Source organism: Chrysemys picta, chromosome 24, assembly GCF_011386835.1.
Source record: "Chrysemys picta bellii isolate R12L10 chromosome 24, ASM1138683v2, whole genome shotgun sequence".
NCBI classification, from domain to species: Eukaryota; Metazoa; Chordata; order Testudines; family Emydidae; genus Chrysemys; species Chrysemys picta.
The window spans coordinates 6,359,472-6,420,419 of record NC_088814.1 but is presented as its reverse complement, the minus strand read 5'-3'; the positions used below and the strand labels follow the sequence as shown (position 1 = coordinate 6,420,419).

The 60,948-nt window shown below is 45.9% G+C and overlaps 1 protein-coding gene across 1 annotated transcript; it reads right to left on the bottom strand.

The window, feature by feature from the left end:
- Positions 1 to 527: 527 nt before the first annotated feature.
- IGF2BP1 (insulin like growth factor 2 mRNA binding protein 1) lies at positions 528 to 56,670 on the bottom strand. The gene is made up of 15 exons (XM_005301909.4): positions 56,104 to 56,670; positions 54,744 to 54,804; positions 16,266 to 16,314; positions 15,034 to 15,085; positions 13,591 to 13,654; positions 11,380 to 11,661; positions 10,300 to 10,434; positions 9,558 to 9,680; positions 8,069 to 8,204; positions 7,527 to 7,649; positions 6,594 to 6,710; positions 5,645 to 5,719; positions 3,996 to 4,127; positions 3,222 to 3,335; positions 528 to 1,814 (listed from the first exon to the last, which is right to left on the bottom strand). Exons 1-15 carry the CDS (start codon positions 56,276 to 56,278, stop codon positions 1,722 to 1,724), a joined length of 1,731 nt encoding a protein of 576 aa, XP_005301966.1. The 5' UTR covers positions 56,279 to 56,670; the 3' UTR covers positions 528 to 1,721.
- Between the last annotated feature and the right edge of the window lie 4,278 nt (positions 56,671 to 60,948).

The following is a 60,948-nucleotide window of genomic DNA, read 5'->3' as shown; positions in this document are numbered from 1 at the left end:
ATGAAATCCAGGGCCGGTGTTAGGGGGTAGCAAGCCGGGCAGTTGCCCGGGGCCCCACGCAGCTAAGTTGCTCAGGCTTCGGCTTCAGCCCCACGTGGTGGGACTTCGGCTTTCTGCCCTCGGCCCCAGCAAGTCTAACGCTGGCCCTGCTGGGTAGACACCCTGAAACCTGCTCGCTGCCCCCCAGAGGGCCCCAGATCCCTGGTTGAGAACTGCTGGAATAGAATACAAGTGTCCTGTCTTAGTGCAGTGCTCTATCCACTAGACAGCACTGCCTCCCAGGCATGAGCCTGTCAATTCATTTCTATAGGAGCTTGCAGTTTTTGGCCTACTCTTGAGGTGTGAAGCCCTGCCTTCACAGAATCACAGGTTGGAAGGGACCTCAGGAGGTCATCTAGTCCAACCCACTGCTCAAAGCAGGACCAATCCCCAGACAGATTTTTGCCCCAGATCCCTAAATGGCCCCTTCAAGGATTGAACTCACAACCCTGAGTTTAGCAGGCCAATGCTCAAACCACTGAGCTATCTTCAGTTGGACACCCGACGCTCTCAGGGTTGATTAAAAATCCTGGCCTTAGTTTTTTTTTTAAATAAGATGATTATTAAATAGAGGAAGATTTAATCATGTTTCCTACAAAGCAATTTTTTTGGGTGGGGGGTGTCATTGTTTAAAAGAGGGAGGGACCAAAACTTTTTTCCTCGGGTGATTTCATTCTTGTGAATAGCGTCACTTGGTAGGATGGGGCATCGTGCCTGGTTCTTTCCAGTGCTGATCACCCAGAAGGGTTACTGTTTAGGTTTGCCTGTGCTAGGGTTAGCCTTGGCATTTCTCCCCAATTCTGCAATCATTTCATAGGCTTAGTTTAAAAAAAAAAAAAAGTCATCCTGGAAAATATAGTTGCTCTCCTGTCTTATAAGGCTTTGCAAAGTCATTGCACTGAGTTTGGTACACAATGGAAGAGAGGTCTCTCTCCTCCATCACGTTCTCGGATGTTCTAAGACTGATCAGTGCAGGGTTCCGGTGTTATCCGAGTCCATTTTGTTCTAAAACCTTCACCCACGCTAGATTTTACTGCGAATGGGAGTAGGAACCATCCTATCTGTTGGAATTTCTAAAATCAGCACTAAGAAAAGTTACTTTGCTCTAAGAATTTTTTTCTGTTTGTTTTTAATCAGTCTCATATCTATGTGTAACATGGTGGCCAGAAAGCAGCACCCTGGAACTCTTCTACGAAGGGTATGATGGCACCACAAGTTTGGGGTGGACTGGCCCACAAAAGTCAACTTAAATGAGCATCTATGTTGCATCTGCTGCAGTGCAGGGGGTAGGAGGGGACGGACTGTTTCCAATGTTAATTGCTACGCACTAGATTCACTGCAGCGCTGCGGCAAGGGATGGTGGAACCTCCATTGCTAGGCGCTGGCCAATCACAGCAGCAAGAGGGTGTTGGGGGTGACACACACCGCAGCACATGTTGCTTCATTTAAGCAGCCTTTGCAACATATAGATTGTTTATCTAATTGATCCGGGGGTTTTTTTGTTTTGTTTTTTTTTAAATGTAGGCATCTACCTTGGAAGCCAATCAAACTGCCTTTTAATCTCAATCTGGTCATGAAAAGTTATCATCTGTCTACGGTAACTGATTCCCAGCCACTCTTAAGCCCGGCATCGACTCATTCATTTTCCAATTTTTGTCACAGTCGTTGCGTGCTAGCTGCTCTTATTTCCTCCGCGCTTGCGTCTGGCCGCTCTGTCCCTTCTGATGTTGCTGTTTCACCTGGGCCAGGATATCGCGTATCTTGCGCTGCGCCATCTGGGGGGAAGAGGAGCCGCGGCGGAGTTAGCAATAGGCAGTGCGGTCTCGTGCTCAGAGGGCGGGACTGGGCGTTAGAAGATCTTGCCTCGGTGCACGTCATCGCTCTCCACCCCACCTTTTGTCTCTTTAGACTAGTGGTTCTCAGACGGTGAGTCGGGACCCCAAAGTGGGCGGCGACCCTGTTTTAATGGGGTCACCAGGGCTGACGTTGCTGGGGTCCAGGGCTGAAGCCTGAGCCCAAGACTCACCACCCGTGACCAAAGCCCGAGGGCTTCAGCCCTGGGTCTCAGGGCTCAGGTTACAGGCCCCCCGCCTGGGACGAAACTCTTGGGCTTTGCCCTCCCCTCGTCCAGGGCAGCGGGGCTCAGGCTTCAGTCCCCCCGCCTGGGGTCATGTTGTAATTTTGTTGTCAGAAGGGGGTCCTGGTACAATGAAGTCTGAGAACCCCTGATTTGCACTGTAAGCTCTGGGGCAGAGCAGGGACTGTCTCTCACTCTACGTCTGTACAGCCCCTAGCACAATGGGGCGCTGATCCTGGCTGCTACAGCTGTACGGCAGGAGAGAGAGAGCGAATGGTGGTTGCATTTTGGAACATCATATACTTTAGTCCAGTGGTCTCCAACCTTTTTACGCCCATGATCACTTTTTGAATTTAAGGGTAACCCAGGATCTACCCCACCCCTTCCCTGAGGCCCCGCCCCTTTCCCAAAGTCCCGCCCCACTCACTCCATTCCCCCTCCCCCATCGCTCGCTCTCCCCCACCCTCGCTCACTTTCACTGGGTTGGGGCAGGGGTTCAGGAGGGGGTGCGGGCTCTGGGCTAGGTCTTTAGGGCTGAGACCATGTCCAGCCCGTTGGTTGCACAGTGCCCGACACAAGGGGGCCTCTCCTATTACAATATTAAATAAACAAGACTAGTAAAAATTCTCACCCTTTCATTGGCGCCTTCCATCGGAGGATCTCCAAAACACTTTACAACCTTTACTGAGCTAAGCCTCAAAAAACTCCGCAGCTAGGTTCCATTATCTCTGTTTTACACATGGGGAACCTGAGGCAAAGGGGGGGGGGAAATGACCTGCCCATGGTCACACAAGGAGTTAGTGGCAGAGAAAGAACGAGAACTCGGGGGTCCTGCGAAGGTGATAACTGATGTCAATTCATTTCTTTAGGAACTTGTCTCTTGAGGCTCAGGGGTTCCCTCTGCTGGTGGTAGGTTACTTCAATTGTAGGACCACAGACTACCCTGTCCTCTCCCCTCAGTGATGGGGCATGCACAGATACAAACACACAACTGCAGGCAGCTAGCAGGACTTTACAAGTTCCCATCTGCCTTCTGTGTTCTCTCCTCTTCCCCTTCTCCCTCCCAGCACAAGCCCTGCTCAGGGCGAGATTCCGTTCTCCATACCTGGCTGGCATAGAAGTGTCCAATGATTTTTACAATGACTTGCTCGTTCTCATCAGGCGTCTGGTCCCGCGGCACCACCACCTCTGCTGCCGTCAGGTTCTGCAGTTCATTGACCTACAGGAAAGCGTCAGAGCCCACTCGGTTACTGCACCATTTCAGGAAGAAGAATTAAAAAAAAAAAGAAAAGAAAACAAACCTGCCCCCCAGATTTTGCATTTCTCCATTTGGCAAAATAATAATAATAATAATAATTAATAAAAATCACTCCCACCCACCACCTGGAGCCGCCCTCCTCACAGCGGGACGGTAACTAGGACTAGCTTGTGAAAGCAAGGATGCTCACAGACCAGCTCCACCCACGGCCTCCTCTCTGCCTTGATACTTGTCCAGGAGAGCAGCAATAGCCCCGCCTCCTCTATGGCCCCGCCCTTGCTCCACCCTCTCCTGTGGGTTACCAGCTGTTTCTTCCTTGCTCCTAACCTGTCTCTCCTGCCTTCCACACTAGTATGTGGGCCAAGGGAGGAGCTGGCAGTGGGAGAACAATCCCCTGCCAGATCAGCAGAGGAGCTGGGAAACAGAAGCACCAGCAAAAAACCCCTCCAAGCAATAGTCTTGTCCCAGGTCTGCCTCACAGCATCCCCTCCTCTCCTCCCTCAGTGACGGCTTCCTAGCCATGACAGCCAATCCTCAAAAGCTTCCACGCCTGGGGATGAACCAGTCTCCTAACCCTGTCTCCCTGCAGTCCTGATTCCCTTTCTCCTTGCTTTCACTTACAGTTTTGCCTCCTTTGCCGATAACTCTCCCTGCGGCTGAGGCAGGGACCCTAATGTGCGTCTCCAGCTTCACTTCTTCTTTAGGCCCAAAAAAGTTTTCCTCCTTGAGTTTGCCATAAATTCGTCCTTGTGCCTGTGGGAGGGGGTGGGGAAAGTGGTTAAACTCCGCCTGTGATCTCTGGATCCGAGTTAGTACTTCTCCTGGGGCTTTTTCTCCCTCTGGCCTCAGGGCACAAAGTTATTGATGGGGCCAGACCAACCTGGGCTCCGGTCTCCTTGCACTATTGCTAGAACAGCAACTGGGAGATAAACCGTGTTGATACAGTCACGCAGCTCTCTAAGGCTGGGGGTTCTCAACTGGGTGGGCAAATAGGTGTCAGGGGTCTTGAATGGGAGGGGGATCCCACTAAATAAAATGGGATCCCAGTAAGGAAATGGCTGAGAACCACTGCTTTAAGGGACATGAAACAAAAAAACAATTAAAGGAAACAAAATACTAAGCTGTAAGAGAGGGAGCAACGCTACACTCAGGAATGCCAGTCCCAGGATGCATGCCCACCCAGATTTCCTACCCGTTTCTACATAGAGTCATAGAAGTGTAGGGCTGGAAGGGACCTTGAGCGGTCATGTAGTCCAGCCCGCTGAGCTGAGGCAGGACTAAGTGAACCTAAACCATCCCTGACTGGTGTCTGTCCAACCTATTCTTAGAACCCTCTGGTGATGGGAGTTCCACAGCCGCCCTAGGTTACCTCTTCCAGTGCTTAATCACCCTTATCATTAGAAAGTTCTTCTTAATATCTAACCGAAATCTCCCTGGCTTCAGATTAAGCCCATTACTTCTTGTCTTACCTTCAGTGGACACGGAGAACAAATGATCACAGTCATTTGTAACCTATTTGAAGACTATCATCAGTCCCCCCACCCCTTCTTTTCTCAAGACTAAACATGCCCCATTGTGTTAACCTTTCCTCATAGGTCAGGTTTGTTAAAGCTTTTATCATTTTGGTTGCTGTCTTCTGGATCTCCTTTGTAAGAAAGAGACCCCAGTGAAGAAACATCTGCTCACAGTGGCTTTGTTCAGTATGGACCGAAGCAAACTAAGAAACCAGGGGCTAGCTCTCCCCGTTCTACCTTTGAAAAATCAACCCCCAATGCTGATTAATCCTTAATTAACCATCAGAATGGGAGCCTATTGATTTCATCCTTATTCAGATCGATAGAACTTTTTCCAGAAGGGGGAAGGGCCCTGGGAGGCGAAGTGACTTGCCCAAGGTCATTCAGCAAGTTAGCGGCGGGGCCGGGAATCGAACCCAGGTCCGCTAACTACCATGCCTGTGCTCTGGCCACTGGCTCATGCTGCCTCAGAGAAAAGACACTTTATACAGTATGCTCAAAAAATAATTATATCGAGCGCTGGGTGGATCCATCGCATCTCTATCACTGGGCTTCGGCCTTGTCTGCGCTGGGATTTTAGGCTCTAGTCTAGGTAATCCGTATTATGGGCCACCCCTAGCGTGCGGTTTGCACAGGTGTTTCAAGATGGGGAGAGCTGCACTGGTGAATATCACATGGGCACTAGGCAGCTACCCCCTGGGCTAAAATTCTCATGCAGACAAGGCCGGTGGGGATCGTAGTAATGGAGGAAGGAACCTTGAACTGAGCTTCTGGCGGTCCAGTGATTATAACCATGCGCACTTTGGAATCCGGTGTCTCGGGTGGCGCGATCTGAAAGGGAGAAGGGAGACCATTTTAACACAGGAGAGGGAAGCAACAGGGGGCAGGTGGTTTCCTCCCCGCCCCATGCCCGGCTTGCTGTTGTTATTCTATCCTTTCCACTGCGTTAAACAAACTGGAACGGGGGGAGATCCCAACCTTGAGAGCACCAAGCACGCTGGGCGAGCCATGCTAGCGAATTCCCGCCTGGTTATAAAATCACGGTAAGATTGGGGAGGGAAGGGTGGGGTTCTAAACTGAATCGCCTCCTGAGTTATCCAGCTCCAGGGGCATAAGGGAGACAGGCAGAGAGCTGTCGTTGAAAGTCTAATTGGGAAAAAAAATCGCTGGGAATTATACTTAAGCCAGGCAGGACTGGGTCACTAATTGGCTACTAAGCCTTTGTTCCCCTTCTATAGGCTGCCACACAATAGAGACTGCAACCCATTGTCATCTGGTGGCTCTCCAGAGACCTAAGTGCAATGAGTTTGCCAGATCTCAGCCCAGCTCCTAGCCGACAAAGTGTCCACATCACAGAAATCACCACCATTGTTGACATGAATCGGCTCCATTCATGTCGGCGGGACTCAGCCGAGGCCAAGGACCGGATGGGTGGTGGGGACTGAAAACGAAGGCACCGTGTGCACTGGGGGAAGCATGTAGTGGCGCTGCATCTGTTCTGGGGAGAAACCTTCAGAGCTGCCGGCCCAGCTCTTTTCCCCGCCAGCACTAAAAGTACGGCCAGTTGTTTGCTCAGAGCTAACCCGTCGGAAGGGCTAATCGGGATCACCCGACCACTGGCCACCTGCCTTGCAGCCGGTTGCGTTTTACTCACTAAAGGGAAATACCGTATGTGACTGCAGCAAAGCCGCCTTGGGAGGGCTACCTTGATGGAGGCGCTCGCAAATCTGGAGAGCTGTTTAATGTGCTGTCCTTTCTTGCCGATGATCGCGCCGACTGCCTGCGCGGGGATGAAGACGTGCACCGTCTCTTGCTCTGGGGGCTGCCAGCACAAGGCTCCGTATTACCGTTAAGGGTCAAATTAAATCGGACGGATCCAAACAAAGCAAACTCCTAACGTAGCGGGCACAAAGCCGGTGGGGCTGCTAGATGGGCAGTGTGTCCCCTGGGGGACAGCAGGGATCAAGCCCGGGACCTTCAACAGCGAGGGTCTACTCCTGCAAGGTGCAGGGCTGACAGCGTACAGCACCTTCCGGGAGGAGAACGAACCACGAATTGGTAGCGGGCTCGTGTCTGTGCCGGTCGCCACTAGAGGGAGACACAATCACAGCCCGTAATTTGCACTTCGGAAGAGCTGGATCCATACGGTCATTTCCCTGATGGCAGGGAGACCAGGGCACCAGGGGCTGCTGGTCCTTCATGTTCTCTTCTTGGGGGGGGGGGGGGGGTCTGCATTTCATCACACGTCCCAGCTGTGCCGCAGCCAACTCGAGCTGTGTTACAAGGAAAGCCCAGAGGCCAAACACACCTGTTTCGTCCCTTTTCGAAGGAGATCTCCAGACCGGGCACCTGAGCTACAAGGGAGTCTATCTGGAGTTCAACCCACGTCTCAGATAGGAGCCCTCCAAATTCTGGGCCTGTAAAACCAGGCAACCCAAGCCCGTCTCTGTGTACAATAAAACCAGGCCAGGATCACAGACACAGGGCTTGGGGAATTATCATCTGAGCAGCTAGCCAGAGCACGTCCAGTCCCGTTCCCCCCCCTCCCCAGCCCCCAGGACTGCCACGTTCCTAGGTGCCTAGGAGACACTCTCCCTAAACAAGCGGGATTGAGTCAAGAACCATGGCATCTGCCTACCATGAAGGAGTTATATGGCGCTGCCCCGGAGATGCTGCTTGGAGGCGGCGGCACCGCGTTAGAAGACGCCGGGAAGAGTCCGACAGCAGCCAGGTTAAGGCCGGGGATCAGATGAGACTGTAGCTGAGAGAATGAGAGACAGGGATAAGACGGGGAGGGAAACAGAGGCACGTTGTTATTGGGATCACAGCAGCAACTACGGTGGCCCCCAACTGAGATCAGAGCCCCATCGGGCTAGACGCCATCCATGTTACTCTGTGCCCTGTGGGGGGGGGGAGGGGAGGAGGGCGGGCGTGGGCATCAGGGACTGAACCCGGGAGTGGAACAAGCTGCCAGGGGCGGCTGGGAGACGGTTTGCTGTCCGCTGGAAGAGAGGGTGGTGACACGCCAGGCTCACCCATGCTGCCGATGCAAGCACTGCTCGGTGCACACACCCGGTTTTCTCCCCGGTGGCAGGCGGCTCCTCGGCTAGGGGAGAGAGGCACCGAGCCTTGGTGTCCCAAGTGGGGGGGAAGGGGGAAATGACCCTCTTTGATACTCACGCTCATGGCAGCCACGTCATTTTCGTACGCTTCCCTCACTTTCTTCATGATCTCCTGTTCGGCTTTGCAGCAGTTCTCGATGGAGCCCTTCACCGTGATCGTCCTTTCAGGGTTGTAGAGAGTCAGATCCTGCAAACTGGAAGTGGGGGAGCCATCAGAGAGAGAGAGAGAAAGTGTGCCGCCGGCAGCCCCGCACCCTGATTCATTGTCGCCACGGCACAGCAACACCCGCACGGATCTGATGCACCATCCAGGGCTTTGTGACTCTCCTTATGCATTGACCCAGGGCCTCCAAAGCTAAGAGCGGGAGCTGCTACTGCTTGCGCTTAAAAGCCACAGGTCCCTAGGTGGGGCTGCAACAGACTCACATCCTCTGTGAATGGGTACCGCTGCGTGACACACACACACACACACACACGCGCGCGCGCCAGTGGGCTACAGTTGCGTGCGCAGAGAAATGAACCCTTTGGGACTCAGATCTTCAAGAGAAGTTAAGGGAGCCTGAATCAAACAGGTGTCCCACTCGACGTGTGCTCCCCCACTCCTGTTCTCCCCCGCCCCCAAATTCTGCTGCTTCCGCCCATGTGTAGGTATCAGGAGCGCCGCCAGCTTTTCTGCTGCCCTAGGCGGCGGAAGGTCCCGGCCCGAAATGTCACCCCACACAGAGGCGGCAGGACTTTCCGCCGCCTAGGGCCGCGGTCGCCGCCCCCCAAATTGTAGTGTCCTAGGCGACCGCTTAGGTCGCCTAATGGGTTGCGCCGGCCCTGGTAGGTATTGCCACACGGTTTGTTTATAGCGCTCCCATGTGAATGCAGCAACTCTACTTACGGGGTCAGTCAGCTTCACAACCCCCTTCTCCCACAGGAGGGGAAGGATCTCTCCCCCCGGACATGGCCCTTACTCTGGTACTGCTAGCCCCCACTTCCCATTCCCCCCCCCCCCCCCCCCAGTTCCTTCCTGGTTTCCTCTTCTACCCCACCAGGCCAGGTCTACACTTAAAAGTTAGGTTGACCCAGCTACATCCTCAGGGGTGTGAAAAAGCCACCTCCTGAGCAACACAGTTAAGCCAACCTAATCCCCGGCATAGGCAGCACTAGGTGGCCGGAAGAATTCATCCATTGACATAGCCACCGCCTCCCGGGGACGCGGATTCACTACAGCGACGGGACGGGTTCTCCCATCGCTGCAGAAAGGGTCTACAGCGCAGCACTGCCACTGTAGTAGTGTAAGTGTAGACACAGCCCCAGTGAATCGGGTAATTAGCTCTCCTCAGCCCAGGCGGATCTGGTAATTAGCCCCTCCTTTCCTCACTCAGGCCGTCTCCGAGGGAAACTAACTGGAGTTCCAGGGACCAGAGCGCTGGGTCACCTGCTGGTTCTTAGCCGTCTGTCACAGTTGGGTGACAAATTCTCTTCGGCTCCTTTAAACCTCCCCCCCAGCCTAAAAGCTCTGCTCGGGCACGTTTCAGGGGGGAGAGAGAGAGACTTACGACGAGATGGTGATTTTCGTCTCCGTGTCCTGTTCCACCTTCTTCAGGTTCCGCCCCTCCTTGCCGATCAGCCGCCCCACAAAGTTATTATGGGCCAGGATCTTCAAGGGAACCTCGTCAGCTCTTGAGAAAGAGGAAAGGGAATGAAAACCCCCAATGGCCGAGTGGGGACTTGCTAGGCCCATGGGGTAAGATCCTTTGGGGACCAGCTGAGTAAATTCGAGCAGCCCATTGGCTGCATCGCCAGCACAGAATCAGGGAGTCACAATCAGGCCCCTGATGGCCCCCATGCTTCCAAGGTGCCAAACGGACCTCACATGGGGGAGAGTCAAGACCTCCCATTCGGTTTCCTGTCGGGGCTAGTTTTCTAACGTAATGAAACTGACATCTAAAGTGTGGGGGGTATCAGGCTGGGAACTGCCTTTCCCCCAGCATCCCGTTGCCTGAAGGGGCGGACCTGGGTAGTTTTGCAGGATCTCGGGTGGGTGGCCAAAAAGCACGGGGGCCGCAGTGCCTGTGGACAAGTCCAGCCCTCAGCTGTTACCCTCTTTCCTGGACAGGGCCTCTTCAGAAGTGTTTCAAGCCCCATGAGCTAAATCCATTGGCCCCTGCAACATCCTCTAGGGAAACCCCCCCCACTTCCAAAGGTGCTACTAAGACATCACAGTGCAGTGAGTCCACAAAGGGAGAGCAGAGGGGGGATGAGACCTCCTGTGTACAGCCGGGAAGCTGAAAGCCTTACGTCTTGGTGTCTTTTGCCTCCTTCTGCATAATCTCCAAGATCATCTTGCAGGCCGCGGAGCAGCCCTCGGGGGTGGAATGGATGCTGATGGCTTTCTCCGCTGCTCCCGCGTTCTCCTTCCTGTGCACGTCGATTCTGCGTGGGCACAAAACACACCATAGTGAAACACACGCACATGGGGCATTCTGCTCCGTGACCTTCGAATGGCTTGAAGGCTGATCTTGCTCCAAATCTGAACCCTCTCTTGAGGGCAGCCCAGAAGTGGGTCAAGAACAGCAAAGTGCAGGGTTCGCTCAATAACACGCTGGCCTGGAACGTGTGCTTGGAGCAGTACGGATCAGATGCTAGACTCTGAAGTCTTAGACTCCACGGCTGTCTTGGAGAAAGGGGTAATGGGAACCAACAGCTGGAAGTTAAAGCCAGGCAAATTCAACTTAGATATAAGGCACCGATTTTTAACCAGCGAGGGTGGACCAAACCACCAAGGGAAGAGGTTGCTTCTTCATCCCTGGATGTCTTCAGATCAAGCCCGGAGGTCTTTACGGACGACGTGCTTTAGTCAAACCCGCTCAATGCAGGAGTAACTTGGTGAAATTCTCTAGCCCGGGCTAGACAGGAGATCTGACTAGACGATCTAACGATCCCTTCTGGCTTTAAAAATCTATGGTTCTGAATGGGAGACCCAGTCTGTTTCAGAACACTGCAGGGAGCAGGGTGGGACCCCAGTTACAACCAGATGGCCTAGGAGAGGGGAAAGAAATGGGACGGTTCAGCCAGCACAGCCCACATCTGTAGGTGGGTGGCAGTGGGGAAGAGCTGTTCGGTCTCTGTCTCCATTTGCTAAGGGATGGAGGAGACAGATGCAGCCTGGGTGGGGATAACAGAGGACTGGAGGCTCTGGGGTAATTCTTACAACTTAATAATACCAGTCCTTCTCCCCCAGTGAAAAATCCAGCCCCTTACACCCACACGGCCAATGCTCTGAACTCCTCCCCACGACAGCGTGCAAGCAGCCCTTTCAGACTAGGGGCAGGGGACGGATGGACAGGGAGGCAGGCGGGAGGAGAAGGCGGGACTCACTTGGACTGCGTCTGCTTGGTGATGTTGCGGATGGTGGCCCCCTCCTTGCCGATGATGGCCCCCACGTACTGCGTGGGCACCAGGAGTCGGAGTGGGATGTCCACCGGCTGCTGCTTTACGGGCGCTCCTGCAGCAACGGGCGAGCCCTGCCTGGGGGCCCCCCGTGTGCCGAAGCCGCCCCGCCGCCCATTCTCAGGCCCCTGCATGGACTGTTCGTCGGGGATGTAGGAGACTTTCAGTGCATGGTTTTCCAGCTGGTGCCCATTCAGTTTCATGATCGCCCTGGTGTAGAGAGAGAGGAAGAACATCCCAGGTTATGTCCCTTCTCGCCATTCATTCCCTGCTGCATCAGGTATGACGTTCAGAGATCACCCAGTGCAAAAGATGTTTGCAAAAACGTTGCTTTATTCCAGTGTCCGGTTCCAACTGGCTGGGCATAACAATATGACCTTCATAGCCCCCTGCCCAGACTCTCTGTCTGGGAAGTTCAGCCCTTAAAGTCACAGACCCCAACACCACAGAAGGCACCAGAACTCACGGAAGTCAGGCCATCGCTTGGCTTTGTAAGTGGATGAGGGGGGTCTTTAAGTTGATCATTCTGGCTTGAGGACTATATCAATCCAAGTTATTGAATGAGAACACAAAATGGCCAGATTCATTCCTGGTATAACCCCCCCCATCCCCCACACACCGAAGCTGCCCCACGGATGAATTCTGGCCAATTTTTTAATTGATTTCTCTCTTGTGTGAAAAAGCTGGCTGTAGTTTCACAAAGCTACCAATAGATGGCACTACCCGCATAAGCAAGAACCATCCATGCTACAACCCCATCTAGCCAACTCTCATTCAGTGTCCCACTTTACCCAGTTAACCTGACCCCCAGTTTATCCAAAAAGTCTTTGATACTCCAACCCCCGTGAAACGTAGGATGACCAGACTTCCAGATATTATCAGGACTGTCCTGACATTAGGGGTTTGTCTTATATAGGCAACTATACCCCCGAAAAAAGTGTCCCAATTTTTCGCACTTGCTATCTGCTCACCCTAGTGAAACGTCCCCTAGAAATGGCGCCGTACCAGATGCTATGGTTCCTTATACATGTTAAATGCCGTACAGTGGGAGATTTGCTGAGCTCAGACTGTTTGGATTATCAGAAAGAAGATAAGGAAGTGACCCGATTACAGGCTATAAGGACCTTTGTGGGGAGAAGATATCAGGTACTAAAGGGTGGAGAACGGCATAACAAGAACTAGCAATCTCGAAGTTAAAGCCAGGCAAATTCAACTTAGAAATAATGCACAGAATTTTTAACAGGGAGGGTGATTAAGCAATGGAACAAACTATCCAGGGAAGAGGTCGATTCTCCATCTTTTGAGGTCTTCGGATCACGACTGGATGCATTTATGGAAGATGAGCTTTAGCCAGACACAAGTTAGTAGGCTTTACCATAGGGGTAACCAGATGACATTCTATGCCCTGTGTTATATAGGAGGTCTGACGAGTTGATCTAAAGATCCCTTCTGGGCTTTACATCTATGAAATCCTCCTGTTTCAACTTAAATTTAAAATGGTCTGAATCAATCGCTCTCTTTTAGGGCTTCTGACAGAACCGATCTTTGGGGTACCGTCACAAAAGGGAAATTTAATCTGTGCAGCAGCAAGATCCCAATTCACGTCACATCAACAAGCCATTCAGAATCGGAATCATCCTTGTGCAAAATGATCAAGTTGCGTTTGGCTGTCGTTTCGTCAGGGACCAAGGTGTACGATTTAAAACTCATTCACACCATAGATTTTTTCCCTCACTCTCGCAATCTTTGGCATATTTGTAAAGCCCCAGCTCCTGGAGTCCTGTGATTAGATAAGGAATCTCAGCTTTCTTTCAAATAAATACGTTTCGAGCCCTTGTGATTGCACAGAAAAGCTTGAATACCTGACCTGAGTGCCCCTAAAGATTCAGAAACCAGGAGGCAAAGAATAAGAACCTCAAATGTTTTAAAGAGGCTCATGATATTTAATCCAAACTCATAATTTTGGATGGGGGGAGGGGCTGCCACTTGATTTTTGAATGCTTGGGGTTGGCCAAGCCATTTTCTACAAAATCCTGGAGGGGCCGGGATGGGGAAGGCTTTCTGTTTGGACAAAAGCAACTCCCTCCTTCGTCACCCTTAAAAGAGCACGGGGCATAGGGGCAGATTAATTTCACTTACTGTCTGGTCTGCTCCCGGTTTGAATAGGTGACGTTGACGACGGCCGTCTCGCTGTCTGTGTTCACTTCGAGCAAAACACACATGAATTAGTGGGAATGGTGCAGAAGGGCAATCGGTTTGAGGGCTGCTTTTTAAATAAAATGTCTTACATTTAAAAACTAAGAACCCCCCCCAGATCCTTTTTCCAGTTAGCCCCAGATCGTCTCCTAAGTCCCATTGACGTCAATGTGGGAGGATCTGGGCCATACTGCCAACCAGTTACGGCATTTGACTGCTCAGTTCAAGCATAGTGGCCCACGATTTTAGTTCTAGCGATCTTGGGTTGAATCCCCGAACCTACCATAGAGGGCTTATCATACAAACTCCTTAATAGGGATTTGAACCCCCAGGGACGGCTGACGCTTGGGACAAGCTGGCCCAGGTGGGGGAGGGTGGGAAAGAGGGGAATGATATTTAACATGTATCCAGCCAATATACCAAGGTATAAAGCTAGAGGAGAGATTGGCATCTGTGGCCCATTCAATCCTTGACACCCCTGCTGGTTCTTGTTCTTTGATCATGCATCCTACACCCCGGGGACCTGGCCACTGGGAAGAGAGATGCCCAACCCGACTCTACAAAGGACATCGAAGAGCCGTCATTACTCCAAGGAGTTTTAGTCACTCACAGATTTGAGCCAGAAGGGAAAGGGTTAGGGTTAGGGTTAGGGTTTCAAGCCCGGAGGTCTTTATGGAAGACGTGCATCAGTCAAACCCGCTCAATGCAGGAGTAACCTGGGTGAGTTACTCCCTACCCATTCCTCCTTTCCTCCCCACATGTCCTGTTACAGGTTGAGGATTTGCCAGGAACATGACAAGATTCCGAAAGCGACTGGGCGTGTATATGGGTAACAAGAATATCCACACTTATAACGAACATCTGGGAGGGAATATTAAACTTCCTGCTTTAGGGCTGTAGCCCTAAAGCTCTATTAGAGACCAGGCAGAGACCGAATATAGGGGGCAGATTATCCCACTTCTGCCTACAGCGGGGATCTTACCTCTTCCTCTGAAGCATCTGGCACTGGCCACGTTCAGACAAGAAACTAGACTAGATGGACCTTGGTTCTGATCCAGTCTGGCAAGTCCAGACTTTGGAGCCCCAAAAATCTTTCCTAGCGCGCCATCATAGGGAAAGTGAATGGGAGTTACACAGGAGTACAGAGGAGACAATGACAACCCATTGGTCAGACGCACGGAGTTAAATTTGCCCCCGGTCAGAGGACCAACCCAAGGCCTATGAACATGTGACCTTCTGCACAGGATTAAATTTCACCCTCTATGAAATGATTGAGCAAAGAAGCCTTTACTTCCCAACAGCTTTTAAACTGAATTCTACTGACTCCGGAAAAAGTTAGTGTCTAATAATCTAACCGAACACACACACACTAACACACTTTCTTACCTTGTTCACAATTTTCTACAGTACCATACTGAGCTAGCAAACCATCCAACACCTATAAAAGGAAGGGGAAACTACATTACATGGGTGCATATGACCAGACCTGGAAGATAAAACAAATCTTCAATCAAACCCAGTTTCTCGTGATCGGACAGCCTAGCTTTGGCAGTTCTAGAACATGTGTGGAGAAGGCATTGGACGGGGAGTCAGAAGACTTGGATTCTAGTCCTGGCTCAACCCCTGGCTTGCTGCATGACCCTGGGCAAGTCATTTCCCCTCTCTGTATGTAAGTTTCCCCTCTCACCCTGTGTCTATCTAGATGGCAAGCAGGGACTGTTTGTACAGCCCCTAGCACAATGGTTGCCCAACTCAGTTAGGGCTTCTTGGTGCTAGGTAAGACAAAAAAGGGGTGGGTGGGTGTCCGTTCGTTCATCCAGCTTGTAGTATGAAAGCCACCATTTCCAAACATGGCCAATGATTTTGGGCACCTCCAGTTCTTGCTGCCCAATTTGAGACACTTTAAAGAGGCCAGATTTTCAGAGGGCGCTTTTCAGCACTTTCTGACAACCAGGCCCCTTTAAGGCATCTCAAGCTGGGCACCAATAATCACTTGTGGCTCGCGAAGCCCCATGGCTCAGGTCTAGAAGGGATGAGTCCACCACAGGTTTTAAAGACCAGAGAAGTCTATTTGGAACTGCACCCTGACACCAACCGGGAGACAGTGAGAGTGTTGGCAGAGGTTGAAGCTTCTCATATGCATCAAAAGCAGCCAACACTTTGATTAGGAGAAACAGAACTCGGGGAGGTCACGGAGATGGAAGATGCAGCAGTCAAGGTGATCCAAGCACAATTTGGGTTCGTCTTCCGGAGATTTTTGTACCTTGAGTTAATTCATTACCAACTGGAGGAGCTTAATACATTTAAAAAGGTTCGTGTGGCTACTCCCATTTGTCTCAGGGTACAAATGTTTGTTCATCACCCTAGAGATCAATGAACGAGGGGTACAAAAGGCTAGTCAAGACAAGATCAAATAGAACCCTGCGCGGATACAAAATTTGTATCCGCATCGGATCCACAAACACATTCATCCACAGATTTGGATCTGCATCCATCCACAATCCACAGATATAAAGTGGATATCCGCAAATCTGCAGGGCTCTAAAGATCAAGCGTCGGTATTTAAATGGTTTGTACGTCATAAGCCAGGTCTGCAGTTGCTCAGGTGTTTCACTTACCTCCCATCGTAGCTGGGGTGGGATATTTCTTATCTGAATTTTGCGGCTCCTGAAATGAAAAGAAAATCAATTTCAAGCCCAGGTTGTTGTCTGAAATGAGGCCCTTTGCATTTCAAAGTATTTCCCTTCCGTACACTGAGTAATGCTAACACTTATATTTGCCCCAAAGCACTTTATGAGCATCAGTTAATCAAGCCCCACATTATCTTTGGCAAGGTAGACAAATATCATTTAGTGCCATTTTGCAGACAGAGAACCTGAGGGGCAGAGAGGTGAAAGTCACTCATGAAGAGCAGGTCTACACTGGAAACTTTTGCAGGAAAAGCTGTGTTGGTGAGGGGTAGGATTTCTTTATGACATTTCTGTACCAGAAAAAGCTCCAGGGTAGACTCAGTTATACTGACAAAGGGTACGTCTACACTTACTGGAGGGTCCGGCGGCAGGCAATCGATGTTCTGGGATCGATTTATCACGTCTGGTTTAGACGCGATAAATCGATCCCGGATCAATCCCGGAAGTGCTCGCCGTTGACGCCGGTACTCCTGCTCGGCGAGAGGAGTATGCGGCATCGACGGGGGAGCCTGCCTGCCGCGTCTGGACCCGCGGTAAGTTCAGACTAAGGTACTTCGAATTCAGCTACGTTATTAACGTAGCTGAATTTGCGTACCTTAGTCCGAAGTGGGGGGTTAGTGGGGACCAGGCTAAAGAAGTGCTTTTGCCATTATAGATTCATAGATTCTAAGGCCAGAAGGGACCACTTGATTAACTGTTCCAATGGTTAATTACCCTCACTGCTAGAAACTTCTGCCTTATTCTTTGTCTAAATTTGTCTAGTCTCAATTTCCAGCCACTGGATCTTGCTAGACCTTTGTCTGCTAGATTGAAGAGCCCTCTATTATCAAATTTCTGTTCCCCAGAGAGGTACTTACAGACTGTGATCAAGTCACCACTTAATCTTTTCTTTGATAAGACAAACAGATTGAGCTCCTTTAGTCTCTCAAAATAAGGCATGTTTTCCAGTCCTTTGATCATTCTCATGGCTCTTCTCTGAACCCTCTCCAATTTACCAATACTCTTCTTGAACTGTGAAGACCAGAACTGAAAACACCAGAACTTCATGCCAGTGCCAAATACAGAGGTCATATAACCTCATTACTCCTGCTTGATATTCCTGTTTATACATCCAAAGATTGCATTCCCCTATTCAGCCACTCTGTTGCACTGGGCTCATGTTCAATGGATTGTCCACCAGGACCCCCATGTCTTTTGCAGAGTCACTGCTTCCAGGATAGCATCTCCCCGCTCCTGTAAGCATGGCCTGGATTCTTTGTTCCCAGATACGTGACTTTTCATTTGACCTTTTTGAAATGCATATTTTTTGCTTGCACCCAGTTTACCAAGCAATCCAGATTCCTATTTCAGTGACCTGTCTCTTCTTATTTACCACTCCTCCAATCTGTGTGTCATCTGCAAACTTCATTGCTAATGATTTTCTGTTTTCTTCCAGGTCATTAAAAATATTAAATAGCGTAGGGCCAAGAACTGATCCGTGCAGGACCCCACTAGAAACACAACCACTTGATGCCGATTCCCCATTTACAATTACATTTTGAGTTTTTAATCCATTTAATGTGCACCATGTTCATTTTGTACCATTCTGGTTTTTTAATCAAAATGTCATGGAGTACCAAGTGAAATGCCTTACTGAAGTTTCTTACATTAACACTATTACTTTATCGACCAAACTTGTAATCTTATCAAAAAGATATTATGTGGGTTTGACAAGATCTATTTTCCCTAAACCCATGTGGATTGGCATTAATTTATATTCCTCTTCTTTAATTCTTTATTAATTAAGTCCGACATCAGCTACTCCATTATTTTGAATCACTGTCAGGTTGAGAGGTCTGAAATTACCCAGGTCATCCCTTTACCGTTTTTAACTAGTGGCACAACATTAGCTTTCTCCCAGTCCTCTAGAACTTCCCCGGGGTTCCAAGACTTATTGAAAACCAACTAACAGTCCAGAAAGCTCGTCAGCCAGCTCTTTTAAAACACTTTCAATCAAGTGATCCGAACCGGCTGATTTTAAAACGTCTAACTTTCGCAATTGCTGTTTATCAACTTCCGGAGCTATTGTTGGAAAGTATTTCATCATTGTTTAATATGAATACATCATCTGACTTTTTCCACAAAGACAGAACAGAAATATTTATTGGACACTTCTGCCTTTTCTGACGGTTCACACTGAAATATTGGATTTCTGTTAAACACTTTGTTTTTTTTTAAAATGATCCAAGGTACAATTAGCAGAAAAATGATCCATCAATATATAGTTTATAGAAAATCCTGAAGGAAATGAAGGACAGGCCCAAAACTAAACCTACGTCTTCAAATACCTCAAAGCTTGTGTTATTTGGAATCTAGACCTAGGTTCCCAATACTCTGGCTGGAGTCCAGCTCTACAGAAAACTACAATTTCATCCATCTAAGGCTGATCCCAAAAGTACTGTAAGTAAGTGAGGTGGAATCTCTGGAGGTCAGACAAGACTGAGGGGAATCTCTACACAAGGGTTGGAGGAAGGGACTATAAACATGCTCTAATTTTAATGCTTTAGAAGAGAAAATATATATATTTTTAATTTAAATCACACGTTCAAGTTGAGAACAGGCCACTTCTCTGGTCACATCTTGGCTCTTTCTAACCTCGAGTTCCCAAAATAGAAAAGAATCTTTTTTCTTTCAAAGCCAAATTTACCTCACTGACTCCCACTCCGACGCCGGCCCCTTCGCCACAGCTGTTACAAACAGCTGAGATGAGCGCAGCACGGAGGGGCTCGCTGGGCTTCCTGACGTTTGTTTCAGAAGGGAGCGGAGGGCTGGGGCCACTGGTACTGCAGTGAAATGCGTAGACGCACAGCTCTTCCGAAAGCTACTGATGCGTAGATTGTTACCTAATGTCAAACTCTCAGGAACGGGGTTTCCCCCCCCGTGGTTAGATTTAATCCCTTTAAATCACCTCCTAGCATCGTAAGGTGGCTCACAATGGACCAAATCCTGAGTGATGCTGAACACCCTATACCCAGGCTAAGGGGAGGTGAACTACAGCACACAGGTCCAAATTGGGAATCCATCCCCATTCAGCAAAGCCCTTAACGCTCATGCTAAAATTCAGGCTTCAATGGGATTTAAGCGCATGCTTTAAGGGGCTGATCCAGCAAGAGGAAGGATGGTTCATTGGTTATGGCGCTAGCTGGTGACTTGGTTCAAGCCCCTGCTCTGCCACAGATTTCCTTTATGACCTTGGGCAAGTCACTTGTCTAGATGGACAGTTAATGCTGGGGTATTAATCTATGCCAAGCAATGTGCCGCGCACTCTGTGTGGGACACTGCTGCCACGCTCTAAAAGCTCCCTACTGTGCTTTGATCTACTGCCATTTGAAAGGGACATAGGTCAAAGCATGCAAGGGAACCGCTAGTAAGTAGCGGCAGGGTCTACACGGGCAGCTAGCGAGCACCAGGCTAATGCACTGTCGATTTTCAACCCCAGCCTTACTATTCTCTGTGCCTCTATTCCCCAGCTGTGAAATGGGGGTAATAGCACTTGAGAATAAAAGCTTGTGAGGTGCTCTGTCACTACACAATGGGGGCCATATCAGTCCGTCACAGCCGTAAGCGGCCACGTTTCCACTGATGTCGGTGGACTTTTGATCAGGTCCCAGGTGCTTTGCTGAACAGCATGTAGCTAAATGCGGTGCTGAATGCTTTAGGCAGGATGCACACCAGGAGTAGTTAAGGATGCATTTAGCTTTTTGATTTTATTTTTTTTCGATGTAGAACAATAAAAAGCTGCCATGTGTACCGGCCCTCGGGGCCTGGCCATTGATTTGAAATTACCCAACCAAATACTAGTCAAAATGCTCCCAGAGAGCAAATATTAGGTTTGCACACGCAAATGTGCTGAAAGCACGATATAGGTTATGTTCAGATATCCAGGGAATAGAAACTCTACTGTGTGACTTGTGACCGTAACTGTATCTATCGACGGGTTCACCATGGTGTTTGAGAGCTCTTCAACCAACAGAGCTCAGCGACCAAGAGAAAGTAAAGGGAATTGGTTAAATCTGGTTGGCTCATTCTGAATTATTAATAAATTCCAAAAAAAGTGCTGAAGAGTTTTGCAGACAACCCCCAAATCAGGATAAATAAAAACCTCTTGGGCTTAATTTTTTAATCTGAATTTTTCATTAAATTAGGTTTATTTTTTAAAAGGAAAAATATATTTATTTAAAATCCAATGTGAAATTATGCCAACCGATATTAAAGTCTAAATTTACTATAATTTATTAAAATAATTTAAATTACATAAAAATAATATTCAAGTAGTGCATGTTTACTGCTGATGTTTTAAAGAAAGCCAAACCCACTGAATTGGTAGAAGTCATTTGTTAAGCACCTGGAACCAGAGGGTTTGTTGAAGTGCTAAACCAGCTTTTGACAGCAGTAGCTTCTTCTGCAGGTGCAGAGAGAATATTTTCTTCATTTTGGTTTATTCAACTTCTCCAGCTCAATGGCTAGTTCATTCAAAGTTGAGAAATCGATTGGAAGTTGAAAAAGCAGGAAAACTTGCTTTTCTTTTCCAATCTATGAATAAAAATGAGGTGCGAGAGGATGAGATCTACTAGTTCTAAAATCTTGAAGGACAGGATGACCAGAACAATCCGTTCAATTCACTAAATACAGATCCTCTTTGTTTCATATAGCAATTAGTTTTAAATACAAATCATGTTTTGACAAACATACTCTGATGTATCCAGCACATTAAAGGTAGATTATTTAACCAACAAAAACAATTTTAAAATGCTGTTATATATTTTTAATTCAATTCCAATTTCCATCCAAATACAGCTTGACACAATTCATGAAGAAAAAAATGAATCATCTAGTAAAGAAATGTAATATTCACCCTTTTTCTAACATAAAATGTAAAAATTAAGAATAAACGTATGTGAAGCTATATAATTGCTTAAATAAATGTGTATATATTTCGTGCCTCCTCCTAGCTAGCAAAAAGAAGTACGATATTTAGTGCAAAGGCAATGTTTAGTTGCAAATCAACATGTTTTTAATATCAGAGGGGTAGCCGTGTTAGTCTGGATCTGTAAAAAGCAACAAAAAGTCCTGTGGCACCTTATAGACTAACAGATGAGACTAATGGATACAAATGAGAATCAGCCTTTCTTTAGGAAAATAACTAAAAGTACAAATGCCAAACAAGATTAAAATTCGATATTTAAATCAAGGTTTCCTGCTTGCCAATTTAATCACTTTTGATTTCAATCAATCCACTCTGCCCCAAAAGGAAGGGAAAATGGAGAGCCATCAAATTATTTCATTACGAGTTGTTTGTTCTGCTCATATAGTAACATGCAGCACCACCACTCCAATAAGCTCTATGCTTGGGTGAGTTTTATACCATGCCCAAAAGGTCAAAAACTCAGACCCAAGCCGGAACAACTTTCAAAGCTCAGAATTCCCCAAGGCTAAGAACCCCCTAACTCTTAGCATCCAAACATCCAGATCTAGGAAACGGTTAGCTTGCACATCACTGCGAATCAACTGTCTTGGCGGTATAAGGAGAAAGGATTGATTTCCCAGGTAGCTGATCCCCTACATGACTCAAGCGCTCACAAGCAATCAGTCCACTTACTGAATTGCATCCAGAAATGCCCTGGAAAGTTGTGCCATCCTGGGAACATTTTACACCATTGTGTCAGCCAGCCAGCAAGTCGGCCAGCGTCTTCTAAGACACCGGCAGCTTCCAAGCGGTCTTCAAGCGTAAGCTTTACTGAACCTCCCTTGATGCTGGCCTACATTCCACACCGCTAGAAAAATATCCATTGCCCACACTGGCACAGAACTCCTCGGGGTGGCATTTGTACAAATCTATCTTATCATAGCCAATGGCGTGTTCTGCGTTAAGGAAACCTGCAGCAGTGTAACAAAAGACCTACTTTATGAACATGGGGGGGCCCCTGTACCGGGGCGGTCACCTGCTCCTGCCCTGAAGGGCTTAAAACAGCCCTGGCAGAGGGATGTGGCAGGGGATAGGCTAGGCTGATTGGGGAAGGCAGCCACAGCTGGGGCCACACCCCAATCAGGCCGCAGCTGGCTCTATAAAAGCCAGGGAAGCCAGGAGCAGACTGGGAAGCTCAGGGTGCCTAGAGTGAGGCAGGGCTGGGGAAAGGCCAGAGGGGCTGGGGAGCGCCAGGCTGGCAACTCCCCAGGCTGCAGGGCCTTGTCCAAGGCCCCATAGAGGCACTGGGTTGCAGAGAGAGGCAGCAGGTAGGGTTACCATACGTCTGGTTTTTCCCGGACATGTCCGGCTTTTCGGCAATCAAACCCCCGTCCGGGGGGAATTGCCAAAAAGCCGAACATGTCCGGGAAAAATACCGGCCGGGCACTTCCTCTCCCGCGGCTGCTCTGCTCCTCCCCGGACTCACTCTTCGGCTCTGTTTAAGAGCCAAGCTGCCCGAGCCAGCGCTACCGGCTTCGGGCAGCCCCCGTGCCTCTGGACCCTGCGCCGCCGGAGCAGAGCAGCTGGAGCCGGGGAGGAGAAGTGCCCAGCCAGCGACTGGGGTCCGGAGTCAAGGGGTCTGCCCGAAGCCCGAGTGCTACCGGCTTCATGGTTTGCTGGGCAGCCTCCAGACCCTGCGCCCCCGGCTGGGCGCTTCCCCTCCTGGGCTCCAGCTGCGCTGGGGAAGCGCCGGCCGGGGGTGCAGGGTCTGGAGGCTGCCCGGCAAACCGTAAAGCCGGTAGCGCTCGGACAGCCCTTTTCGCGTGGCTGGGAGGGAGGAGGGGGAGTTAGGGCGGGGACTTTGGGGAAGGGGCGGGGAAAGGGCGGAGTTGGGGTGGGGCCAGGGGTGGGAAAGGGGCGGGGCTGTGAAAGGGGCGGGGCTAGGGCCCGTGGAGTGTCCTCTTTTTTTATTTTTTAAATATGGTAACCCTAGCAGCAGGTCCAGACCCAACCTTGCCTATGAGGAGTGGCTGACACTGCAATCTGCCCCAGGGGCAAGTTGGTGACTGGCAGTAGCCTACAACTGAGGCGAGGCGGGGGGATTCCCCGGAGAGTGTAGACCCTGAGATTGAGGGGTGTATAACCAGGGGGCAGCACCCTAGATAACAGGGCACCGGGTCTGATACGGGAGCCAAGCGGCAGCGGGACACCAGCCTGCAGAGGGCGCTCCAGAGGCTGGAAATGCTAATTCCCAGAGACAACCAGCAGGAGGCGCCACAGGGGTGAGTCCGCATTGCTACAGGGCCTTACCCTGCTTTCGTGCAGCACCATTCACCAGGGCACAGCAGCTGCATTAGCTAGCTAAGGCGCTTCTATGGCTGCAGCATCGGAGCACCTCACAATCTTTAATGCAGTTAGCCTCACAACACACTCCTGTGAGGCAAGGCAGTGCTATTATTCTATTTATGAGGGGACATTAAGGCAGAGAATGATTAAGCCATTTGCCCAAGGTAGATAACCAAGGAGGGAATTGAACCTAGGTTTCCCCAATCACAAGCTAGCAGCCTAACCACTGGACCACCCATCTTCTATTTAGGAAGCTGTTATTGTACACAGGGCCTACAGAAAGACTAAGGGTTTGAGTCACCCTGCTGTAAGTGACTACACAAAGTGCCTGGCGATGGAGAATCCAGACCCTAAACAACTATATAACAATGGGTAACCCCACTAAAGCCAAACCCGGCAGGACTGAGAAACAATTGCTAGGGCAGTTCTGCCTCCAAATTCCCTTGCTTTTGCATCTCAGATGTCTTACTTTGCTAGCAAAGAGTTGGCATATAAATTAAACTTATTTTAAGGCATTCCTGTATCCGCCCATAGCTGAAGGTCATGAGCAGGGATAGTCTTAAACTATCAGCTCAGACAAATGGGCCTCTACCACATGATTCCACATGTGTTAATTTACTTAAGCTAGTAGCAGTAGTAGGCTATTATCCTCTATTGACACAATACACTTAGCTGGCATATTACATAGATAAATATCTACTTCCTTTACTAAACATAGAACTAAGTTAAATTGTGCAAAAAATGTCCACTAAAATTATTTCAAAATTTTAACTGCATTTGCTTCAACAATGTTCCTCTCCTTTTTGCCTTTGCTTTTCATGATCATTCAGAATTTTCAGACCTATGATTCATGAGAACCAATTTGCAATAGCAGTGCTTGTGTGCTCATCCAATCAGGGAGCAGAACCAATGACACATGACTCCTCTAACCCACTGCAGCCAATCAAGATAGCTCAGATCTGTTCACAATTGCCCTAGAATTAAAGAGAAAGTCACAAAATTGTCAAAGAAGAAGAATCAAGAACATGAGATTACACAACCAGAAAGAGGGGATGTTTACTATTAGTCATTATTGATTGTTTGCTCTAATTACATGATAAACCAGTAAATTAATAAACATTCAGAACGTGGTTTAGTTAATTTCTAAGTGAGAAGAAGAAATGTTCCCAAATAAAGAGGACAAATCAATTTCCAATATTTTTCCCCTGCAAGGCTACCACCATGTTCTGCTACAACAGTTTGTATTGATGACGGGGGATTTGATTTAAATCATAATTTAAATCACTAGTCAGGAAGACTCGATTTAATCACTGTTTTCTACATAAAAGTGCATTCTTGTTGGTTGTTAGCTTAATACATATTCATCACAACTCAGAGATAGATGTAGGTTTCATTTTTAGAAGGTACACACTATCCATTTTTAAACAGTGATTTATTTTGAAAACTTTTCAGATTAGTTTTACAGCTATATCAGAAAATGAACGATTGTTTGGTTATTTCATTTACCAAAGGTAATTGAAGCAGGTATTTATGAAGTCATTGGGAGCTGAACTATCTCCAATTCAACAGGTTAATCATTAATATTTGGAGGATTTTTTTGCCATGCTGTATTAGGAGAAAATCAGCAGACAGAAATTTAATTTGTTTTATTTAACTAAAACAACAACATTAAATATTCTGGATTTTTTTCTTCAACAGCAAACATATAATATTTTAACAAAACAAGCATATGTCCCCGCTTCTCACATTTATCTCCAGACTTCTTCTCCTTGTCCAGATCTATTCCGCCCCCAACAATCTTCTATTCATTGAACTTTTTGAAACTTTGCACTTTTGGAGAGAGGTAAGGGATTGACTCTGTGTACACAAATTTGCAGAGGGACAATAGAGTTGAGGTCTGTTATTTCTCACCTCTATATATTATTTATTTATTTAAAAAACATTTTTGCTGTTAACAAGCATGTTACCTCTGGAGACACACATCCACAGTTTGAGAACTGCAAAACTAAGCATCTCTGATGGTATCTTCTAGACTGAGCATTGAGTCCCATTGGGTAGATAGAAAGATTAACCTAAATAATCTATACAGAAGCCCCTGGACCCCCATAAAATTGGATCCTTAATCCATGAACTATTGGAACTCATCTACAAAACTTTTCTTAAACATTACACAAATATATTATCTCATACTTTAAAATTAGAATTTATAATCCCTATTCCATGATGAGATATCTTTGAGCTATAATGCATCTTAATTAAAACTTAGATTGTTTTTTCCTCAAAAAGCATTTTATCAAAAAAATAATTGATTTTTATCCACCCTGATTGATGTCACACAGCAAGCCTTTGAATGCGACCCCCCCTTATTAATAAAAAACACTTTTTTTATATGGAATGCTGGAGGTGAAGCAGGGTTTGGGGGTGGAGGCTGACAGCTCGCGACCCCCCATGTAAGCACCTCATGACCTCCTGAGGGGTTGCAATCCTAGGGTGACCAGATGTCCCGATTTTATACGGACAGTCCTGATATTTGGGGCTTTGTCTTATATAGGCGCCTATTACTCCCCACCCCCTGTCCCGATTTTTCACACTTGCTGTCTGGTCACCCTACGCGATCCCCAATTTGAGAACCCCGGTGCTGCAACATCACAAATCTTTTGTAGGTTTCACCGTGAACAAAGAGTGAAATCCTCGCTCCATCAAAGTCAATGGAAAAGCTGCCACTGACTTCATGGGGCGAGGATTTCACCCCCGATATGAAATCTGACATGGAGCCGTGTGGGTACAAACAAAATATATACTTTTAATGGGCCAGATCCTCGGCTAGTTTAAATCGGTGGAGCTACACTGATTTATACCAGCTAAGGTGCTGGCTGAAATAATCTAAATCACCAGTGACATTAAAGGATCCCCCATGGGTTGTTTTACCCCAAAAGGAAAAATATCTGACTCACTGTTTGCCTTGGAATGATCCATATTACTAAACTGAAAATGCCCCATATCCAACCCTACATCTTCCTTCCAGCTCGGTGAAACCAAATGGCTGGAAAACTCTGTTTAATGAGGTCTCTCAACTGAACTGGAAAAAAAAAAAATCAAATCAACTCCATGCGACCCAAGAGGGAGGAAATCTTTAAAACCCATGCTTTTTTCTTTTGGAAGTTCAAGTCAAAATGAGTCATAAAAGGCTTAAAAAGCGCTAATCAATTCAGAAGACAGGAAAGTTCTGACATGGAAAATGCCACAGCTCCCACAGAAGCCAATGGGTTGGGTTAGAGAAACTTCAGTCTGATTTGCTATTTTCTTTTGGGGGAAAATGTGATATGAAATCAAATCCCTTGCTTGGATGCTAGCTAATCCATGTCCTGAAATGAATGGAAGAGCAATTGCTGAAGAAGTCGAGAATGCAAGGAATGTCACAGTTCAGAGAGGGTCAAAAGGATTTAAACTGATAGAAGAAAACATGTGTCTGACTACTGCTTGCCCCTAAAACGTCTTACGACAGCTACAAGCATCCGCATGCTCAAAGAATGTATTCCTCACATACATGACCATAATCTAGTCTCCCATGTATTCACTGTGCAGACAAGAACTGTTCGTATCCCACTCCCTTGCCATGAGTTTGTAGGTAGAATCTGATTTTTCTTCATACAAACAAAACCCCCCTCTGATTGCAGCTTCTGTAGATTAGCAAGAATGATTTTTTTGGGGGGGGTGGGGGGGGGAGAATGTCTGTCTGGTACCTAAATCTAGGTGAATGGAGACCTCAAGGTTCTATTTTCAGCTCTTGCACAGTCTTGCTGGGTGACATTTGGGAAATCACTTCGCTCTCAGCCTCAGTTTCCCCACCGCAAAACGAAAAGGATATCTGCTTGCCTCTCACAGATTAAGCTATTGAGGCTTAATTAATATGAGTTAATTAACCTTCAGATCTTCTAATCAAAAATGCTACACATTAGGCATTCTTTATCAGCCTCCTTTCCATTCTTCACGTTTTCTCTCTTTACATCTATATCTGAACATAAATGACTTCTAAAACTCTATAACACCCAGCTACTATAACAAATTATGGCAACAACAGGAACAAGACCCCTCCTGCCCAAGAACAACAGAGCTGTTAAATACTTAACCCAAAGGAGGTTATAGCAGTATAGGGCTTATTACAGAATTGTGTAGTTTCCATTCTGCCCAGTAGAGGGCAGTGGTACACATATACAGCAATAAAATATAGGCCATTATACCATAAGGGATATGGCTTGAAATGAAGTTCGCCAGCAGTGAATGACAGGCCTACTCCTTTCATTGTTTGCAGTGCTGTTGTAGCCATGTTGGTCCCAGGATATTAGAGAGACAAGGTAGGTGAGGTAATATCTTTTATTGAACCAACTTCTGTTGATGAAAGAGACAAGCTTTCGAGCTACAGAGTTTTCTTCAACCTGAAGTTGGTCCAATAAAAGATATCACCTCATCTACCTTGTAGTTCTACTCACCTTTCAGTTAAAGACTAACAACCTTTTACATTCTCGCTCCTTCTGAAATCTCAGCAATGGCCGTGTCTGATGGGTGAAGTAATGAATAAACAAAAGAGGGTCCTGTGGCACCTTTAAGACTAACAGAATTATTGGGAGCATAAGTTTTCGTGGGTAAGAACCTCACTTCTTCAGATGCAAGAAGTCTTCAGTCTTGCATCTGAAGAAGTGAGGTTCTTACCCACGAAAGCTGATGCTCCCAATACTTCTGTTAGTCTCAAAGGTGCCACAGGACCCTCTGTTGCTTTTTACAGATTCAGACTAACACGGCTACCCCTCTGATACCTGAATAAACAAACTTATAAATAAACCCCTCTTTTATTTTATTTTTAAAAACCAGAGTGGAACCTGCTTACGGGAAACTCCAATGGTGAAACTCCATTCATTGCAACACTGAAACGAACGGTCCGATCCTGCTCACTCCGACCTCCGTTCAGAGCACAGCCTTTACGCCAAATAAATAACTCAACAGCAGGCAGTCGCCTGGCATTCAATTCATGATGTGTCAAAGCCAGAGACTCCTGGGATCTCTTCCCTTTTGCGAGGCCCTTGCTAACGTATCATGATCGATTTCATTGGCTTGGAGGCAGGGACTGCCTCTCTGCAGGTGCTATACCAGACACCTAGCACACCAGGGCTCTGATCTAGATTGCAACCCGTACGTAATACAAAAAATAATCGGATGCTGCTTGTTTCCTGGGAAGCTACCGGCTGCTAAAAGCGAGGAAGGGTTTTTTTTTCCCCAACGGCACAAACTACTATTTGTCTTACGCTGACAGCAAGATCCCACTTCAAAACCTTCCTTTCATTGCAAGGGGGGATTCCACCTGGTAAAATGCGTCTCTCTTCGACTCTCTGTCACAGGATTCTGTCCACATGCTGCTGCTTTTTAAAATAAATTAAAAAGCAGCTGCAGGGATATTCGGGGGGGGGGAGGGAGGGTAGGGAGGGGAACCAAACAATTCCCAGAAATGCCTCAGTGCTAATGGAAACTCTTGCATCTTCCCAATTTTGCTACTTGTATTAAATACAAAATGCCAGCAGCAGATTACAGCATATCCCGAACACTTTCCTCCTTCATTCTCCTCCAGACACTTCATTGACCCCCATGTATTTATGAAATCCAAAAGCAAACTTCTTTCCATTTTAGGTCCTTGTATGGCCTATTACCAGAGCATCTCCCAGTCTTTAAGGTATTCATCTTCCCAAAACCCTTTGAGTTAGGGAAGTGATATTACCCTCATTTTACAGGGAACTGAGGCACAGACAGGCTAAGTGACTTGCCCGAGGTCACACAGGAAGTCAGTAGCAGAGCGGGGACTTTATTTTTATTTACTGGAGATATTCTATCTCCTAGAACTGGAAAGGGCCCTGAAAGGTCATTGAGTCCAGCCCCCTGCCTTCACTAGCAGGACCAAGTACTGATTTTGCCCCAGATCCCTAAGTGGCCCCCTCAAGGATTGAACTCACAACCCTGGGTTTAGCAGGCCAATGCTCAAACCACTGAGCTATCTCCTCCCTCCCAGGTTTGGCACTTGAACCCCGGTTTCCCAAGGCAGAGACTAGTGCTCTAATCACTGAACCAACCTTCCTTTCACAGTTCTCTGCAAATTTCCACAGTTGGGGAGAGGGGAGAAAAGGCAGAGAATTTCCACCCTGTAGATTGTTTAACGATCCATAGATGAAGGGAAAAGCACTATGTTAGTGCAACTTGGTGTAACAAATCTGTGACCCGTCAGAACTTAATGCTTTTTACCATGCGTTGCTTTGTGGGGATAGAAACAAGACCCTCTTTCTCCAAACAGCACAAGTCTTCTCCATGGAGAATCTCTGTTATCTGGTAGCAGTATAGCGTCTTTGACATGCATTTGCTAACTGATTTAAATTTCCACAATTATAGGAAATTATTGGGGAGGAAATCAAACGATAATTATTTAATGACAGTTGGCACTGAGATTCAGAAAGTTAAAGCTTTAGAACTGTTAAAAAATTGTTAACATCACATATCAAACACACAGAGCAAATACCAAGTTCTCAAGCAGCATTTTTCTTACTTTGCTTATCTGTAAATTTTTATTTTCATTGATGGAAAATGTGTCTGTGTGTGCAATCAATGTTTACCAATAAAAATCGAATCCTTCCAAGTCTAAATATAATCAACCTTCTCCCTTATCCAATAGGGTCTCATTGTTTCCATCTGCTCCTCCATCTGTCTGTCTGTCTTCCCCTGTTGTCTTGTGTCTTATACATAGACCGAAAGGTCTTTGGGGCAGGGACTGAGTTTTTGCTCTGTTTCTACAGCGCCTAGCACAATGTGGGTCTGGTCCATGACTGCGGCTCCCAGGTATTACTGCACTACAAATACATTTATATTATATTATATTAATACCATTCCGAGGTGCCTTATAAATACCTAAGATATTAAAGACACACTCTGAACACAGAACTAGGAGCCTCAGTTTCTCCACCTGTACAATGGGCAGAATGACACTTACCATTCTTTGTCGAGCACTCGGAGATCGATGGACATGAGTTAACGTGCTAGTTAACGACAAAGGATGAAGCGTGGCTATTATAGTCCCATGGGGCTATTACAGTCCCACGGAAAACCGAAACGTTTCCTAGCAAGAGCACGAATGCTCTCTGAACAAAATCTAGAGTCATTTGAGAAAGAGTCCTCAAGGAGGAGTCTAGATTAAGTAGATGCAATAGTAATGTCAGGATGTTACATACCTTCCATCACAATGATCACCAGGAGATCCCCCTGTTCAGGACTCTTTTCCTTTAAATCTCACTGTGAAATACACACAGCCAGGTTCAGCTGTCAGACCCCAGAGCAGATCTCCAGAAACTGGCTTTATTTATGCATTCGAGGGGGTGACAAGAGCCTCCCACTTAATTGAGACTCTGGTGGGAATTCCCCTGGAGCAGACCGGCATGTCAGCGGTGGCATGGCCCCAAAAAGGGGGCTTGGCCTGGTTATAAGTGGGTGGGGATGGCAAGGTGCCAGCTTCAGCATGAAACAGGAGGATGGGGACTTGCAGGGCGCGGAGTTTGGCAGGCCCTGTTGTGCAGGGGAATCTGCACTTCTCATGAACCGAAAGCAGGGCGGGGGAAAATGGGGAGAATCCCTTTGCCGGAGAAAGAGAGTCAAGTGGAGGTTTAAAAGCCATGCAGCTGGAGAGAAGAAAAAGCAACTTCATTTGGGGGCGGGAGCGGATCTGTGCTGAGCATCTCACTAGTGCTTTGTTGTGCATCCCTCCGCTGTGTGCGTCACGGCTCGGCTCCAACGTGTGCTGCTGTCTCCTGCTTTCCCATCTCCTCCCCATCCTGTGCTCCACTCTCCAGCTCGCATCTGAATGACTAATTCTATGAGACTCCTGCCTAGAGGTCCCCAGTTGAGATCAGGGTGCTCTACGGACATATAGAAAGAGACAGTCCTGCCCTGAAAAGCTCACAGTCTAAACAGACCAAAGGCAGGAGAGGAAACATAAAGTGACTTGGCCATGGTCACACAACGGGTCAGTGGCAAAGCTAAGGACAGGACTCAGAGCTGCAGCATTACGGGAGTCCATCCCCCCTCGACTGCTTTTCCATCTCCTCCCTCGACACCCGGGCTCTGAAGCCCCAGCAATATCGCACTACAATACCGCAGGGGTTGCCCCCACTTTGCCTTCTCTGGTTGGGCACTAACCTGCAGGAAGATTTGGTTTAACTTAAGTCTGTTCCAACCGTAGCGGAAGTAACTTGTGCTCCTGGGAACCCTGGGCTCCAAAATCCAAATGCAAAAAGCTAAAGGGGCATTGTTCTTCTGAGAGGTGCTCCCTTTTCACCACAGGTCTTGGCCGTGTATAATCATTAGAGATCCCCTGGCACTTTTCATGAGAGATGGGGAGGCCCACGTGATACCCTGGTTAGCTAAAGTCCTCCTTGCTGTTTCAACTGGATACGAGATTCTCTCCTGGCGTGTCACACAGGATTACTGTGTGCAGTTACCAGCCGATCTGAGCTGCCCGAAATTCAGCCGCATTTCAGACATGATCCTGGTGTATACACAGGGGCCAAACCTGAAAGCCTCACTCCCATTTTAGCCAATAGGAATCTTGTCTGACTAAAGATTTCAGGATTGCACCAATCGTGTGGGGAGTGGAGGGATGCAAGAAGCGCCCCTGTTGTGTGCAATGAACTGGGCCTCCGAGAGAAACCAAAGGTGTGACACTCTAGTAATATGATCTAGCATGCAAGAGACAGCCTGTGGATTTGTAGCACTCCCTGGAGGACTTTGGTTCTAGAAACCAACCAAGGATGGTGCCAAACCAACACCCCAGATCCCAGCCCCCTCAGCCTTTGAGAGAACTTAGGTCTGAATCCAAAGGTTCATCTCGCATTTAGATGGTGCACGGGTGATAAGGGATATTTATGTGCCTACACAAGACACTTTCATCCATAGACCTCCGGGCACTTTACCATGGTATTAGCAGCCTCATATTGCAGCTGGGGAAACTGAGGCAGCGAGTGTCGTGATTTGCCTACGGCCAAGCTGGAAACAGAATGGAAGTCCAGACCACCCAGTGCTATGGGGCCATTCTGTGCCATAGCTGAACACTGGTTACAGTGGTCAAGCCCGCAACGAACGAATGACAAAGAGATGAAACCTATCTTTTATTTGCTCCTTTCTTTGATTTAAATGAAAATCACGCCCACTTTCCTCAACACAGCCCTCCGGAAGTCTGAAACTTTCCACAAGGGGTGAGGGAGAAGTTTCTCTTGACACAAATGAACACAGAAATAAATTTGTCATCATCTTTTAAGTCTTCTGGTTTTCTGCCAGGAGCATAATAGGTGCAATGTCCCCCCAGTCCCACTGACACTTAAGAACATAAGAACGGTCACACTGGATCAGACCAATGGTCCATCTAGCCCAGTGTCCTGTCTTCTGACAGTGATCAATGCCAGGTGCCCCAGAGGGAATGAACAGAACAGGTAACCATCAAATGATCCATCCCCTGTCGCCCATTCCCAGCTAGAATTAAATCATGCGTGAGAGAACAACAATCTTTTGTGCTTTTTCATCCAGGCGTCTCAAAGTGCTGCACAAAAGTGACATCATCCCCAACTGACCGATGGGGAAACTGAGACACAGAGCTGGGAAGTGACTTGCCCAAGGTCGGTGCCACAGATGGAAATAGAACTAAATTATCTTGATTGACACTCTGGGGCCTACTCTGGCTCCTCACTATTATTTTCCTCTAGCCTCTCTGTGATAGTAGAAGGGATGCAAGGTTCAGGCCTTGTCCACACTATACAATTCCACTCTTAACATTTTCCACCACTGAAACTGGAATGACACCCCTTGCCTGGGGTTGTCTGCAGGGATCGAACCCAGCACCTCTAGGTATATAAGCAGGTGTCTCTAGCCTGCTTGAGCTAAAGGACCACCTCCATAAGTTTGGAGGCAATAGCAGACTCGTAAACCTCTCTATGTCAATCTAGCCTCTAGAGGGAGACAAAGAGACGCACGGCATTTGTGGGGGTACGCTATGGCTGTTGCAAGCTTCCTGTCTATAAGACAGGGACAATAAGACACTACACACCTTTGGAATGGGCTCTGAAATCTTTGGATGGGAGCTGCTATGAGAACAAATGATGAATTAATTCAATATTATTTTTATTGTGCCCTATGGGTGTAAATTAGCGTCTTCCATCCACAGCTTCGGTGAACAAGCAGGAAGTGAACACACGGGGTCAGATTTTGAAGGGAACTTGGGTTTCTGTTTAGGCCCCAGCTGGATTTTCAGGGGGGATCGGCGTGTGGGATGCTGAGCTCTTTAAAAAAGAAAAGATGGAAGCTGCCGGTTGCTGATTTTCTGGCTTGCGTTTAGGCACTTACATGGGAGCTGAGTCCTGGGGAGAATCTGGCCCTGACGGTGCGAGCTGAACACTTGAAAGCCCAGCTCCAAACTCCTTCGACTGTCTGGCCCATAAGGCCTGCCCCTGCTCCTACTCCCACTTAAGTCAAAGGCAAAATTTCCATAAACGTTAACGGGAACAGGATCAGGCTCTTAAACTTCTCCTTGATACTCCAACGTCAACCGTCGTCTCCCCCTTTAAGTTTATCAGCTGTTCTGTTGACCCTGGGAAGAAGCCTTGGGCATAACAGGTGCTATCGTCTGTCCCATGGGAGGAATAGCTCTGTCCACTCCCCACAAATGATCACACGATCATCCACGGCTGTTGCCCTGCAATCCCAACCTCCAGTAGAACTGTCCTCCGTTGACGGACGCCTGGGAAGTATTTATGAGCATGCAGCTGAAGGGCAAGGCCGAGAACCCGCTCCATAGGGCCACAAGCCACTGCATTAAAGCCCTGGTTGCTTCCTATCTTTGGTCAGGAGGAAAGGTGGAAAATACAGAATGAGCTGGGAGAAGCTGAGAGAGAAAAGGGGGTGGAACTTGGAGCAGGCTTGGAGGTGGGGAGAGATAAGGAGAGGGGGAAGGAGATACAGAGGAGAGAACTGGGCTGGAGAAACAGAGACGGGGAAAGAGAACAAGAGGAAGAGGGTGGGGCTAGCCAGCCAGAGCCTTTAGAACATAAGAAAGGCCAGATTGGATCAGACCAAAGGTCCATCTAGCCCAGTGTCCTGTCTTCTGACAGTGGCCAATGCCAGGCGCTTCAGAGGGAATGAACAGAACAGGTAATCGTCAAGTGATCCGTCCCGTCGCCCATTCCCAGCTTCTGGCAAACCGAGGCTAGGGACATCATTCCTGCCCTTCCTGGCCAATAGCCATTGAGGGACCTATCCTTCATGAACTTATCTAGTTCTTTGTCTACATTGCAGTTACAACTGTTAAGGAATCCAGTTACAACCCAGGTGCAACCAGGCCAGGTTGTTCTAGAATCATAGACATGTAGGGCTGAAAGGGACTGAGAGAGGTCATCTAGTACAGTACAGTGGTTTTTTCATTTGCGGACCCCTACAAAATTTGGAATGGAGGTGCGGACCCCTTTGGAAATCTTAGGCATAGTCTGAGGACCCCCAGGGGTCTGTGGACCACAGGTTGAGAAGCACTGATCTAGTCCATACTGAGGCAAGAGCAAGTTTACCTAGACCTAGGTTATCACACAGTTGGTTTTAGCTCACGTCAAACTGTGTTAAGGGAACCATGGTCTATACATGTGTAACATTAGGGTCTTAGGGTTCCAGGCCAGGTCTATGCTACAAAACTTAATTGTGGCCCAGTCTACACACACATTATTTATTATTTGTATTACCATAGCACTTAGGAGCGCCAGTCATGGAGCAGGATCCCACTACGCTAGGGGCTGTACAAACAGAACAAGACAACAGTTCCCACTCCAAAGAGTTTATAGTCTCACACTTAACTTATTTTTAAGAAAAAATTTAAAATATTTTCAACATTTTTCTAAATAGGAAAATGTGGTTGTTAAGCCACAAACATTGGCCGGGTGAGTCAGACAGGTGTAGAAGCTGAAACTACTTTTAACTTGTTTCTTTTTATAATTTGAACAGATTTCAAGTTGTCAACAACTCTGTCAAGATAGGAACATATTATTATAGCCACTTCAGAGAGAGAGAAACTGAGGCACAGACAGACGTGTGCCTTTGTGTATGTCACTCAAAGTCAGTGGCATTGCTGGGATTTGAACCCAGGAGTCCTGATGTCCCATTCCCCTGCTTGGACAAAATCCCATGTAAATTTTATTAAATCCTTATGCCTTTTCTCCAGAATTCTGTATATCTTTCACTTTGCACTATGGACTAATATGCGATTTCTCTTTCTGGCATTCTTATTTTTTAATTAAGCAAAATACGCTATGCACTTCACAGACCATATAAGAATGCAAGATCCTGCCTGGAAAAATTTACAGATCAGCGAGACACGACAAAGCACATGTTCCAAACTTCACCAGGTGATGCTACTGAATAACCAAAGTTTCTAAATTCTATGTTTAAGTCAATGCTTCCTAAAGTGTGGGCCATGTGACCTAGGGGGCACAAGGAAATAGTCCTGTGGCACGGACAGACAACTTCATTGTCCTCCAGAATCTCAGCTTTCATTTCATTTCACTTCACTTTTTTTCCCCCTTTTGCACAGTAAGTCTCTAGCTATTATGGTTGCGAAGAAAACCTTCAAAACATGAAGTGAGCATACGTAACCCACACAGAAAACGCAACCCATGCCGAGAGCCTGCCTGAGTTTGCAGAGAGCCTGAAACAATAGCTCTGAGGTTTGAATGGCCCCATTCATTTCAACGAGGGCTAATTCAGCGCCAGTGACAATATATTTGAAATGTCAGCATTGCTACCTATTTCACTGCTCACCGAAGCATGTGAGAGAGGAAGTATCATATTATGGAGATCTGTACTAGCATTTCCCAAAAGGGATAGCAGCAGGGAGGGGGCATGCAGAAGATATATCAATTAAAAAGATGTGTAGGCTTTTAGCAGCAGAATTGCAGGGCAGACAGGGAACAGTGTCCAGTTTTGGGCCCCACACTACAAGAAGGATGTGGAAAAATTGGAAAGAGCCCTGCGGAGGGCAACAAAAATGATTAGGGGGCTGGAGCACATGACTTATGAGGAGAGGCTGAGGGAACTGGGATTGTTTAGTCTGCAGAAGAGAAGAATGAGGGGGGATTTGATAGCTGCTTTCAACTGCCTGAAAGGGGGGTTCCAAAGAGGATGGATCTAGACTGTTCTCAGTGGTAGCAGATGACTTGCAGTGGGGGAAGTTTAGGTTGGATATTAGGAAAAACTTTTTCACTAGGAGGGTGGTGAAGCACTGGAATGGGTTACCTAGGGAGGTGATGGAATCTCCTTCCTTAGAGGTTTTTAAGGCCCGGCTTGACAAAGCCCTGGCTGGGATGATTTAGTTGGGGATTGGTCCTGCTTTGAGCAGTGGATTGGACTAGATGACCTCCTGAGGTCCCTTCCAACCCTGATAGTCTATGATTCTATGAACAGAGTTGATTTCAGTTTTCTGAAATGGGACTCGACTTTCAAATTTTTGGGAAACCCTAATTTTGTTGTTATTTTTCTGTATTACCACTGCACCTAGAAACCCTAGTTATGAACCATTCTCCTGGACGCAGTACAAACACAGAACAAAAAGATGGGCCCTGTCCCACAGAGCGCACAACCTAAGTATAAGGCAAGAGACAACAGATGGCTACAGACGGACAAGGGAGGTGCAAGGAAACAATGCAACAACGTTGGTCAGCAAGAGCGGCAGTGGTCACAGCATACCAGCAGCCTAAACGCGGTCACGGTTTTTGTAGGCATCATGGAAGAGGAGAGTTTTCAGGAGGGTTTGGAAGGAGATTCCTGGGGAGCACCTCCCAAGCCTGTCGGACGGCTTGGCGGAAAGCACAAAGATGCTTGTTTGACATTTTAACAAGAGGCTGGGCTCACGGGCTGATCACTGGTGAGAGCAGTGACTTTTCTGCCCCTTGCTTAATAGAAGGGGAAAAAAGACACAAGTGCTCAAGATCAGAATTATCTTCCTAGGCTCAGGAGTTATATTTGAACCCAGCCATACAATGAGTTTATTCAAATTACTGGATAAATATTTGTCCCTTGTCACAGATGTCTCCTTCTACGAGCATTTTTTTTGAGCTGCAATAGGCCAGACAAGTGTATTGCAAGAATTTTGCTCCTTGCTTTTCTTCCCATGAGAGCTGCAGTGAGTTATTGGTCAGAAATCTAACCTGCTAGTCGAGTAGCCCCTTTGGGTTACCTCTGCAAACCGGCACACGCTAAGCGCCTCTGTTGGGCCATTAGACCCAAGGTTGTGAACCTTTGTGGTAGACTCGGTGAGCCAGCAAAAGAAAGAGAATATTCCCAGTTGAGCACATGTAACTGGGGAACCAGAGCCATGGGGCAGCTGAAGAGAGCGATGTAGGGGTGGGATAAAAGAAAGAGGAGGTTGCGGGAGTTACCACTGAGGAAGAAATCTGTAAAAATATAGAGAGTCACTAGATTAAAATAGAAGAAAAAGCAGAAAGAAAATAGGACCAATTCCTTGGAGAGTCACTGGTGCAGAGAAGATAAGGTCTAGGAAACGCATGCTGAGAAGATCAGGACGTGCAAGATCAACAAAGGTGTGAAGATTCTGGCTCAAACCTTGCTGCAGTCATAACCTTGTGGTGTCTCAGAGAATCATACACTCGTGTTTGTGTGTGCGGGAGAGACAGACAGACACACAATTCTATTTGCCCAAGCCCGTAGTTATTTTTGAGAGGCAAGCACAATTAAGCTTTTTCATCAATCAGCTTGGTAAAGGATAGGCAATTGACATCTTTGCTTGGATTGGTGATAACCGATCTGTGGCTAGAGAGAATCACATCTAGTGGTAGATATAAGGCTCTGGGTATGTCTCCATTAGAAATGGAGTTCTTCCATCCCTGCAATAAATCCATCTGCCCGGAGAGATGGTAGCTAGGTCAATGGAGCAAATCTTCCTTCGATCTAGCCCTGTCTATAGCATTGCTTAGGTCACCTTAATTAGGTTTCTCAGGGGTGTGAACTTTTCACACTCCTGAGCGACACAGCTGGGTCAACCTAACTTTCTAGGGTAGACCGACCCTCAGATTTTCCAAAGGGATGAAGAGGTTCAGGTATCCAAATCACATCGTCCTTTAGGTCCCCTTGGAAAATCGCAGCCTAAATTATTCCCTTTTTTCTTACCCATTCCAAAGGTGAATTCAGAAGGAAAGGCGCCCTCTGGTGGCTAGAAGACAAAGAATGATCTGGGTTCTAATCCCAGCTCTGCTAGGCAGTCACGTCACTTGCCTCAGTTTCCCCCATCTGTAAAATGGGGATAAAAATATTTTCTTACCTCACAGATGGTTGCCAGACTAAATGCACTAGCATTTGTAAAGCAGGTAGGGATCCTGGGATGAAAGGTGCAATATTAATATCAATGTATCTCATCAGAATTGCCACCCCAGATCTGTGGTCCATCTAACTCAGTGTCTAGTCCCTGACTATGGTCAATACCAGATGATCCAAAAGTGCAAGAAATCCCATGACTCCTCGAACAGGAAAGTTTATCCCGTACTTGCCCAGAGAGGAACTCTATCTATTAATCTTGCCTACAGTTACTGCCAAAGTCAATTCATCAAGTATCTGTGGACAGGGCCAATTTAACAATAAGTAATAGGAGGGAAGATAAATGGGTTTTAAACAATGTGTCCATTTTGCATTATTGGCCAATTCTAATTTGCTGGCAACCTGCCACATATTGAAAGGCTTTCTGTTGTTCTCCACGTGCCGAAGCCAGGAACTGCAGCCCCAGCTCAGCTATTTGTACAACTACCACCAATATCCTAACCCCACAACTGAAATGGGTACAGTACAGTAAGGACCAAAAGTTGCTACCATCTAATGGCTGTTCAGTGGCCCATGTGAAATAAGTTGGTAGGTCTCCACCCGGCCACCAATAACCACTACAGATCTGCCACCTCAACTGGCACTAACTGGGTCCCCTTGGTGGCAATATTAGATCAAGGACAAAATGGACTACTATTAATGGACTACTAAATTCACCCTATCATCCATATGCACCATCTACTGTAGTATTTAGGGCCACATTTCATGCAAGGGCGGACTGATATGTATGAAAATAGCTCCAAGGTTCACAAGCTAGATGACTAGAAATGGAAACTTCAGGACCAGGGAAAAAGCAAAACGATTCTAGACTCTTGATACCTTTTGAGGTTCTCTTGATCCACATGTACATTGGGAGGTGGATGAAAGATGGAGCAGAACATTTACGAAAGCTGTGAGGGTACGTCTACGCTACCCGCCGGATCGGGGGGTAGTGATCGATCTATCAGGGATTGATTTATTGCGTGTAGTGTAGACGCGATAAATCGATCCCCGATCACTCTCCCGTCGACTGCCGAACTTCAGCTCGGCGAGAGGCGGAAGCAAAGTCAACGGGGGGAGCCGCGGCCGTCAATCCAGTACCGCGAGGACGCGAAGTAAGTAATTTTAATTTGATCTAAGATATGTCGACTTCAGCTACGCTATTCTCGTAGCTGAAGTTGTATATCTTAGATCGATCCCCCTCCACCCACCTCCCCCAGTGTAGACCAGGTCTGAGAGTGGAAACGTTTATTTCTTAAGGCTGGTCTATGTATGAAATTGCACCAGCTTAAATACCGTTGTGATTTTATTGTAATTTAGTGAAACGGGTACGATTTTGTATGGGGTTACTCTTAAACCTGGCTTAGATCAGTTCAGCTTGCAGAGGTAAATTCGCAGGTGCAAATTAATCCCATATAACCAGTTTTAAATCAATATAAGAGTGTCCACACAGGGTTTTGCACCACTTTAACTACATCGTTTTTTTCAACCAATTTAAGTTAAACTAGCATAATGATTGCATGTAGCCAAACCCCGGGAGACACAGTGAAATTGGAAAGGGAATCAATGAGACTATTGAGAAGCCAGAAATTACAACGTGGGTTGTGCTGTCTCCAGATGCCTTTCCCAAGATTCAGGCTCAAATTGGTGTGTGTGTGTGTGTGTGTGTGTGTGTGTGTGTGTGTGTGTGTGTGTGTGTGTGTGTGTGTGTGTGAGAGAGAGAGAGAGAGAGAGTGTGTGTGTGTGTGTGTGTGTGTGTGTGTGTGTGAACCATGAAAGTTTGAGCCAAAACCTGGGGACTGACTCCATCCCGTGTCTCCGAGAATTATCTATTTTAACCTGAGCTAGTTGAATATTAAGCGAGGTATTTTCCACTAAACATTTTATATGAAATCACATTTTTCATTTCATCTGAAAATTTTCATTCCCTCCATCCCACCTTTTCTCCTTTTCCCCCTCCACTGGAAAAGAGGTGGGAGGTGAAAGGGAGATGGGGGGAGGAGGGGTCAAGATAAACATTTTCAAATGAAAGGAAAAATTTGCATTTCATTTGAAATTTTTAGGGGGAATTGCATAGCATTTTTACGACAGCTCTGGTGAAATGAACACAAAACCAAAAAAATCTCAAAACCATTAAAAAAAAACCCAAAAACCCACGGTGTTCATTTTTTCATTTGAAAACACGAAAAATTTCAACCAAAACTAAAATCTTCCACAAACGTTTTCATTTTGGTCAAAAAGTCATTCTAATAAAAAAAATGCTTCAATTAAACAATTAAAACCAGCTTTAATTTTAAGTTAGACAAAGACACTAATGATTTGAGAAGTATACCACCATTTCCACCACCCCTCTCAAAAAAAAAAAAAAAGACCCCCACTTCCTTCCTAACAGCAACAAAAAAGCTCTATTCAACATAAAATTCCCCAGCCAATTCCCTCCTGTGAGACAGGAAATACAGCCACTGAAGAGGAAGGAGTGGTGTCAGGGAAGCAGTTTAGGATTTGTTTAAAAAGAGACCATGCTGCTGAGTTTAGTTTGAGGACCACAGACTGGGGTTTCATCAATATGGAGGGACAACCCTAGCCCAGCTGGGCCCTTTAAGAACCACAGGGAAAGGGTTGCTGGGAAATGGAGTCCCTCCTGATAGCCATATTGTAGTCCCAGGCTGCGGGGCAAGGCATGCTGGGAAACAAGGAGGAGTATATATACTCTACCTTTCCGCAACTGGAGAGAGAGAGTTGTAAGGAGACAGGTTATGAAAGTGGTCTTACCTGGATGCAATGGGCAAATAGAACCAGTCTCTTTTTTTAATTTGCATAATATTTATGTTTTTTAAAGCAAGCCTCTTTGATAAGTGTCTGATCCAACTTTCTGAGAAATTGTGGACAAGATTTTCTGAAGGTTGGGTGAACAGACACTTATCACAGAGGCTTGCTTTAAAAAGCATACATATTATGCAATTTAAAATAAAGCCCTGAATCGGTGATTATTATTTTTCGTTTGTTTGTTTGCTTGTTCACAAATTGCACTGATATGGGATTTTTTGTCTGGCTTGTCACAAGGTCTCTGTGCACTCAAAGATGCGACATAAATATTAACTACACTTTTCTTGGATGGCTGAAGTGGGAAACCTGGCATTGCAAATCCTCATTGTGGATTACTGAATTGCTTATTCTGAAGGGGAAAATAAATAGTTATATGTAGAATTGGGCAATTTTTAAAAAAATGTCAAAATCCCCCCCCCCCCCAAAAAAAAAAGGGAAAAGTACGTTGACGATTTTTCTGAGCCATTTTTGGACCAGCTCTAGTCTGAGCATGCTCAGTAGGCATCTATTAAGATTCATTAGAATCTAATGTAGCCCCACCCAATCTGTGACATCACTACACATTCTTCTGGTCTGACCTGACCAAGAGGCTCTGGCAGGGACAGGTTCTGCTGTTGGGACAATTAAATATTTACCCCCCGGTACAAACCTTTAGTGCTTTAACATCAGGAAAGGTGCGATCATCATAGGAATGGGAGCCGAGGGGGAAGTTGCTAGTCTTGCAACAGATGCTGCAACTTGTTTTGCATGGATGCAGTAGCTGACATTACTTCGATTGTAAACTCTTTGAGGCACGGAGCATCTTTTGTTCTGCGTTTGTACAGCACCAAGCACAATGTGGTCCTGGTCTGTGACTGGGGTTCTTAGGCACCACAGCAGTACAATTAATTAATTAATTAATATTATGTAATTCAACACATTTCAGGATTGGCGCTGTGGCACTTATCCTCTCCGAAGGCGCCATTGTAAAATATTCTACAAATCTGACATATGTTCAGTTATAGCCTCTTCTTGTGGGAACAGGCAGCCACCACGATGCAAACTAACAACGCGGGTATGGATTACAGACGTTTTCCCCCCCTAAAATTTCCCCTCCTTGCTATTTGTGGTTTAGTCCCCATCTGTCATAACAAGCGCAGACCGGATGCACTGCATTGTCTAAACTGGCTTGTAATAGGGCTAAATGACACAGTGGTTAAAATGTCCCCCAGTCTCTTGTAGTCTTGCACTGGAGATGAACTAGGGGTAGAAGCCATTATATAAAAAACAGTTAAAAAAAATCTATAGTATAGACGAGGCCCAGGAAAATCATTTCCATTCATCCAGCAACGAAGCTGGCACTTTTCCCACACTCCCTGCCTGTTCACCTTAATGAGGTGTAAAGGCAAGTGCCTAAGTAGGGCCTGGGAAATGCTGACACTAAAATACAGGCAGAATTTTTTTTAAAAATGCAAAATTAGGCAAATCCTGCACAAACTGTCTGAATATTTGCTCCGATTTTTAAATTCATTCCCTTCAGCCGAGCTCGTCCTCCTCGCCTTTCCCGTCTGCTTTCCGTGAACATTCACGTGATCACATTTCGTTGGCATGGACGTTTGCAGAAAGGAGATTTCAAAGTTACATCCGCAAGTAGTCAGGAAAACCCGATGTAAAAGTCTCACCTGCCTGCACACTCCTCCTGGCCAGGGGGCAGAAACAGTCCTGTGTGGCTTATCTGACCCATAAAGGATAACCAAAGAGAACTGTCTGATCAATCCATTGCGTAAAAACATACACGCAAATACATCACTCTCAAATAAGCATTTAATGAAAGGAAATCATTAACTTTTCGTGTCTGCGCCATAAGCAAGGAGAGAGGCTACATTTGTCAGATACATTTGTTGAGTTACTTGTTCCGCTGCAACGGGTGTTACATCTAGGCTGAGATTCAGCAGAGTGTTTAAGCCAGGGGTGGGCCAACTGTTTGGCCTGAGGGCCACATTGGGGAATAGAAATTGTAGGGCGGGCCAGGAACGCTCACAAAATTGGGGTTGGGGTGCGGGAGGGGGTGAGGGCTCTGGTTGGGGGTGCAGGCTCTGGGGATGAGGAGTTTGGGGTGTAGGAGGATGCTCTGTGCTGGAATCGAGGGGTTTGGAGAGTGGGAGGGGGGTGAGGGCTGGGGCAGGGGGTTGGGGCGTGGGGAGAGGCTCGGGGTGCAGGCTGCGAGTGGCGCTTACCTCAAGCAGCTCCTGGAAGCAGCGGCATGTCCCTTCTCTGGCTCCTAAGCGGAGGCACAGCCAGCCGGCTCTGCACGCTGCCCTGTCTGCAGGCACCGCCCCGCAGCTCCCATTGGACCACTGGAGGGGGCCACTGGAGCATGTAGGAGCCGGAGGGGGCCATGCCGCAGCTTCTGGGAGCCACTGGGTGCGGCCTCCAACCCTGCGCCCCAACTGGAGCGGGGCAAGCCCCACACCCCGCTCTGCAGCGGGAGCTCACGGGTCGGCTTAAAACGGCTCCGGCCTGCGGGCCGTAGTTTGCCCATCCCGGTTTAAGCACATGCCTCGTTTTAGCTTGTGAGTAGCCCTGTTAACTTCAGGTGGAACAATCACATGCTTAAAATGAGGCCACGTCTGTACTAGGAGCCAGTATATTCTATACTTGGCCAGTATAGCTACACCGGCATATTGCGCTGGTAAAGGGCTCCGTAGTGCGATTGCTTTTATACTGGCAAAGCTGACTTTTACCAATTTAACTTATTCCACCATCGTGAGGGGAACAAGCTATACCCCTAAAAGCACAGGTTTGCTGGTGGAACTGTCTACTCAAGGGGCTTTTGCTGGTACAGCTATGGTCAGGGATCCCATCTTTGCCCACCCCTTCCCAACACAGCTATGCTGGGGCAGAAGTCTGGAGCCCAGACGTGGCCTGAAGCATGTGCTTAAATACCTTCCTGAATCGGGCCCTGAGTCACTAGAGGTCAGAAAACGCACAGCCCGGGATGTGGAGGCAGAGAGAGAGGTGTACGTAAAATATTACTGCTGTAAAACGTGCATTCCAAAAAACATTACATAGGGCCTGATTCGGCTCTCACTTGCCCCAACGTAAATCAAGGCTACGTCCGCCCTGAAATCGACAGCGTTCCACTGGGGTAATATCAGAATCGGGGCCCCATCACTGCTGCACTGGCTTTCGCATTTGCTGACATCGTGTGGCTCAGCATGCAACTTTAACTGGGCACGAATATGAGGGCTTGGTTTATTTAAGGGTTGGTTTTTACAGTTAATGTAGCCAAAGGACCTGATCCTGGAGCCTTTAGTCATGCAAGGCTAACAAGCGAGTGGGCATTTTGCCTGATTATGGAACTTCTGCCTCCACGGATCTTCTCTGGCACATGGGACTTAGTCGGATTATCATTCACTTCCCCCCCACCCACCCATCATTCACTTCCCCCCACCCACGCAAACCTGATATGAAATAACTTTGTACCCCAAAAAACTTTATCTCGAAGGAGTTTTTATCCTGCGAGTTTCCAAAAAGTCTGACAAGCTCTTAGCAAACGCAACTGAACTGGAAGTCTCGAGAGACAATTCCAGAAAAACCAATTGTATTAACCATTTAAAACAGTTATTTGGCTCTGATAAAAGAAGTAGTCTTTTAAACGGCTCGACCAAGAAGACTCTAAGAGCACACCCCATATTGCATATATGTGGGGGAGGGGGGAGAAGAGTTTTAGGGAACGGATGCAGACAGGAAAACTTGGCTTGGAACGGAAAATAAGACGCTGTGTACAAGTGCCATGTTCTCTGCCTGGTTTTTAAGTTTTTAAGTCCACGTGTAAAGGAACGAGGCTGGTTTACAGGAACTGTAGCCACGCACTAGGCTGGATGGAGTAACCTACTTCACTTGCCCCTCTCCAGGTTTGAAAACAGCTTGTTATTCATTTTAGACCTTCCTGGTTTTAGAAAGGGGAGGGGGGGGGCTGCAAATGCTCCGCCCCCTTCTCCAGACCCTGTGACAGCACCTCTGCAGTAGGTGCCTCATGAAGATGATGGAAGAGTCATCATCCAATACCCCCCACCCCACCCCCCACACACGTGTGTCTAAAGGAATGCAGCCTGGAGCGGTATTAATTCAAGGCTCCGGTGTCAGCGTAGCCCCCTTCTTGAGGGGAGAAAGGGGGCATCTGTTTTAAAAGAAAGCAAGAGGCAGAATGGAGGAGCTAAACCTCCCTGGGACTTGTAGGGAGGGTCTGTGGCCACAGATCTTGTGCATCCATAGGGTTGGCAGGCTAAATTCCCTCACTCTTCCACGGCATCCCAAGCTCATCACAGCAGCGGAGCTGGGAAGACTTCAAAGGAACTCTCCAAGTCTTTTCAATGCCTCCTGGGGAGCATCTCTGGGCCACGGAGGGCAAGATTTTCTTGAGCGCTCGGCACCCTGGGTGCTGAACATTTTTGAAAAGGTGGCTTCTAGTTAGATGCTTAAATGGGAGGTGAAAAATCTAGCCCTGGTTCTTAAAAAAATGTCTACCTTGAGGTCTATTAATGAAGCCCATAACCATAGGATCTATGCAATTGACTTTATAAAATGAAATACAGCAAGCTCCTCTTCAGAGCAAACCCCCCCCCTTTTTTTTTTTTTTTTTTTTTTTTTGCACAGCTCAATTTAATTCTAATCTGAAGTCCTGTTTACAACTTACAATACACCAAACCGACTCAGGACTTGCATCTCGCTACACCAGACGTGGAGTTTCGCCAGAGCTGAGTGGCTCCCTTGTTATATGTTAGTGTGTCGTGTGTGTGTGTGGATTGCTCTATTAAAAAAAAAAAAAAAAAAACCCACCCCGGTGTCTGACTTTTTTAATCACCTTCATGTGTGTTGATGGTCACCCCTCCAGCAGCCAGAAAAGTGTGACATTTCAGCTCCAACCATGTCATGGCTCACCAGGGTCAGTTACAATAAAATAAATGACCCATTTCCTACAGAATCAGGAGCACTCTTGTGAGGGTTGGGGTTTGGTTTGGTTTTTCGGAGACCAGCTTGGACGCCCCCTCTGGAGCTGCCCTTTCGGAGAGGCGGCAGGGCACGAATTAAGGATGCGCCGCGAACTGAACCAGTCCACCAGCAGCATGCTGGCTTCTAGCTGCCCTCATCTCAGGATTAGGGCTAGCAAACGGTAACATTATATATACCTGTGCCTGCTACCCATCTCCGCTGCTGTAGTCCTATCTGTGCCCCTCCCCCACCTCTTCACTAGGCTCCGTCAAGAAGCTCAATAAAATGTCTTCCACTGTTCAGATATGAGTGCAAGGCCTGTTGGGGAACCCCCCCCGGGGGGGGGGGCTGGAAAGAAAGCTGGAAAGGGGACAATTCAGGGCAACTGCAAAAGCAGGAGCGGCAGAGGCTACAGGCACAAATAAGAGTTAGGGGTGGAAATGTCAAAAGCACCTAAGTGACTTAGGAGCCTACGTCTTATTTTTCAAAGGAGATAAATACTTAAGAGCCTAAATCCCTTAGCCTTTCAACAAGATTTAGGCACCTAAGTGCCTGAGTCACATTTGAAAAGGGCACCTAGGCTCCTAAGTGACTTGGGCACTCCGGGTAAGATTTTCAAACGTGCTTAACTCCCACGGAGAGTCGGGGACCCAGCTTCTCTTTGTGCCTTTTGAAAATCCCCCCCCACAATAAACTGAGAAAGTGCCCCATTGTTTGAGACACTTTAAAACTAGGCTGGACAAAGCCCCAGCAAACAGACTGTAGGGAACAATTCTGCATTGCCCCCTGTGGGGAGGTGGGGGAAGGGAGATGAACTAAATGAGCCTACCGGGGGCCCTAAGCAGCCTGGCCCCGATCCAAAACGCAGCAAGTAAGTGCTTAGCTTGAAGCAAACGAACAGTCCAATTAAGTCAATGGAACTAGTCACTGCTTAAACACGTGCTTTGCTGGATGCAAACCAGAATACTGTGTGCCTTCTCTATTCCCGGCCTTCTCTGTGCAAGAAAACTGCTCATTTCATTTAGGCTACATTTAAACCACTCCGGCAGCACAGCTGCAACATACGAATTATTCCGTTGACCTAAAAAAAAAACCAACGAGGAGTCCGGTGGCACCTTAAAGACGAACAGATTTGTCTTCAGAAGAAGTGGGTTTTTTACTCACGAAAGCTCATGCCCAAATAAATCTGGTCTTTAAGGCCACCGGACTCCTCGTTGTTTTTGTGGATACAGACGAACACGGCGACCCCCTAATCCGTTGACCTAAAGATGTCTACACCACGGCTTAAGTTGGCTGAATTACGTTGCATGGGCCATGAAATGTGTCACAGCCCTGAGCAATGTAGGTACGCCAACCGAACTTTGTAGTGTAGCCACCTAAGAATAGCATATAATAATTGATCTTCAACTGATTAGGAATTGGTCTAAACTGAACTGCATTAAGCCAGTTTTCAATCAAAATAAGAGTTTGCACTGGTTTTAACTAAATCACTTCAAAGTCGCACTTTAAATTAACTTTCTCACGTAAGCAAGCCCTCAAATTTCACATGGCCCCCGTCACCAGGAAAGTGTAGAGGAGAGTCTGTTTGGCTGGAGGAGTTTTAGATGTTTTCCATTCTTTCACCCCTATAAATATTCAGTTTCAAAGCTTGGACTGATAGAAATTGGAAGAATTCTGCTGAAAAGTGAATGAGGGTCGACTAGCTATTCTAAAAGTCTATCGCAGCTGATCATCTTATCAATGAATATAACACATGGCGAGTTCTCTCTCTTCCAGTGTTCTCTGTCTGAACTCTTATTCTAAGGCATTTCAGAAATACTTTCCAGCAACATTCAGTCTGGTAACAAGGGATATACGCCTCATCACTGCAGCTACACTTTGGAACTTGTAGAGTAAAACAAGCTGCTATAATTAAATCCTAAAAATGTTTTCCTAGCTGGATTCCCAAGAGCCCTGGAGACTTCTCAGGATAACAAGAACACCCAGAATTGTAGCAAGAATGAAAAAAAAAAAGTTTGGATTTTATATAAACGCTTAAGCTTCGGGGCGTCATCCAACCTCTGACTGATACAATTAGGAAGAAACTTTCCCTAAACAGACTAGTCCACAACTGTCTTCTGCAAGGTTTCCTACAACATCCCCTGAAACAGCTAGTACTAACTACTACTGGAGACAAGACCCTGGATTAGATGAACCCCTGGTCTTCTCTAGTATGGCAAATCCTATATTCCTCTTCTCCCTTTTTATTTTACACATTTTTAATCTTTGCATGTTAAGTACCTTTTTTTAAAAGTATCAGCATTCCTTTCTGGAAGACCGTCCCTGTTCATTCACAGTTTTCAAACCAAAAGCAGGTGGAATAAGAATTCAGAAGAACAAGCAGGCTCACGGACAAGACTGACAGAACATTGACAACAGGGGCAGAATTTTCAACCGTGCCTAAGGGCTGGTCTACACTAGACAATTAGGTTGGTATAATTACATTGCCCGGAGTGTAGAAAACGCACCTCAGTCCCTGTGCAGACAGTGGTAGGTGGACAGAAGAATTCGAGCTAGCTACTGCCTCTCGGGGAGATGTATTACCTACGCGAGGGAGAGAAACCTTCCATTGGCACAGATAGCATCTACACTGAAGCGCTGAGTGGTTTAAGTGTAGACAAGTCCTAAGTGACTTAGGAGCTCATGTCAGTTTCAAAAGTGACTTATGAGTCTTGGATTTAGGTACCCAAGTGTCTAAGACACTTTTGAAAATGAGACGTGAGCTTCTAAGTCACTCAGGGCTGGTCACTACGGGGGGGCGGGGGAGGGAAATCGATCTAAGTTACTCAACTTCAGCTACGTGAATAACGTAGCTGAAGTTGATGTACTTAGATCTACTTACCACGGTGTCTTCTTGCTGAAGTGGAGTACCGGAGTCGACGCTAGAGCGATTGGTGGTTGATTTATCGTGTCACGATAAATTGACCCCCACTGGATCGATCGCTACCCATTGATCTGGCCGGTAGTGTAGATAAGCCCTTAGACCCTTTTGAAAACATTACCCTATCTAAATCAGAAAACAACTTATCAATGACTTTCTGGGTAGGTTTTGTTTTGTGTTTTGTTGGGTTGGTTGGTTTGTTTTTCAGGAAATCATGTGCAGCAAAGCTTAAGTTTTTCCGATCACTGTTAAAGAATTCATCATCCCAATTCATCTGCCCTACTCTCTACAGTAAGAGAAACATGCTGAAGAATCCCTTGGTATTCACAAAACAGTTTTACACACATCATTTCTTCATCATCAACATTTTTTTCCACACTTTCTAGTTTGCAAAAGCAACATCTACTCTCTAAGAAACCCTCAAGTTGCCACAAAATCGGGAGGGGGGGAAGGAGGAGAGATGTTTAAAAAAAACAATGGCATCATTAATGGAGACTGAAAACCTTTTACACACTGACACTGAGTGAGGTATCTTCCATTCATTAAGTCAGGAAAACCTGTAAATTACTACTAGAGGTAGAAGGGGATTCTTTCTGTTTCTTCAGCCTGGAATTTCAAACACTGGACTAACTCAATCTTATTTTTCAACAGCCTCTCCTGCTTTCTGAACTTTCCTAGGTCCTAGTGGCACATTCTGGAAAACATTAACATTTCTATATCTGGGGGGAGGAAGGGGGACGGATGCCTTCTTAAGTGTCTAAATTGTTAAAGCTGTAACTTTTTTAAGGAGAAAAAAACACCGTATTTATTTATTTTTAAATGGTTTTAATCTAAAAGGCAAAAGTATCATCAATCTCTATTGGAGAAACCGATTCAGAAAGGGCATCTACAGGTCTTCATTTTTCATTGGTCCAAAAGCTGAGGTTAGAAAGTTTGCAATTAAGTTGCAACTTCTGGCAGACACTTGCTTACTGGGAAAATAAGGGGTGAGCCAATTGCTTCAAACTGTAAATTGTTAAGATTATCTTTTATTTTCAGTTATATTAAAATTGCGCACATCTCAAGTGATCAAAACTTTCAACCTCATTTTTCAAATTTACTCCAGAAGAACATGGAACTGACAAATTATTTCTAGCCTTCATGGTTGGAAATCACCAACAGTGTTCATTTACTACAGCTATTGAGGGTGTATTAATCAGTATTAATAATCACTGATTTAAATGTACTAAGTCCAAAGAGAACCTATTAAGATAACCAAAAAGGAGATCTTAAATAAAAGCTTAGAATATTAAAAGGGATGTTTTTTGCCTTATCTCAGGCATTTAAACTTTCAGAAACTGCTCTGAACAAGAATGGTGCTAACTTCTCTGGAAAGGCAGAACCTTTAAAAAGTTAACCATCTCTGATTTGCGGGAGGAAAATAACCTCAAGAATGGATTATACATTTAATTTGTCTCAACAGTTAAGAAAGTTTTCCCAAATTAAAACAAAAAAAAGAACTATCTAGATTTTCTATGAACTTTTTGTAGACCCAAGAAATCAGAAGCGAGTAAGATGCAATTTTTGTCAACTAATACGTTAAAAGAAAAAGGTGCCACTTGCTGTTTAAACAAAGTTCTAAAAGATTTCATTATGAACACACTCATAATGGGATTATGCATATACAAAATCATATTTCTACACAGGTATTAACTTGAAACCAAAACTGGGAAAAAAAGGTACAACCCCCCCTCAAGCAAACTTGTTACATTATATCCAGAGCAATGCAGCAGACAATTAAATATCTGCTTGTAATTAATAAATTTCCTTCTTCTGTTTGGGGGGACAAACTTTTCTAACTGTATCTGTTCTTTACAAGTTGCCTTTGCTTAAAAATAACCTGTGCAAATCCTTTTAGTTTTACGTGTATTGGCTGTTATCAGCCATATTCACTATTTCCCCCAATTACTAAGTTTCATTCTCTCTGGGCTACTCACTTCCACATTCCTCATATTTGGAATGTTTGCTTGATGGATTCACTTCTTTCATTCTTTCTTTCTCCCCCCCCACCCTTTATTCATTCATTCTTTTTTTCAAATCTATCCACTTAAAGTCTTTTCAGTTTCAGACAGATCTACCCCCCTAAAACATTTCTTAATCTTATAGGGGTTTGGGGGTAAAAACTCATTTATTGAAGGGATCATTTCTTCAGTAAGCCTTTCAACACACACACAATTTTTCAGGTTTTTTGTGTTTTCTTTTTAAACCATAATTCCTAATTTTGCCAACTCCTCCTCAGTAAAGTCACAGAATAGCAATGAGAGAAACTTTAACCTAAGCAAGATTAATATTATAAAACTGAAAGTTTTATTAATCTCCAAACAATGACATTGTATACTTAGCATCAGAGTGTTTTCTTTCTTTTTAACCTAATATTTTAAAGGTATTTATTTAAAATGGTTTCCTATCAGCATTAACAAAATGAATGTGTTTCTCTTATATTTTGGGGGCAGAAATACATACCAACAATTCTCTTGTGTACTGTTAGTTTATTCTGCATATTTTAATTCATATTTATATTAGAAGTGAGAAGAGAAGAAACATTTTAAAGAAGAAAGGAAACCCTCATGAAAGATGCATTCACTATATGAAGTTTAATCAAATACATTCATCCTTCAGTCTTATTGAGCATTATTATTTTTAATTTCTAATCAAACAGATCCAATCCATAAATCAACTTTTATTTTTAAAATTCTCTGAAAAGTAAATGAGTGAATGTAACTTTATTTTTTTTAAATTTCTGTACTTAACAACCTTGTCAGGTTTTATTTCATTTTATTTTTAAGAAATCACAGTAAGAACATCTGATTGAATCCTTGCCTATCCTACTTAATTAACTAATTCTGTTCTATATGTCTTTAGACTGGAAAATCCAAACTCAAAACAACCAGAAGAACAAACTCACATAGAAACACCACCTCTAACATAATATCACTCTGTATTTAAAAAAGAGAAAAAATATGGTATACCATCTAGTAAAGATTATATTTGTCTAACAATTTCCAAGTTTACTAACATTTTTAGAAAAAAACAGAAATACAAGCCTGTCTTAGGAAATTGAGACAAAGTTACTTTATCAAACCATAGTTAAGTGATAGGAGAATATATCCAACTTGAACACCACCACAATATTGTACTAATAAAAGTTATTTGAAGTTAAGCACTTTAAGGAGAACGTCAACATCAAAAATGGCTTCTGTAGCTTTAAATAAAGCAGACTGTGTGTGTATGTGTGAACACATATATATGTGTGTGTGTATATAAAACCACCACACTATGGCATATAGATTCTATATGTAATTAATTTTATTTCTCTTGTTTCTCACTAAAAATTGCTAACTAATCTTAGGTCTGATTCCTCTTATTATAAACTTTAAGCCACAATTTGTTTGAATTACACTGTGTTTACATTTAAGAATAGCTCTTTGACATTATTAATAAAGGCTGAAAAGGGTTAGGAGAAAGCAAACCAAGCAATATCTTGAAATCTACTGTGTTCCACACAACCTACTGAGTAGAGCTGTTCTTTGATACTGTTAATAAAGTCTGAAAAGGGTTGGGAGAAAGTGAACTAAGAAATAGCTTGAAGTCTACTGTGTTCCACACAACCTATTGATTTTCTAGCAGTGCTACGAAAAAAAAAACACCAGACTTTTTTTTCGATTTTATAATGTTACCTCTCATATTGTAATTGCCTTTCCAACAACATTTCATTCAATCGAAATTTACACCACAATCAAGTCTTTGAACATTGTAATAAGCAATATTGATCATCAATGCATGCGTTGGGGGCTTACTGCTAAAATATTTTACATTAAATGATTAGATCGGTTTTGAGGTTTGAGCTAAACCTACTGGGTCTCACTGACCCATAGAACACCCTGCTTTCAGCCCTGCAGTCTCTGGGATTCAATGGACATATTGGTGGGTAATTTTAAAAGGCCAACAAATAGGGGGAAAAAAGAGAGCTGGGAAAGCAAAAATTAAGGCTTACCCTTTGCTAGTAAGACTGATTCCACTAGAGTCTTCAAGTATATTTTTTCAGTCATAAAAAAGCTAAAACAATCTTTTAAGAAGCCACCTCCCTCCTGCTCTGTTGTTGAAGTAACTGCCTGGTCACGTGGATCAAGCATATTACAGATTCTGCTAGAATTCAACGTAGACGATTTGTATTTTGGGCCAACTCGCCTGCTTCCTGTGGGGTAGGGGAAATGTATCTTTTCTAGAAAATATTTCTTCTTCTTCAGGTTGGATCTGCCCTAAACTGCAAAATATCTGCTGGTAACCAGAATAAATTGTCAGCCCACAGTGAACACCCAACAACAAAAGGCCAAGAACATGGAGAAGATTGTAGACTTCTGAAAAAAATCTAGTGGAAGAAATTATACTTGTAAAGAAGGGAGACACGTTTTCATGTTTAAAGTAAAGATAGAGGAAATTTAATAATTATAGCTCAGTGAGAGTTCTTTTCCACAAGAAGCTGGGTCAATTTCCTTACTTTTAACTACGCCTAGGCATGAAATGTGAAAACAAGCCCCATTTTTTAAAAAAAAATCCAATTTAACTTTTTTAAAATATTAGGTAAGACATTTTAAAACTGTGTAAAAGGCATTTCAAAGTGAACAAAACAGCAGGGAGCCTTCAGCAAGATCTCAGCAATACACCAAACCACTATTTAGTATCTGGTGGTGGTTGTTTTTTTTTAAACTTACTTTCAAAGTAACTTAAACAAACAAAGACAAAATGTAAAAGTTGATCATCAGAATTGACTCATGCCTAGCTTTGGGCAGCTCTAAAACCCAATAATCCCCTCTTAAATTTAATTTCACAGGCCCATAATTGTGATGATAAATCCCCCCCCTCCAAAACACCCCCCCAATTAGTTTAGCTATAACCTTTCAACAGGGAAAAATAAGAGGAATTAGAACACGATTACCTTTGCTTTTTGGGTACTGAATGTTCAATCTCTAGCTGTTTTCCATGTAGCTCCACTTTCCCTAAAAACAAAATGTGTCTTTTTTTTAAATCTGAGCAGGGGTGGGATGCAGAAAGGTTTGAGTAACATTCTTGCCCCTAAACCTTTTCATTTTAATTCCAGTGACGATGGTCCACACAGCACAAATGCATGTTCTGATTCCTCTACCAGGGCACTTTATTAAATACAAAACTGGTTTCAAGCTCGGGAGCATTGGGAGGTACTGGCCAGTAGCTCCCTGGACAATGCTGCTTGGGGACATTTGAGTCCTTTGCTTGCCCCGAGCTGTGTTTTGAACAGAAAAGTCTGTTTCAGCGAAAGAAAAAGGAATTAAATATTAAGCTCCGTTCTTTTTGTGTGTAGGGCTCTCAGGGGCAGAGTTTTTTCACACCAGGGCTGAAAAGATAAAATGTTACTCAATGAAATGAAGGGATTTCTCCCTTCAAAATGGGGAGATCTGCCTTGCAACTGATTTATTTATTGAGGGGGGGGGAGAAGGGGTAGAAAAGGAAGATCCGAGTTTGAGCGATCCTGGCATCAGCAAAAAAAAAAATTATTTGCTTCCCTAGTAGTTTCTCTCTATGAGAAACACAGCATGGCGACCTTCGCGCTACAACACATATGCCCCAGGAAACCCCACGTTCAAATCAAAATGGCTAAAGTCCCACGCCCCCCTCCTCTCCTGCAGATGGGACCCCCACACACACACGGATTACGACCCCCACGCCTTGTGGGGAGCCAAGCTGGGGGGCAGGGGAAGACTGCTGGGAACCCCGAATGGCCTGGCGCTGCTTGGAGGGAGGGGCTGGATCCAGGGGGACCCCCCCCCAGCCCGGATACGGGGTGCTCTGGCTGAAGGCAAAGGGGGGGAGCAGAGGGGAGAATCGGTCTCCCAAGCTAGTCGGGGGGTGGGTGGGAATCGGGGATCGCAGCTCCCCCACGCGCGGCTTTGCTGGTGCCGGCCCCGCGTGGCCTTCGTCGCACCCACCCGATTTGCTGGATGGGGGTGGGGTGAGGGGGGGGGGTGAGAAGGAGACTGTTTCGTGATTTTGGTTGTTTCAAGGCGATCCGTGAAAGGCCCTGGGCAACGCCAGGGGATCCGGCCCGCTGGCGAAACAGGAGGGCCATGGCTGAGTGGGTGCGTTCATCAGAGATGAACTGGGGGAGCCGTGAGAAAGAAGGGAGGGGGGTTAGAACAGCAGAGCCCCCCCCCCCTTTCCCTTATCGGTATTATTTTGCAGAGACTAAGAGATTTGGTGCAAAACCAGAAAGGAAGAAAGGGGGGGAGGGGAAGAGAGCGAGAGAGAGATAATCTGCTTACCAGAAAAAGTTTCGATGGCTTTCATAGCCCATTGCTCATCAGGGCAATCCACAAAGGCATAGCCCGATTTCACCAGAAACTGACCACTGAAGGAGATCTTGTGGTCATTGAAGACTTTCTCCAAATCGCCTGGAGTCACGTTTTCGTTTAGGTTCCCAATGTACAGCTTGTTCATGGTGGATCACAAGAGATGTGGATGGTCGGTGGGTGGGTGTTAAGAGAGGGAAGGGGGGGGAGGGAGGGTTGATAGGGCTGGGGGGGGAAACAACTTTTCTTTACAGAGTCTTTAAAAACAACCAAAAACACCCCCACACTTTAAAAAAAAGGGGGAACGTTCCCAATTCAAACTGGAGCCCAGCAACTGGGAAAGCGAGTTGTTGGGTGGTTGGTGGTGGTTGTTTTTTTAGGCTTTTCCTCTGGGCAGGGGCTGGGGGGGAGGAGGTGGGATTCCTGGTGATTACAAGCTCAGTGGGGGAGTTGGTTGGTTCAACTGGGATGGCGGGCTGGGGAAAAGTGCGGCTGCCTTTCGTCCAGCCCCCCAACTCCTTTGAGTCGCACTCATGTGTCACAGGACGTTTGGTGAGACTGCCTGGCACCGCCTCTAAATAAAATCGACCTGAAAAAATGAGTGAAAATGTTTGCAAGAGGAAGCCACGTGGTGGTGCCGAAAGCCCAGCCCCTGCAGTGGGAGGGGCGGGCACAGCCGGGGGAGCCTGACCCTTTATTTTAAAAAAATAATCATCATAAATAAATTACTATTGTATTTACAATTGGCCAAGGCAGCCTTTAGATTTGGGGACATTGGCTTCATCTCAGCGAGGGTCCCTCCAGTTTCCCCCCTCCCCCTTCCCTCTCGGCCTTCTCTAAACCTCAAGCCCACCCACCCCCAGCCTGGCTACCCTCCCCCCATGGCTTCCCAGGGCTTGAATGGGATTTGCCCGGTGTAAACTTCTTAATCAAAGGAGAGAGGTGGATTCCCTGGCGCCAGGGGGAGGGGGAGGCTTTGCAGGCAGTGTCCGTGGGGAAGGGGACCATAAAAATCCCTCGATCCGGAGAAAAGAGGTGCTGGGGGAGGGGGGGGGGAGCTGATCTCATCTATGGTGGCTCCCTAGGACGGACAGGGAGATGTGTCCCTTTATTCTTTGCAATCTTCTGTCGGGGATCACTAAGCTTGGGGGGTGGGGGAGAGAAATCAAGCCATATTGGGGACCCTGGGAGGAATTTCTCCAGGAACTCACCGCCCCTCTGTGCACGAAGGACAGGCACAGAGACCACGTTGCGGAGAGAAGGGTGAATGAATGAAGCCCTGGCTCTCCCCCCCCCCCCCCCTTGCAGCGATTTGTGCTTCTTTGCATGCTCCATGCGTTGAGAGCACCGTGGGGGGAGGGGAGACACACAGGACCATGCACATGGTCTTTTCTTTTCTTTTTTTTCCTCCAAAGGGCGCATGTTTTATCAGCCAAGAAGCGAGAGGGTCGCACCCATCCAGGATGGTAGCCACAGGGGGATGGGGAAGAATGGCTTGGGCTTCGAATACCCTGGAAAATGTCACTCATCCCAGGCCAAGGGATGGGAGCTCATTCGTCTTTCCCGTCTCTGGGGTTCTCTGAATTGCAACGGAATCGGACATCAAGCTCCCAATCGCCCCCCCCCCCCTTTTCCGGCTTGCCCTAGTCTCAGCCTTTCTTCTTTGCAGACTTTATTTTTAGGGGCGGTTTAAAATAGCAACAGCCGAAATCATTCCTCCCCCCACCCGCAAAAAAAAGAGAAGTGGGTGTGAAGAGAGCCCCTTGTGTTCATGCCTTCCCCAGGCGCTGAGGTTAGATTTCATGAATGGAGTGGAAGCCGGTGTGTAGTAGCTGATCGCTGAGAAACCAACAAACACCCCCTACCCCCCTTGAGCCTCCATACAAAATGCTTCCGCTTCACACCCACCCCCGCGTGGCAAACGTCACGTGTGTCCCCCCCCCTTTGCGGGGGCTCCCACGCGCGTTCTGATCCTGAGTGGGGAAGGTTCTTGCCAGCTGCCTCCTGGGAGTGGAGTTCCCTTCATTGTCTGGGGGAGGAGGGGGAAAGGCGAAAGAGTCCATGATCTTGTAAGTTAAGTCACCAAGATGGGGGTAGATCTCTTTCAGTTCCTACCATAGCCTGGTTTGAGGCCAGCCCCGTCAGTAAAACACCGGGAGAGGAAGAATTTACACTCCCCTTCCAGATTCCCAAGGAAAAAGGGGGTGCCGCCGCAAAAGTGGCTCAGCAGAGGCGCCCGTTATCCCCCCCGAAAGGCAACATGTTGTTGGCCAGTCCCTTTGCTAGCTGGGATCTTTTTCTAAACGTGCCACCCCTCGGTGCAAAAGCCCCGGTGCGGAGCTGGTGGGTCGTGTTGCAGACAGGGAGGCATGTGTGCATTGCATCTTTGGAATCCGCCAGCTAAGTGGCGTGGATGAGTGTGGCATAAACCCATTCCTTGGCAAGCTTGGGGGTGACCGCTCTAGCTGCAGGTTGTTTCGGTTTAAAGATTATGCTGGGCAGAAACAGATCATCCCTGGCTACACGTTGTTGTTGTTGTTGTTGTTGAAGCGTGGCATTTCAAAACAAAACGCACAACTGCCGACTGAACCGAGGAGCTCGATGCTCATTCTTAAAGTTAGCTAGACTTTAAAAAAACAACAACACCCAATAAGATCCACTGTTTGAAACAGACAATAAAGGGGGGGGGGAATCCCCTGCCCTTTTCTGATTTGTTATTAACACATTCCGGACAGGCAACACATGATTTATAAACTCCCAATAAGAGTCTATACCAGGGTCTTCCTTTTTAGTGTCTTTAATTAAACAGATCCTAATAACTTTTACCAATACGTGTTTTCTTTCCACTGGGGGGGGCGTTGCAACGTATTTAATTATGTTAAGGATAGGTTTCAAAAGCAGTTTAGTAACATGTGCAGGGCATTTCAGTTATTTTAATCCATCAAGTAAAACTCATCTGGAAAATCCTTGTTTAAGGATTTTTATCTGCATTATATCTATTATGTCTGCATTGATAATCGCCCAGAAACTTTGGTATATAAAAATACTTTACATTTTCTTTTCTTTTGGTAACCATTTCTTTAAACTTCTTACTTTGGTTTTGGGGGGTTTTTTGGACACTAATTGAATGCTACATGCCCTACTAATATATGCTACTTAACAATTTGGTTATTCTCTATAAATCCATTTCCATCTTTACATTAGTTGATTTTAGTTTTTAAAACAGTATTTATATATTAAAGATTGCTTTGATGAGGGTTTGCATGCAAAGGTTGGTAGTAAACAAACTTTAAATCACTCCAAGATAGTTATCTACTGCATGTAATACCCAACAGAATGTGTGAATTATATGCAATCGATACCTAGGAGCTTAATAAAAAATGACTTGTGAATTACTTTTTGTCTTAAAATCTTTTAAAAAACGATGTTTCACCTCCACTTCATCTAAACCAGTTTGTTACACCGAGATCCCTTCTTTTAAAAATGTGCATACTGCTCATCAAGATAAAGTTTGTTTCCTCCCTTCCAGCTGCATTGCAAGAACCAAACTAAATTCACCAGAGGACTCTTTACAGGGGAACTGCTGTGGCCATATGCATGTTATTAAGGCATTCAGTTTGTAATTCAAGCTTGAAATTTACAGGTGAAAAGAACAGAGCAGTGAAATTTCTAAAGAAACTTGCTAGTGCAGAGAATAAGCCCTTCAAAACTTTTTCTTTGCAACTGATCTGAAAACTCTGCAACCTCACATTGAAATGGGTCTGAGATAAATGAAGTCAGGTAAAATAAATGAGTTGTTTTGACCACTACTTAGTTCAGATCTTTTTCAAAACTTGACCAAAATACTTTTGTTGTAGTTTATTAATTTCCAGAGGACCGACCCCATGTAACATTACCCTTTAAAATAACGAAATCAAGGGAGCCTCTCCTAAAAACAATCCAAACAAAGAGGGAAGTCTTTAATTTAGATCTGAAACAAGAAAGAATATCAGTCAAAGGACTTCCCCTTGGTGGAGCATTCCAGATGCAAGGTATTTAGGGAATGCAAACAGAAGAGGAGGCTAAATCATTGATCTACTTGGGGAAAATAGACTTGCATTCATTCACTTCAAGAAGATGGTGTGAGGAGACTGTCATACAATGTTAAACTTCCATGTCTTAGCTGAATGTGGGGGAAAAATATACTTTTGGTAAACCAATCTACTATGAGACACACAATTTCTCATGGCAATTTAAATGTTGCTACTAATTGCAACAAAAACCCAGTAAGGAAGTCTTTATAAAATGAATGTCTTAAGCAACAGTTTTCCTGCAGTTTAAGAACACAGCCAGTTTTATAAATGTGTAGTTTTTCTTAAATATTTCCCTAAACATGGTTGTATTTCTTTCTGAAGTCACTTCAGACAGCTGCAATTTTTTGTAGATGGTTGAGGCATTATGCAGAATGGAAGCTTCTGTAGTTTGTTTTTTTTTACATCAGCTCAAAGTTTCTGCCTTCATAAATATATTCTGATTTTTAGTATTTGTTTTATTTTTATTCTGGTATCTTTTGCTCAGGCAAAAAAATTGTTCTTACGGAGTTTTAAAAATGTGTCTGCAAGTATAACAATTATTTTTCCTTAGATGTTTAGGAAAGTTTCTTGGCATGGAATGCTGCAAGTTTTGGAAAAAAATGTGCATGACATTTCATTGAAATATGCGATTACTATGAAAAGGCACACTTAAAGTCTATTATTTTCTGTTTCAGATTAACACCAATAAATTATCTGTGTTAGAAATCTTTTTGGTACATTAGTAGCAAACAAGAACAAGTTAAAT

Excerpts from the sequence above, each read along its gene's own strand:
- IGF2BP1 (XM_005301909.4), bottom strand. The coding sequence starts at position 56,278 with ATGAACAAGCTGTACATTGGGAACCTAAACGAAAACGTGACTCCAGGC. Across the intron at positions 7,650-8,068 it reads ATGACGTGGCTGCCATGAGC|CTACAGTCTCATCTGATCCC; the intron begins GTGAGTATCAAA and ends TCATTCTCTCAG. Across the intron at positions 3,336-3,995 it reads TCGGCAAAGGAGGCAAAACT|GTCAATGAACTGCAGAACCT; the intron begins GTAAGTGAAAGC and ends GCTTTCCTGTAG.